At 41.7% G+C, this 65,493-nt stretch overlaps 4 protein-coding genes across 4 annotated transcripts; 2 read left to right on the forward strand and 2 right to left on the reverse strand.

The window, feature by feature from the left end:
• Nucleotides 1–618: 618 nt before the first annotated feature.
• On the forward strand, nucleotides 619–26,311 carry ift140 (intraflagellar transport 140 homolog (Chlamydomonas); the record flags this gene model as incomplete). The annotated part of the gene is given in 27 exon segments (XM_042215713.1): nucleotides 619–740; nucleotides 824–954; nucleotides 1,454–1,629; nucleotides 1,798–1,889; nucleotides 1,966–2,072; nucleotides 2,204–2,346; nucleotides 2,612–2,815; nucleotides 2,920–2,992; nucleotides 3,088–3,179; nucleotides 3,298–3,425; nucleotides 3,527–3,644; nucleotides 3,763–3,884; nucleotides 3,983–4,109; nucleotides 4,189–4,320; nucleotides 4,847–5,079; nucleotides 21,829–22,006; nucleotides 22,371–22,561; nucleotides 22,673–22,768; nucleotides 22,848–22,980; nucleotides 23,175–23,315; nucleotides 23,437–23,565; nucleotides 23,730–23,912; nucleotides 24,004–24,207; nucleotides 24,391–24,603; nucleotides 24,780–24,946; nucleotides 25,083–25,224; nucleotides 25,385–26,311. Coding segments are annotated over 27 exon segments (3,957 nt in total), but the record flags the coding sequence as incomplete, so codon positions are not given.
• Nucleotides 11,046–20,848, reverse strand: tmem204 (transmembrane protein 204). Its single transcript, XM_005950534.3, has 3 exons — nucleotides 19,584–20,848; nucleotides 17,409–17,564; nucleotides 11,046–11,724 (listed from the first exon to the last, which is right to left on the reverse strand). The coding sequence occupies exons 1-3, from the start codon at nucleotides 19,861–19,863 to the stop codon at nucleotides 11,480–11,482; spliced, it is 681 nt and encodes a 226-aa protein (XP_005950596.1). The 5' UTR covers nucleotides 19,864–20,848; the 3' UTR covers nucleotides 11,046–11,479.
• Nucleotides 26,312–26,411: 100 nt separating the features above from the next.
• ccdc78 (coiled-coil domain containing 78) lies at nucleotides 26,412–31,785 on the forward strand. The gene is made up of 14 exons (XM_042215714.1): nucleotides 26,412–27,078; nucleotides 27,848–27,979; nucleotides 28,068–28,154; nucleotides 28,252–28,608; nucleotides 28,729–28,779; nucleotides 28,870–28,958; nucleotides 29,207–29,285; nucleotides 29,430–29,555; nucleotides 29,635–29,831; nucleotides 30,152–30,326; nucleotides 31,162–31,205; nucleotides 31,308–31,389; nucleotides 31,495–31,595; nucleotides 31,677–31,785. The coding sequence occupies exons 1-14, from the start codon at nucleotides 26,932–26,934 to the stop codon at nucleotides 31,765–31,767; spliced, it is 1,758 nt and encodes a 585-aa protein (XP_042071648.1). The 5' UTR covers nucleotides 26,412–26,931; the 3' UTR covers nucleotides 31,768–31,785.
• Nucleotides 31,786–42,763: 10,978 nt separating this feature from the next.
• Nucleotides 42,764–46,853, reverse strand: metrn (meteorin, glial cell differentiation regulator). The gene is made up of 4 exons (XM_005950532.2): nucleotides 46,521–46,853; nucleotides 45,463–45,896; nucleotides 44,083–44,142; nucleotides 42,764–43,690 (listed from the first exon to the last, which is right to left on the reverse strand). The coding sequence occupies exons 1-4, from the start codon at nucleotides 46,625–46,627 to the stop codon at nucleotides 43,377–43,379; spliced, it is 915 nt and encodes a 304-aa protein (XP_005950594.1). The 5' UTR covers nucleotides 46,628–46,853; the 3' UTR covers nucleotides 42,764–43,376.
• Nucleotides 46,854–65,493: the final 18,640 nt, after the last annotated feature.

The following is a 65,493-nucleotide window of genomic DNA, read 5'->3' on the forward strand; positions in this document are numbered from 1 at the left end:
AACCCTCAAACCCTTTCCAGATTGATGGAAGCAACAATTGCTTCCCTGAGATTGTTACTGACGTGGCGTGAACACAGACTGGAAACTACCTAACCTTTGTTTTTCAAAGTGTGTACAGCATACCTTTAGTGTCATTTTTTGTATTTTTTTTATCTGAAGTGGACATTGAAAAAAGTCATACATCCTTTTATCTCATTGTGTTTGAATAATTGTAATTCCTTCTACTGGGATCTCAGCCAGAAGTCCATCTTTCACCTCCAGCTCATTTAAATCTCAGCTGCCAGACTTATAACAAATTCAAAGAAATAAATCATCATTCTCGTCCTCACAACCTTTTGGGTATACGATACATGGGTACAAGCCTTACATGTTACAGATTTGGTCACTTCTTATGAACCAAGTCACTGCCTGCATTCTGCACATCAGACACTCTTAGCTGTCCGTGCAGCCTGGCTCAATGCAAAAAGAAAACAAACCGTTTCGTGTTTTAACTCTTTGAACTTTTCTTTTATGTTTTTAACTAAGATTTTATTGTGTTCTTTAACACACTTTGTAACTGTTTTGAAAGTGCTAGGCAAATTAACTGTTAACTATTACTGTTATTATTGTTATTGACAGTCTGGAGCTTTGGCAGTATGGAAGGTGGATGCGAGAGGGAGACTTCATGGAAACCACCTTGTAAAACATGAATACAAGAAACCTTTAACTTGCTGCATCTTCAGACCGTCCACACCTGGAGAGTAAGCAGCTTTCAAAGTCCCATATCAAGTGGAAGAGTATGACATTTTTTTAATCAAATACTATTTTTTGTATTTTATTATAGTGATGTGGCAATGCTAGCTCGAGCATCTGTGAGAGGAGATGAGCGTGCGCTGGACAAGTTTAGCTGGAAGGGGGCACCTCTGAAGATGGGGCCACAGGAGGGACTTGGATTCTTTATCTGCACTGCAGATGGTAGGAGTTTGTGATTCCTGTTGGAGTTTGGAAAATTAAATCATTTGTTATTTTCAATGCATTTGACCATACTTTCTTTAAGACACAATTTGTTTTTTCATTGCCTTGCCTTGTATAATTTTGTCTGAGGCCAGCAGTCTTCTGCAGTCACAGCCCTCAATGTATAAAGGCTGTTTATTTTATTTGTTTGTTCTGTAAATTGCATTGATGATACTTTGCTTTATTTTTGAACAGTTACGAAGAACAGTATGAGAAAAGTATTCATGGTTTTAGAAAGTCTGATTAATCCAGCAGACTTCTTGAAAATTATATCAAAAGTGTATTTTGCCTCTGTGAAGCAGTAATCCTGTGGGAGTCTCCAGAAAGGGGAAAATACAACAAGCTATAATGCTATTGATCCAGAATCCAGTCTGATCTTTAATAAATATGAACACTTTGTGGTTTGAGCTGTCAGACATTCCACTTATTTCATCTTTAATCCCGTGTCTTATGCATATAGGTAAAGTCCATAGTGTGGATGAGTATTGTAAGACGAGTGTCCTTCTCAGTGTGGAGGGCTCCATCAAGAAACTTCTCTACATTGAGAAGACAGAGGCCCTCGCAGTGATCACAGAGAACCTCATGCTGTCACAGTATGCTCTCGGACCTGAGGGTGGAGCACAGGAGATTATGAAGGTATACAGAAAGATTTTTTTTTAAATATATATTAACCAGTAATATCAACATGAATGATTAATCTCAGTTACTTTAATTATTACTATACTTGAATATGTGTGCCCTTTTTATATTCTGTGCCAGGACTAAAGATCAGTGTGGAGTAATGCGTGACTTTTTTTGTGACAGGGTAAGTTGAGCAGCAAATCCGGGCAGAATGTAGACGTTGTGTGGACAGAAGATGGCCTCCTCATCACTGCATCCGGGGAGCAGGTCATCAGGTCAGTATACACACACTGAGAAAAAAAACATGTAAATTTCAAACTTGAGTAATAATGTCCCTGTTGAATATTTTAGGCTGTGGGATCTGGAAAGAGATGACAACTATGTTTTGTCTCTTGATGAGACTCTGGGATATGAGAGGGGAGAGATGATCAACTGTGTTTCATACTGTGCAGGCAAAGGTAAAAGTTTGCACAGAATTGTAAATGAAAAGAAGCTTTTTCTTTCCCATCACCATATTCCTGAATGTTTCCAAATGCATAGGTTAAAAAAAAACAACTCGTTGCTTTTTTAAAAATTGTGCAACACTCAGAAATCCTAGCAGCTGGCACCACCAATGGACGCATAGCAATGTGGAGGATGGTGGTGCAGTCGGGTAGCAGTAGAGGTGACACTAAGCCCCAGTGGAAACTGCAGACACCAACAGAAATTGGAGGAAATGTCACTCAGCTACAGGTAATGTCTTGACCAGCATTAGTACATTACTTTCGTTCCATCCATGTTCTACCACTCCAGGTCTATCCCAGATGTCATGCCAATGAAGAGTCATCAGTTAAACTAACCAGTACAGTACTCTGAACAGATACTTTGGCTTCCTCCCACAATCCAAACATGCATGGGTTAGGGGTGTTTCGATTACATTACATAATTTTTTTAATGATTATGTCACAAACCATCTGTAGTGTTCTGTTTAGAAATTCCACTTTGATCTCTCCTTCAGTGGGGCTCCAACCTGAATCTCCTGGCGGCAAACAATTCAAACACAGTTCTGATCCTCTGTGAGCATGTGATGTCAGCCCACTTCAGCCACCAGGTGGCAGCAGTGCAGCTTTCCCCAACACAGCTCAACATCACTCAGTTCCACACAGGTCTGCACTTTTCTCTGCAGTCTGACATACATGTCAGAGGGGTGTGTGTTACTAAGGTAAGGGTAGAGATGAAGGCTTTCACAAAGTATTCCTGTTGGTGACAAGCAGAAGTTTAAACTGCTGTCATGTCAACATAACTTTCTTTTTGTCACACTGTCAGGACTCAGTGACGGTCTGGAATGGCAAGCAGGTCACTGTGTATGAGCTTTCAGGGACAAGTCTGCGCAATACAGGTACAGCACTCACTGAAAAAACAGTAAACAGCACGGTTTCCACCTTTAATTTCACCACATTTGCTTTCTCTGCCTTACGTCTTTGTAATTCCCAGGATCATTTCCTTGTGATTCGCACGTGGTGGCTGTACACGGCGAGAATCTTTACACTGTAGAACCAAACCGGGTACAAATCCGCACACCTCAGGTCTGTTTGCCTCATATATTTATATAAACACAAATATGAGACAGCATATCAGCTGACGTTAAGTCAGAGTGGATTTTAAAGAATGTAAACATATTTGGATCTTGGGTATTGCTTTCAGGGCACAGTGAAGCAGCTTTTAACCTTCTCCAAGGCCGAGGGAAACCCTGTACTACTCAATGTGCGCCAGTCCTATCTGGTGGTGGGCACAGACACGGCAAACATCAGAGTGTTCGACCTCTCCAGAAGGTTGGCATTCACGTGGATGTTATCCTGGTTAAAACAATTTAAAAAGAAGCCTCTGTGCTTTTTTTATTGAGTCTTTATCAACATGTTCTTTGTCCTTATAGAGATGCCAAAGCTCACTGCAGCACCAAGAACCTAGCTGACCAGATTCCCAATCTGGGAACACTAAGGTCAGTTAAATGTAATGCTAATGGGAGCCAAGTCAGCATCCTAATCTCTCAGGTGAGTGTACTGTGAGCACATCAAACCTTGCTTCTATTTCATATTGGAAATGTAATGTCTTCATATCAAACTGTGCATATTTAACTTAAATAAACTGTGCGAGATTATTTCCTCTCAGGTGAATGGGCGACCTGATCACAAAGTGTACTTTTATGATGTTGAGATGGACACTGTGACACACTTTGACTTCTTCACTGGCAGACCTTCTAGTGGTATCTCACAGGAAGAAGAAAGTGAAAAGTAACCAAAGTAGCTTTCGTCTGTTTTTATTGTGTTCGTGCATATTACCTTTTTCCCCCTTTGATTACATACTGTGCTCACTCTGTTCTGTTTTCCAGGCAGCAGTGGTCGCTCAGCGGTCACTCTCCTGTGTCTCATTTTTGGGATGAGAGTGAACCTCGTCTTTTTGTCTGCGAGACTGTGCCAGTCAGCTCTGAATCCATATTAAATAGTTCCTTGGATATGGTAAAAACCACTCCTAAACACTGTAATATAGTAATAACTAAGGGGTAGTTAAAAAGTATGATGGCTTCCTTTCACTTAGGTGGATGTGTTGGTGGTGACCCTCTTCTGCACACAGGAGCATGGGCTCCTCCTGCAGGACTGCTCCCCTAGACCTCCAGGCATGCAGGCGCTCCTCGCTCTGGATGTGCCCTACTATTATTATAGCTGCAAGGTGAGGACTGAGCCTGTGTGTGTTCTCCATTTAGCCGGGGTGATCCACATATAAATCTGTTGCTTAATTTTTTTGTGTCATGTATCATGTGTCTTTTTATTTATGCTTGTCATTATTCTTATGTGCAACTCTGTGTTTGGTCCAATACACCCCCAGCTATTATTTCGGAGGGGTGATGTATTTCTGCCTGAAGTAAGTGTCTGCTCTGTACGGTTCGTTCAGAAAGCCTCAGTTTTCTTTGTTGTGCTGTGATTGTGTGTGCCTTGCGTTCCATATAAGAAAACATGAAAACTCCAGCCAGCACAAGTGCATCTGTGGAATATCTACAACTCTAATTGTGCACATCTAAAAAACCACTTAATAAGTAGACATGTTTTGTGATCCCTCCTACTCAGTCTCTAGTGCTCATTGTTCCCCTTTGTATTTCACATTTATTTTATTTTTAAGTTCTCACTTCACAACATGCTTATTACGAGTGGGTCTGAATCATGTGGGTGCTGATCTTACTGCTACATATTTTTACCAGCCAGGTGAGAAGGATCAAGGGTTAATAGAGGTTTCGGCATCGTCATACCGAACCCAGCCAACGACAGGGACGCCCTCCCAGGTCCCTCATATGGTGTCCCGGAAAGCTCTTAGAGACTTTGTAGGTCTGGAGAACTGTGAGAAGGCCACTCGTGACGCCATGCTCAACTTCAGCTTCTACCTGACTATCGGTGACATGGATGAAGCCTTTAAGTCTATAAAGCTCATCAAGAGGTATGTTTACATCACAGATGCATGTGTCTTTCTCAGTGGTATTTGCTAATAGAGGAGGCATGGAGCATGGTATTTGCTTCTGTTTGATAACCGTCATCACATCCCCACCAATCCACTAATTGTTTCCACAGGGGCTTTAGTTCAAAGACAAAGCACACAGCACACAGGGGGTAGCATTGTTAACACAACCTTGACAGTTCTTGGAATGCTTTCCAATGCTCTGCAGTGGGAGAGCTACAACAAACTGTTGATTTTCATTTAATCTCATTTTACTCAGCACCTTTGACTGTTAAGGTCAAACTCGTACAATAGCTCTGTAACCTTTAGTGTGCTATGCTCTCTTAAAGTCTCATGAAGAAACTGTCCCTGCTTTTTCAATATTTTCAAAATTTGTCTTGCCTCTAAAAACATACAGGGTATAAAGGATGGATGTAGGTGTCTGTGTCATTACCTGTTGGTAGGTGCTGCCTGGTTATGAGCTGAGAGTTTTCATCGTCACCATTTTGGCGTTTTATAACCTTACATGACAGTTGAGAGGTGGATCTGACTGTCAAGCACACCGCACTCTCATTCGTTAACAACTTGTGATTGTCAAGTCATTGGCCAATGAGCACGCACAGGACAATCTTTCTTTCTGACTCTAATGATAAGTATAATTTGCAAAATGAGCTTAATGTTTTATTCAGTATGACCTGAGTTGGAAAAAGCAGAGTATTTATTGATGTCCACAGAAACCACGGGAGCATATCAAAATTATTTGAAAATTCCGACTCAGTAACTAAAAATTACTTTATTTATTCAGAAGTTTGAGTTACTTTTGAGATACTTAACCTGAAATTTGGCTTGAAAAATGTTTTTTTCAATTGGGTTTCTATTGTTGGTCCTTGCTGACAATTACAATAAATAGAGGTTTAAAGTACCTTAGCCTTAATTTTTCAGTCCCAGAAACGACGTCCATCAATAATACTGTTAGTCCTAAGCAATGAGAGCCTTTGTAATTAAACACCTGGCAACGAAAAGTGATGACACACCAATGATCTTTCAATTTGAAATCTCTATATGGATCCTTTAAAATGAGCAAACTCACTGTACATAAATTAGATTAAAAACACAGGACATGATTAAGGGTTTTTTTGTGTGTCTCTGTTGAGGGAAGGAACTCTTCAGTGTGTATATGTGTGACTGTTTCTGTTAGTGTGCGGGTGTGTTCTGAGGGGATGTACTTTTCTAAACATTAAATCTCACACACACACACACACACACACACACACACACACACACACACACACACACACACACACACACACACACACACACACGTTCGAGGTCCCCCTGCCAGTTTGGTCCAAAGCGAGTGCCCCTTTTCCATTCTTACAAACATTAAATCAGGTCACTAAAAGGATGTGTGTGTTAGTTCCTGCAAGTGTGTGTGCGTCTTTGAGAAATTTATGTGATATCAGCGATGATCTGATATTATCTTTAGGGGAGTACGTGATCCAGGGAACAATTCTGCTGTAGCGTTGCTTTCGCACGTACAAACATTACCCAAATGGGAAAATAGCATAAAAACAAACAAATGGGAAAACGGCTTACACCATTGGCCGGATATTCCAAACTGTTTAATAGGCATGATGACAGGTTTACTTGGTTCCTCATTGAAGGCTATTTTTACTGCTGCGCATATTTTTTTTTTTTGAAGATTTGTATTGTGTATGATTCCCGCATATCTCCACCCACAGAATTATGCATTTCCTGCAGTACTAACCTGTATCTTCAGGGACTTGTCTCTATGATGCAGGTCTGAATCAACAAAGGGTCTCATATTTAAATCTGACTCTAGCTCGTGAACCAGAATTCATTCAGATGTAGTAGATTTATTTTGAGGAAATATCTGGTGGAAACACTAGAGGCAATATGCCTGTTTGACATGTGTGCATTAAAAGGTGAGATCACCTGAGTCACAGCTGCATCAATGTGCACTATAAAAGGCCCTTCCTCCCTCTGATAATGAAACCCACAGTATCCACGGATGAGATATAAAACATGTAACACACTTTGAAGGTGATGTTGTCAGTATCAAAGTTCCTCCTGCCGTTAAAAGCAGTGTGTCACATCCAGGTTGGGATGTCTTACTCAGTGCACACTGTGCTGCTTCCTCTCATTCACATTGTCCTTGACTTTTAAGTGACATGCTGCTACAAGATTATCTTCCCACACTTATGCAAGCAGTCTGTTACAGTCTTTTTCTTTTGAATTTATTCTTTAGAGCCAAACTTTCCTTGGAATTAAATGACTCAAGAAGGTGTTCAGGCTGAGACTGGTGTGATACATTTGACCCTCATGACCCCCATTTAAGCCAGTTGTCACTGGAAAGAATGAGCTAATTTTAGTTGTTCTTCCCTGTGAGGTTTTCATTCTCCAAGGAACTGATATCGTCATTCAGTACTTTTTGTACCATCCTTTGATGCTTCAGGCTAGAGTCAAGTTCCTTATTATAATAGTACAACTGGAAGTTACTCTGAGACTAGGTTGTTTTGGATTTGCTGAGATATAACTGCTGGACATGGTTTCGGGGTTCAACAGCTGTGATGCAGCTGTACGCGTATAGTACTATGAGAAAGTGCCCCCCCCTTTATCTTAATTTTTTCTATATTTGTCACAATTACATGTTTTAGTTCATTCATTAGACAAAGATAACCTGAGTAAATATAAAATGCTGCTTTAAAATGGTGGTTTAATATTTTAAGGGACAAAAACTTTCCAAACTTACCCGATGACCTGTGAAGAGGTAATTTCCCCCTAAACCTAATAACTGTGCCACCCTTGGCAGCAAGAACTGCAATCGGGCATTTGGAGAAACTGGCAAGAGTGCTTCACATCGCTGGGGAGGAATTTTGGCCCACTCTTTGCAAAACTATTTTTAATTCATATTGGAGGCTTTTCAACCATGAACAGCCTGTTTAAGGTCAGGCTAAAGCATCTCAATTAGATTTAAGTTTGATTAGGCCAAAACCTTCATTTTGATTTTTGTGAGCTGTTTAGAGGAGTGACGCACCAGGACTTGCTGGTGTGTTTTGGATCATTGTCCTGCTGCATTACCAGAGTGAGCTTGATTTTTGTGTGATGAACTGATGACGGACATTCTCCTTCTGGATTATCTGGTCGAGAGCATGGTACTATCGTCACACTACCACCTCCATATTTGACTATTAGTATGAGATTCTTTGTGTTAGTTTTACGTCAGCAGTCTCTTTCTTATTGTTGAATAATGAACTCTCACCTTAACCAAAGCAAGTGACCCTTGCAGTTTTTTAGATGTTGTTCTGGGTTCCTTTGTGACCTCCTGGATGAGTCGTAATTTTGGCATACCGGCCGCTACTGGGAAGGTTCACCTCTGTTTCAACTTTTCTCCATTTGTGGATAATTAAATTAAATTCAATTTTATTTATATAGCACCAAATCACAACAAAAGTCGCCTCAAGGCGCTTCATAGATACAGAGAAAAACCCAACAATCATATGACCCCCTATGAGCAAGCACTTTGGCGCCAGTGGGAAGGAAAAACTCCCTTTTAACAGGAAGAAACCTCCGGCAGAACCAGGCTCAGGGAGGGGCGGCCATCTGCTGCGACCGGTTGGGGTGAGAGAAGGACGACAGGATAATGGCTCTCACTGTGGTTCACTGGAGTGCAAGAGCCTTATAAAATGTCTTTGTAACCTGTTCCAGAACGATAGATGTCAATTACTTTGTTTCTCAGCTGTTTCCTTAGATTGTGACATGATGTGTTGCTTTTAGATTTATTAACATATTTGACTTTGTCAGACATGCTCTGTTTAAGTGATTTCTTGATCCAGCAGGCCTGGCAGTAATCAGGTCTGGGTGTGGGTAGTGAAATAGTTCATTCATGATTAACAAGGAAGGCACACAGAGCCAGGAGGGTTTGGATATTTTTTTCTTTTACCTTAATAAATGAAACCATCACTGAAATCTTTTTCTAGATTTAAAATTTGTTTGATGACCTGAAACATGTAGGTGTCACAACTGTGCAAAAATAAAAACCCACACTTTTTCACAGCATGTTGGTCTGATGACTCAAACAAGCTCTCCTCCACACAGTCCTTATTCATAAAGTGCTTTACAACAGCGGTCTCCAACCCCTATACCGGTCCGTGAGTTGTTTGGTACCGGGCCGTGAGAGTTGAGGCTCAGGTGTGAAATGTATGGTTTTCAGAGTTTTTATCAGTTTTCAGCGTTATTTTATTATTGTTTTTATCGTTAACTTTTTTTCCTGGGTCTTTTCATGTGTGTTATGAATAAATCTTCTTTTTTTCAGTACCGGTACTAATTTTATTTTGTTGTATTTATCCGCGACACCTTAAAGGCCGGTCCGTGAAAATATTGTCGGGCATAAACCGGTCCGTGGCGCAAAAAAGGTTGGGGACCGCTGCTTTACAAAATCAAACATTACAGCTCACTGCTGGATTTTCCCTTTTGAGTGCAGTTAGCCAAACAGCAAACAGCCACTTACTACTAAAGAGACAGTTTCTTAACATAAAACACATTTTTTCTGCCAGGAGCAGCACAAAAGTGATCCCTTAAACTGGTTTTTAGTTTTAGTGTCCTTATTTTCCTCCGAGTTATCGATTCTGTCACTAGTTAGCTAACATAAACTAATATAGGGCTATTTGCTGCAACCAACCAACCACATTCCTTACTAACAGAAGATGACGCTAAACATGTTTTTAAAACTTTGACTTTAAACACTTATTTCTTAGATCCAGCTTCACAGACAGTGTTCTATGTCAGTTTTTGAGAGCAGGGCTCAGTGATGTAAATTAGCCTTTAAATGTGTAGCGTTTCATGTCCTCTTTAAATCAAATCTGTTTTGGAAGCAGCCATCTTGGATCAAATATTGAGGAATACAGAGGAATAAAAATAAAAATCCTGTAAAGAATCAGCAGGAAAATCCAATTTAAAAAAGAAATGCAAAAGTTTGTTGACTTTGCCCTGAAATTGTTTTTTTTTCTCTCAACACAGTGACATGATTGGCTAATGTGTTTCACATTAAGATAATTAATCAGCTCTTTGGGAGCATGGGCAGGACAACTGCCATCTTTAGTTTTTCTTCAACAGATTTCTGTCCCACTTCTCCTCTTAATGTAATTTCTGGTTAAATGTTATGAGAAGACAACTGCTGATAAAGAATTTCCAGTTGATAAATGGTTAAAGTCACTAGAAAAATGGTAATTCATTAAAATAAACTTTTAATGAATGAGCCTTTGTCATGATGTTGGGCACCAAGCAGCAAAGACAACAACCACTGCTTGATTATACTTACCAATAAATTTATTGAATTTACATGATATACATGGTATATTATTATTTTAATGTGGAAGTCCCACAAATAACCTGGAGTTTTTTGCAGAAATATGATATGGTCATTACTACTACTTATGATAGCGCTATGGTATTATTTTTATATATATTATATTAATTTAGGTATCGAGTATGTACCAAAGCAAGGAGAGAATCATAAAGGAAGCATCATGAAAAATGAACTTAACTGAACAAGTTGCAGTACATCGGCAAAATAGCTACTAACAATTGAATAAAAACTAATCCACAATTATCCATACACATTGTTTAGTGGGTTATTTGTCTTTTATCTTTTTTAAATTTTCTTGCTTCAAAGTATTCTTGGAACATTATAATATATCCTCGTGTTCTTCTTTCATTTGTTCAAAATGCCATCTCTCACTGGCTATAAAAAAAAATTAAATATTGTCACTGATTTGGCAAAGCACGGCCCAAAAGCTAACTGAAGACTCTTCAGCTTTTATCCTGGCATGTTCCCTACATGTAACATATATAATTATTATGTGCATAACATTTTTTTAATAAACTTTAAACTAGTGAACACAAATATGAGGTATTCTAGTATTATAATTTCAACATCTTTCATTTTCTCAAATTTATGATTGTGCAGGAGACCATTTCATAAATGCACCATTAATAAAATATGTCAAGTTCCAGCTTGATCTTTTCATATGAATTATGTTTTATGAAAGACAGTCCTAATCCAAATTCTTTACTTAACAGATTACTCTGGCTTGAATACATGATTGAATCATGCAGGATTTGAATTTCCCTGGAACGTTAGGGCTGCTTTATACATTAACTTTAGTTAAAAATGTGAAAACTGTGCACTAAATAGCAAAATATTTATCATATCTCTATTGTTGGAATGGGAGAAATAGAATACAATTGCAAGCGTATGTTAGTCCAGCTGCTGTGGGAGCACAGGAGCGTCGTCTTCTTTTGAGAGTCCCATTACTGTCACGTAGCTGGAGTTAAACATGAAGGGTCTTGTCACTGGCGTGTCATGTGAGATCTCCTGAGTTCAACAAGGCGACTCCACATAGTCATTGTCCAGACGTGGGTGAAAAGGTGACGCTAGTGAGGGACTGATGATTATAACTCGAGGTGCAAGGCAGTCATCACGGCGGTGTAAAATGTTCCAGATGAGCATAGCCGCAGCCATAGTGGCCAGCAGGCAAGCTGCTATGTCCATATAGCAGGAGTAGGAAAGGTGGGTGTTGGGCCCGATCTTATAGAAGGTCACAAGTCCAATAACCAGAACAAAACCTGCAACGGAGCAGAGAGAGAAAAATCAGTCAGCTGTTATTTACCAATATCAGGATCCAGTGAAATACAATTTGTGCTTTTTCTTATTTTAAATTATGAGGTGCTCTTCTATTCAAGCTGCATCTTGTTTCACACTGGAAAAACAGACAAGGTCATGTTTCATCTTGACATAATTACTGAGAGACTCAGAGTGCAAACACTGTGTTGGTGAAATGAAGCGTTTACAGGAATGCTAGCAACTCCTGTGCACATTAAAACCAGGTGATCGAGGTCAGCATGACCATGAGCTGGCAATGTTGTGTTGTACCAGATGAGACTTTTGACAATTAATTGTAAGGTTGAGACAGAGTCTCTGGGATCGTATTAAGACATTTTAGTTACAACAGTTAATAAAATGAAACCTGCAGTGGTAGAAGAATCCCATTCTCTCAAATTTGGAAATGTATTGGTAAGCTGAAGCATTAAGATTTCCTTTCACTGGAACTGGCCAACCCAAGAAAAACAACAGTTACGATTTTTGTTTTTTACCTTTGATAGTTAGAAGCCCAAGTGAAAGAGACTGCTTGGCCTAATGTACAACTGAAGTTTCTCTGTGGCTTTTAAAATCCCACATACTGACACTTAGACCCCATCACTGTAGTCACTGTATTGCTCAGGAAGGCCAGAGCTATGTGCACAGCCTTTGATTTGGGAAATCTGTTTCCTCTGAGGAAGAACTTCAGAAATCTCAAGATTAAAGTTCTCAATAGTAGAAAAATATCAGAGCATGAATACAGGCTTGGAAAAGCCTTTGAGATGTTTTATCTCCTGCTGTCTTTGATTCACAGGAGCTTGACTGAAGCAAAGAGGAATTCCTGCTTGCATGCGAAGTTATAAAGCCTTAGTCTTTAGTTTCATGCTGTTCCTTTGATCTTTATTTGGTTGTATCAACATTTTTCACTGTCTCCATGGCCGCTGTTGTCCTACTTCTTTACCGTTAGGTACAGTGTGTCTTAAAGCAACACTTCTTGGGGTTTTCCTCATTCAATGCCTTCAAGTGTGCTCTGGAGCCATTATATAGTTCAACAATGCTACATGTCTAAAAAACCTGCCTCATCCACAGTGGTATAAATACAGGGACCAAAAATAATCACTGGAAATAGGGATGTTAGTGCATTAGGATATGAATCATTCGGTTTCCTGAAGCAGTCAGTGGCACCAATGAGGGAAGTTCATTTATATTTCTTTCTCTACCTCCACTGTAAGATGGTTGTCATTGTTTTAAGTGAGGATGTGGATAATTGTGTCTGTATATCAATATGTGTCCACTACACTGTGTATGTAAGAATGTAACTGTTTGCTCATGTCTGTTCATGTTTAACCTGTCTGGCTCCTTATCCAAGAAAATGAATAATCTCCCGTCCAGCTTCCAGCCAGGGTGGGCTGTGTGAACCTCTTTTCTGGCAGGGACTTATCTCTCAAGCTTCCTTCCCCTGCTTCCTCTTTCCATCCTTCCTTCCTCGCCTCTTTGCCACACCCTGAGCTCTGAGGTTAATACATTTACTGGACATCTGACACAATGTGTCACAGAGAAAATCTTAATGAGTCTTGCTGCTATGTGACTGGTTCTTGGAAATTCCTTTGGCCCTGCATTTTCCTTTTAGCTAGTAGTGACCTACTGAAGTTGTCATGATGTCTTGCTTCTCACCAGGAATCTATTGAGCCACAGACTTTAAGACACAAATGTGACTTATTTTGGAGCCAGGTTTAAAATCAGTGAACGGATTGTACAAATTCACTAATCACCTGCTTCTTAGTGGGATGTGATCTGCAGTGTTGACATTTGTCACGTTAGAGCCGTGTCCATTCAGAAAACACATTCCAGAGTTGTCTCACGGGGTGAAAAGACCACTATTGTGCTTTCAGTCTGGACCAGCCAGTGTTGCTGAGATATGGCTCTATGCAGCTTAATATTGTTATTCCACACACTCACACTCTACTTGCAGTTGTAAAGCATTTTGGCACGTCTGAAAATGAAAACATTCCAGTGAAAGGGAGCGATGGGCAAAAATACCTCCATTCATTCAGAAGCGAGCCCCATTCAGTGACTCAGTGGGGGAGGGCTGAAATGGGAGTGGGGAATGAATGAATGGTAGAGGCCTGCATAACTATCAACACTCAGATGATTTGGTCTTCTTTGGGATTTTTCAGCCTTTATTTCCAGGAATTATGGCTCAGTCACTTCATTATTATTGAATCTGATGGTTATTTTTAGAATTGATTAATTGTTTATATGTCCAACTGTCCAAACCTCCAAAAATGCTCCAAAATGGGTGGCATTTTTATTATTCATGTTACTCTTGTGGTTTTAGGGATGCACTGTTAGTCTGTTGTTCGTTTAGTTGGGCTACCGCTGTGGCCCAGATTAATGTGCTGTGCAAAAGTGTTGAGCCACCATCATTTCTTTATATTTTCCGATGGAAATAGGTGCAGTTATTTATTGAACCACGTACCAATATACATGGAAATGCAGTATATAAGGTAAAAACAGAATTTGCTTTCCAGATGGTTATTGTATGATGGATCAAAATGGGACTTTTCTGTGTGCATTTCAAACCATGAGAGATCCTCCACCGTGTTTAGCAGATGGAAATTTAAACCCATCCATCCATCATCATTCTCTCCTGCTTATCCTTATTAGAGTTGTGGGGGGCTGGAGCCTATTCTAACGACCCAAAATTTAAATTTTGGATACATCACTCTATCAGACCTGTTTCTACTGATTTCCAGCTCAGTTCTTGTGTATTTTGGCAAAAGTCATCAATTTATTCCTTTCCCTTCCTTTCCTTCCACTGGCACCATTGAGGTGTCACTGCTGTTCATGAGGCTTCAGTAAACAGTAGATGGATCATCTGAAGGGCCAGATGCAATTCTCATGGTCCTGTTTCAGGTCTTTTCTGAAAGTTTTTCTTTTATCTGTTCAGACCATGATTTCCAGATGCTGTTCATCTGCTGTCGATGGGCCACTTCTTCTTCTTTTCTCTTCTGTTTGTCCAGTTTCCACAAATCTTTAAAGACTCACCATGCTAAAATACGGCAAGTTTTAAGCCTTTAGCACTTTGAGAATCGCCCTATTAGTGCAAAAGTATTATTTTATGCCCGTTAAACAATCAAACAAAATGGTCTGGTGCAAGGACTGAAGTAAAAATGAGTGGAAGGCAGACAATGTCTGAAGAAAAACTTCAGCTTCAGAAAGCATGGAGAACTATTGCTGAAGCCCACTTTAATAAATGACCAGAAAGCCTGGCTTGAAATAAGAGGTGGCCCAAGTTTTTTTTTTTTCATAATGCTGTAATACAATAAACATTGGATGTATTTTCAAGAAATTTGGTTGAGACGGCCAAGCTTAGGGTGGTTTAGGATTAATGTTGCTGACTTATATCTAATGACTCTTGACTTACATGTGCAACTACCCCACCCATTAGATCAAAGTTTACTCTCATCTAGTGACACATCTATGCAGTATTTAGGAAATACACATTTTTCCCAAGTGACTGGTGGGTACTTGGAGGTTGCTGACAAGTCTTTAGGCCGGTGTGACTGGAGCTTTAGACTTCTAGTTTGTCTAAAGAACAAGCCTTGTTTGTGACCTTGAGAAACATCTTGCTGTTATCCATACAAAATAAGGCTTAAAGAAATGTGCCTTTTTTTATTTTGAATTTATATTTCATAGGATAATATTTGGAAGTCATATCATTTTCTAATATGTGAAAACATCTGCCGAGCCTAGAACAGATAGGTCTGTTTGGTCTGGATGGATCTGTTAAAATAATGCTGTTCTGCCTTTAAGACATATTTATTGCATGTCACAGAGTTTTCACGTAGCAAATATTAGTGGATAGTTACTTTGATACACGTGTTACGTGTATGTGGATATGGGAGTGTATTTTAAAAACATCAGAAAATAAGATGAAGTGAATAATAAGAAATGATGAAGAAAATAATATAAGTGTAGCAGTTGTTGAGTTTATTTTTATGTATGTAATAAACTCAAACAGAAGATTTCTATCAGCTGGAAGTAGCAAGTTAACTTCAGCTCCAGTCGTCAAAATTCGAATGTTTAGTCTGTTTTTTTCTTAGTTTGGTAGTTTTATCTGACGTCCATGTGTTAAAGATGTTCTCTGGAGCAATCTGTCTTTAAGAAAACAAAGGAGCTCAGTATATACAAGCGACACTTGTCATCTGATTTTTTTTTTCTTGTGTCGTGTCCTATGAACGACTATGAACTGATAAATTTCTAAGGTCAAGATTACGTACATTTTGATAATAACCTTTTTGTGTCAGAAGAGTAAAATTGGAAGATCAGATTTTTCCAGAGAGTGTTATTTTTTTTAATGTCAGGGAAGTAGGTGTGTGCTGTAGATTTCTTTTTAGAATGCCAAATCTATTATGCTGCTGCCTTTGGTAATCGTTCTTTTGTGAGATGAGCTCCTGGCCACTGAGGTGTTCCTCGTGTTGTTGTCTAATATAGGAAAATGCAGTAATACTGGGTGGGCCTCAATCCTCTCACCAAGGTCTTTAGATAAAAGCCATCAGCCCCGCTGGAATTTGTCCTGAATAGACTAAAGATAAAGAGGAGATTCTTTACTTGCAACTACTCTTAGACACTTTGTAAACAGACATAAAAGCTAGGCCAGTGTATCTAGAGTGAGGCAAGTCCCACCCTGCTGTCATGAGTACCAAAGGACATTTCTTCACCGAAGCTCACTATAAACAGACAATCACGCCACAACACACTCTTAACATACACAAGCATATATGCACATATTCCCTCCTGCAAGTGCACACACAAACACACAGTCCCCGTCGAAAACTGTCTTTCCCGTTAATTCCCCCCTCCCCTCTTTTTCCTTCTTCAGCTCAGGGGTTTGCATAACAGGTAGTTACAGACATTTCCTCGTCCTGAGCAGGGATATCCTGGCGCCCGACAGTCGCTCCCTGGCTCACTGCAGCTTTGGTCCATAGATTTTGGACTAGGACTAAATTTAAACCCACAGCAGACCCCCTTCATGCTGCTCAGAAACCAAGCAGCTGAGTGACCGCAGCGCACAACACACTTCCTCAGCAGGGGCACCGGGACAAGTCAATACTAGGGGACACTTAATGTCGATAGTAGAGGATGGATGGATGGATGGAGGGATCGACAATGGATAGATGCTAGTTAATTCCAATTGCAGTTAATCCTGAGGATAGTACAGGTTCTATCTTCCTCTCGTTTTCGAAATTTTGACTGAATTGATGGAGAGTCTTATCAAGTCAGATTTTGTTTCCGCTATTGTGACCACTTTTCATTTAAATATGGATGAGTATCCACATTTAGTAAAAATATGGTCTATGATGCATTTATTTTTTTTTAAATTAGGGTTTACTTTTTCTTAGGTAGACCTAAAGGATGAGATTTGCTAGTGTCTTAAGTTTTTCACAGTAACTTCCTGCAGCATTTGAGGCTTAGAAGTTGATCTTCAGTATTGGAAAGTTGCCCAGTCCAGGTCCAGCTGTGATTACAGCCCAATTTTATGGCACTCGGCCAGACACCGTGTGAACTTTGGTCTGTAGCATTTGTATACATGGATATGTAAATTTTGGATTTGGTTAAATCTTTGCAAATGGCAAAACACTTAAAAAGAGGGGATGCTGGTACTTACTGGTTAGTTGGAAAAGTGCAGCGATGGCTTCTTCCCACCACTGGGATTCGTGTGAGATGAAGGGCAACTTCATCAGGCCTAGAAGGAAGATCAGCTGACCTGCAGTCAGGGCCACTGTCGCTATCAGGTTACATGCTCGCATCATGTTAAACTGCACTTGAAGGACAAGAAGAAAAAGTTGTGTCATATTTCTGGCACTGTGATGTAAAAGAGTCAAATATACACATGAAAAACTAAATGGCAATAATAGTTTTAAAGGATAGCTTTATTATATGTCTGAATTTTTGAAGGCACCATAAAACCAATTTACTAATTTATTTAAAATGTACCCACGGTTTCTAAAAAAAAAAAAAAAATCTAGTGCAAAAACAACACAGAACATAGAGGCCACCTCCTCTTCTGAAACACTGAAGGATTTTTGAACTGTGGAGTATAACTCAATATAGGATTTCAGCTTCACAGTGGTTCAGAGCTGGTTGGTCTTGTTTCAGTTTTGTGTGTGTGTGTGTGTGTGTGTGTGTGTGTGTGTGTGTGTGTGTGTGTGAAGGCAGGAATGCTCACGACTCTTTTCCTCTGGAGAACTGCAGTTATACTTGCAGAATTGTAATTACGTGCAGAATGTGGTTTGGCATTGTCTTGCTGAAAAAGACAAAACCTTCCCAGAAGCAAACGCTGCCCTGATGGCAGCATACGCAAGTATCCAGACATTCTGCACTTTGCCAGTGCCTTGTGTACTACTCCATCCCTATATCATCACAGATGCTTTGGAACTGAGCTGGATGGATCTTGTCTTTAGCCTGCTGGACAGACTGTCCATGACTCTATCTATCTCATATAAGATCATTCCCAGAAAAGGCAGCTGTGTTTCTCAGTCTTATTTATACATATTAATATATTTTTTTGTGTTTGTTTTACTGGTTGATGTGACTCAGGGGATACAGCTGATCATTCCCTGATCTGAAGGTAAATAAACCTGTTCTTAGATAGTGCTTTTCTACTCTATTTGAGCACTAAAAGTGCTTTGTACAGCATGTCTCATTCACCCATTCACACAGTACCTTTTTCTTCATCTAACTGCTTTCTATCTAAGATTTACACACACACGCACACTGTGATGACGCCAAGGATAACAAAGCATCCATACTTATGAACCATCAACCTTTCAATTAGTAGATGACCTGCTCTACCTCCTGAGCCACAACAACCCCTGAAACATCCATCTACAGATTTCCCTTGAAGACATTCATGTATTCATACAGTCCAGTAGATACATTAAGTGGTCAGTTAGAGTGTAAAACCTCTACATGAATACCAGTTCATGTTCAATTTATGTTTGCGTGGTAGAGCTTGAACTTTTATTTGTGGATGCAAAAACTGTGTTCACTTTGATTTTAGAAGTATGTAGATTTCTCCAGATTATCTGAGTCTTTTACTTATGGCAGTTTATACCGCAGATGATGAAATCATGCAAGGATAAAACTCCTATATTGGCTGAGATTTTCTGAAATTGTTGAGGTTTCTATGTTATGTTATATTTTTTGAAGTTTTGTGGGGGGAGGAGTTCTGTTCTTTTGTGACCTATATTCCAGTTTTTTTGGGTTTTTTGGAAACAGGGTTATAAAATACACTTCCAGCACAGGGGCATTGACACGATTACTATTTTTTCATGAATGGTAAGTCACTTCTGCCATTAGTTGGCAGCGCTGCCCAGTGACCAGTAAAGCTGGCCAATGGATTTCCAGCATTTCCCAGACTTGTTCTTGAAAGACAGTTTGGAGCTTATTATTAGAAGCATATAAATCCATTGTAGCATTGACTTTGACTGAAAAATGTAGCTGTTTTATGGAGTACATGCTACAGATTTTTGGATGGTTGAATACATTGGATAAACTTGAAAGTTAGGAGCTTGGATTTAATTCATGGATGTCAATTTTACCCCAACAGTGAAATTCTTCAGAGGTGTCTTTTCATATGAAAAAGAACAAAACTGACTACTATATAAAACTCTGCAGTACAGCGATATCTGCAGCATTAAGTGTATTTCTTTTATTTATAAGGATGTACCAATGTATCAGTCAGCAAGTTTAACAAGACAAAGGTTAGACACTTTTTTTAAAGCAGACATAAGCATGCTGTGATGTCGAATGTAAAATCTAAAGTAAAGTTAAAACTTACATTTGACAGTGCTACGGGATTCTTGGTAGCCTGCATACTCAGAGCCCCAACCAATGCTTTCACATTGCTTCTGTGTGCCTTGCCCCCTTCTGTCAGCCTGGAGGTCGTCACGGCCCCTCTCCCCGCTGTTGGGGCACATCTTCCATAGTCCCACACTGCGCTTTCGGCCGTCCTCCAGAGCCTGCAGAACCCAGCTGGGTGTGACGGCTGCCACATTATTTAGGACCAGGGACAGCAGGGCTACGGCCACCGCTGCTACCACCAGCCTCTGCAAGGCCATGTGATGCCCGGCACCTGCCACCTCTCCCCCTCCGTCGTGCCCCTGCTCCGAGTCCTGTTCGAGCTCAGTGGGCTGCCAGCTCCCTCGCCTCTCCTCTGGGCCAGGAGCACTAGCAGTGCTCTGGGCCCCCTGGCTACTCTCCACCTCCTCCACCACCACCTTCTTCTTCTTTCAGCTATTAGCTAGTGTCGTCCCAGCTCACCCAGAGGTGAATTTGGCAAGAGTTTTGTTTTAGGGCTTAGCTAAAGGACATCTCCATTCATCCTCATTCAGGAGTTGGTTGTCGTTGCAGCAGATCCTCAGCCCTCCTCCTCAGACAGCAGTGTGGGTACGTCGGGATTGATCCAACTGGCACCTAGGTCCATTCCACTGGCTCCGGCTGACTGCAGCTTGACTCTTGGATCTCAGTCCTTGCTTGTACTTTTATCTTCTGCTTTTCCACCCTCCAGTGCTCTGTTTAATGCACTTTTCAGACTTCTGGGTTTGCAGTTGGTTTATTTAGCTGTGCAGTAGATCGACTTTCCTTTTCTTCTTCTCAGAAATGCCACATTTCTTCCAGAAAAGTACAGATGACAAAAGTAGATTCTTCGGAGAGCGTTGCTAGGAGCTGACTCGTAGGTGGCTTTGCTTTGACTACCCAAGACTGTCTCTCAACTTGAAGAGCCCCTGCTGCCTGCCTGGAACAAGAAGTCCTCTAGCCCACCCCCTTTTGCCTCCTTCTATCTTTCCCCCCTCTCACTCTCTCTTTTTCTCTGTTGCTCACTCGCGCACACACGGTTTCTCTGCAAATGTTTGCGGTCAGAGTTGAAATGCAGGGGAGTTGCAGTTCATCATAATCCGAGGAATCACTTAGCAGCTGTAGCAAGCACTGAACAAACAGCTCCCTCCTTCATGATCACTTTAAATATGAGCCTGTGTTTGTGCCAGTGCGTTCGTGTGACAGAATGTCCAAAAGACCCCCTCTTAGACGTCACTGTTCGGTATATTCTTTTGTCTGGAGACCAGGGGGCGTTTGCTAAAGTCTCCACTCTCATGTACAACAAACATAGTGACTGCCACAGTCGGCCAGCAACAGGATGTGTTTCCTGAGAGGAAAAGAGGATGGGAAGAGAGGCCAAATGTAGACCTGTTTCTTCTCTTGTCTTTCCTTTTCTGGCTCTCTAAATCTGGCCACTCAGAGTGCTGTGAACATGATTTTTTACTCAACATTTTTAAATAACTCAGATTTTTCCCTCCCTCTGTTTTGTTTTCTATTACCATAAACAGTAAGACTTTGGCTGCCACCTATTACTATTGCTTTTTTTCACTTTGTCTCACTTCTTATAGCAAGGCCCCTAAAGATTTGGGGTATTTCCTGTTGCCTAACTTTAATAAACAGCCCACATCTGTATCAGCTAAAGCAAGGAGGAGGGAGGGGATGGAAATAGAGACCAGATGGCTGTGGAATCTTATATTTGGAATTGAAACTGAACTGGGGGATGGGGTGTGTGTAAAAGACTTGATTTACGTCAGAGAAAAGGAAAAAAGAAAAGGAAAGATAAAGAATGACCTTTGTTTTGAGTTTAAAATCCTCTTCTCCATCTTAAAATGTAATAATTTCTAGGTTATGCTTTTATCAGTAAACAGGATTGTTTGATGGACATTCATTATCATTGTTTGATATTGGAATGATACTACACCACTAAAAGTCTGACCCTAGTGACATAAAAGCATTTAAAGCCTTAAGTCAGGTTTGTCCCCATATTCACATGCATTCAGTCTAACTATCAAATATAAGCTTAAATGGAACCAGACATAAGTGGAAAATATTAAATACCTACCAACTTTTAATTTTTTTCTATGTATATATTTACTTATTTGTGTATGTGTGTATGACTGATCTTACTGTTGAATACTAAAATGCCAAGGCAGTGAGCCACACACACATCATCCTTGCAAACAAGCCATTTCTCCTTTCTCTTGTAGTAAAGCGGTGTGGGAAAACATGGCACGGATGTGTGTGAAAACCCGCCGGCTGGATGTGGCACGCGTGTGCCTTGGGAATATGGGAAATGCCAGGGCAGCAAAAGCACTAAAGGAGGCGGAGGCTGAGCCTGAACCAGAAACCCAAGTTGCGATGTTGGCCATTCAGCTGGGCATGCTGGTGAGATATTAAAGAATCTTTTTATTTTCGCCCCAGACTATAAGAAAGAATTGCAAAAAGGGTTATTCCTCTGTATTTGGGTTCAGGTTGCAACCTAATGTGAAAACTCCATAAGAGAAAAAATTACATTTCATTTAAAAAGACAAGATAACTTTAAAAAAAGGAACTTGAGTTTATAAAATCATTCTAGAAGATAATTTTAGTCATTTTTAAAACAAAAAACCTGCGATCCAGCTCACAGAAATGCCACATGCTTTGGCTACAAATAACACATCCTTCCTTTAAGTTGTACCACGCACAGACTAAGGGACTTTCCGGGCCAAAAGCATTTATCTTTCCATCATCTTTTCCTGTCTTCCAACAGGAGGATGCAGAAAATTTGTACAAAAGCTGTCAGCGCTACGACCTGCTGAACAATTTCTATCAGGCTTCTGGTAAATGGCAGCAGGCTTTGGAGACAGCTGAAGTTCACGATCGCATCCACCTGCGCGCCACGTACTACAGTTATGCCAAATACCTGGAATCCATGGGCGACAAGACACTGGCCCTCACTTAGTAAGGAAAACAAAAGCTTATTTATTATTTGGTCAGTAATGTAGTCGTGTGTGTCGGAACAACTATACAATAGGAACAAAGTGTGACTGATTGTTATCCTTTTTGTTACAGCTATGAGAAATCAGACACACACAGAGTTGAAGTGCCCAGAATGCTCCAGGACGACACGTCATCTCTAGAGATTTATGTTAACAAAATGAAAGACAAGTAAGTCCCGGCTCTCCCTTTATGGTTAAAAACATCTGAAATGCTTTTAAACACCAGTCCTTCCATCTGTATAACTCAGGAGCATCTATAAGTGGTGGGCCCAGTACCTGGAGAGTCAGGCAGACCTGGATTCTGCACTGCATTTCTACGAGTGTGCTCAGGATTATCTTTCCCTCGTTCGAATCTTCTGCTACAGGGGGGACATTCAGAAGGTGACTCAGTTTGTAAACTTGTAATTTTAAAGAATTTGATCTTGAAGAGTTGAGTTTACTGATTTATATATAGTGTCTTGTGTACTTAGGAAACATGTATAGGCTTGTACCATTGTAAGCCACTGTAAACAGTATTGTTATTCTGACTAATTTACATTCTTCTTTTATATGATAACATTTTTGAAATTTCCTAGGCGTCAGAGATAGCCAACAATACGGGAGACAGAGCAGCTTCTTACCACCTGGCCAGGCATTACGAGGGACATGATATTAAACAAGCTGTTCACTTCTACACACGAGCCCAGGCCTACAATAATGCTATACGACTTTGTAAAGTAAGGGTTTTTCAGCAGCCTCAGTTAGAAATATATATCTATATATAAAGCAAGACTTTTTTTCTTTTTTTTGTTTGCTTTCTTTTTTCCCATTGTTGTTTTCTTGTGTTTGTCTGATCAGGAGAACGGCCTGGATGACCAGCTGATGAACCTGGCCCTGCTCAGTAACCCAGAGGACATGATGGAGGCTGCGTGTTACTACGAGGAGAAAGGCTCCCATTTGGATCGTGCTGTTGCGCTTTACCACAAGGTGCATCACAGCTGTCTGTGGTTTTTTTTCCTTTCCAGTGAATGGATTGATGCATTATAAATCGTTCCACAAGGGGGGGTGGTGGTATTGTTAAATACATTTAAAGTAAGCAATGTGAAGTAGATTTTCAACTGTGGCTATATTTATTCATTTCTTTCTTATAGGCTGGCTATGTGTCCAGAGCTCTAGAGCTGGCCTTTGCCACCGAGCAGTTTGGTGCTCTTGAGATGATCGCAGAGGATCTCAATGAGAGCTCAGACCCAGCCCTCCTGGCTCGCTGCTCTGACTTCTTCAGCACACATTCCAAGTATGAGAAGTCAGTGGAGTTACTGGTAGCAGCCAAGAAGGTACCGCTGCGACACAGCATCACCTGTCTGCTCGTAAATCCATTCATATGTGCTAACTCCTGCTTTTGTGTCTCCACATTTGTGTACCCAGTACCACCAAGCCCTGGAACTGTGCGTGACGCAGAACCTAACGATCACAGAGGATTTGGCCGAGAGAATGACTGTACCTGATTCGAAGGATATGTCCGAAGAGGCCCGCAAGGAGCTGCTGGAGAGGATCGCTGACTGTTGCATGCGGCAGGGCAATTACCATCTGGCCACTAAGAAATACACACAGGCTGGCAACAAACTCAAGGTAATTATCAGATGTGCTGTACACTCATTAGGAATTCTGTGCATAGGACGTATCTTACCTGATACATATGCAACACCTAATGTGTCTCCTTGAGGGAAAAAAAAAGTATGCATCATGCTGTTACACTGGAAACGAAATAATTGTGACTCTAAAAACTTAAATTATTTTGTTTCTTCTTAACAGGCAATGAGGGCGCTCCTGAAGTCAGGCGACACAGAGAAAATTGTTTTCTTTGCCAATGTTAGTCGTCAGAAAGAGCTTTTCATCTTGGCCGCCAACTATCTCCAATCTCTAGACTGGCGTAAAGATCCAGATATCTTAAAAACAATTATTGGTTTCTACACTAAAGGCAGGGCACCGGACCTGCTTGCTGGCTTCTATGAAGCTTGTGCTCAGGTGAGCAAAATATCAGTTCATTTGGCCGGTTTGTTTTGACGTTTATATTGAATTATATAATTGGAACAAAAAAAACAAAAAAAGCCTGCCTCAGTATCAGAGCACATCAAGCAAAATACAATTTATAGATACATCTTGATGGTTCAATAAAAAGTTATTTTGTTATCATTTAAAAGGTGGAGATTGATGATTACCAGAACTATGAAAAGGCTCTGGATGCTCTGACTGAGGCATCAAAGTGTCTCTCAAAAGCAAAGGACGCTTCAAGCGGACAACAGGAAGTGCGACTGGCTGATCTGCAGCACAAGATCACCTTAATCAGGAAGTTTGTCCACATACGCAGGTACGAATATGAACTCATTTTGATTATTTCAGTTTTACCGTAAGTTTTGGTTTTCATCATAGAACGGGTCGTTTTTGATGGATGTTTCGTTATCAACCTGTCTGCGAAGCTTTGAGCTCATCACATTTGTCTACAGTTTGTACAGCGAGGATGCCAGCGAGGCGGTGCAGCTGTGTGAAACCCTGCTGGAGGAGCCAGAGCTGGACCCTGCTGTGAGGATTGGAGATGTGTTTGGTTTCCTTATCGAGCACCACTGTCAGCAAGGCAACTTCCAATTGGTGACTGTCTTCTTTTTCTAGATTTTTCAATAGGTCAGATTACACTAATCACATTAATGTAGGGCTGTAATGATTCATCATGTAACTCAATTTAAAAAAACAAATCCTTGGTGCTACTTTCTAAATTTTTCTATTTGTGTCCTTTGTAATTCTTTTCCAGGCCAATCGTAAACTGGAGCAGCTCCAAAAGCTGTTGCCATCCCAGAATGTTAGCTACTACATCAGCCAGGCCAGCCTAGTGGCCCTGCAGAAAGAGCTTGGTATACCTATGGATCGCAGTGACAACATACACATCTCAAAGGAGGAAGACGAAGTGGAGGAGGATTTAAACATGTTTTAACCCAGTAAAACTATATCAAATATATCTGCACTTTTTCAGACCGGAAATAACTGTGGAGTTGGTTTTGTCCGAAACAACTTACATGGGAGATATGAGGGTTGCCAAAGTCACATTATGTGGACTGAGCACAGCATCTGTTTGCATTCAAAGGCACTCGACTATCAGATATTGAATGAGTACTGTGGAAAACACGAAAACTAAAACGTTTGTGTGTGTGTGAGCTGCAAAACATCAAAAACCTACACAAGATACTGCAATATGGAGTTAATGTATATGACAAACTTGGCCGAGGTTGCAACATTTTCCAAAATGCTGAATATAATGAACATTGAACCTCTATCCTCTGCAAAGGGAAATCACGTAATGCAGCTGTTTTATTCTTAAATTTAAATCCTAGGTTTAACCTTTTTCCAGCAGCTTTTGTGAACGCAGAACGCCTTTGAGCTAAACTTGGCTCTGAATGATGTTATAGATTTATCTCTGTGGCTTTATGAACGACTGTTTTTACAGGGATTGATTTATTCCTCATGTCTGACTGTGGTTTACACACATTTGGTACAATTTATTTTCATATTCAGCTGATGTATTAAATGTAAATATCTTCTCAGTGTCTTGACTCATCTCTGTAAAGCCTTTTGGAGCTATTTTTGATAACACGAGGCCACGTCTAGCAGTACCGTAGACTGTGAATTAATTGCATTGTTCTTATACATTGTAAAGTTCCCATTAAAACATCAAATAAAATGAGATGGAAATCATAGTTTTTGTTTTAGCTAGATATGCAAAAAAGCTCACTGCACACTGACTGAGGTGTAAAGCTGTTTTTTGTGTCGCAAGTGCTGCTGGAGTTCTAACCTTTTCAGACTTTTTTAAGTATCAAGGTGTAGCAGAAACCTCGACTGTGCTTCTATTTTTTTCAATTATCATGATCACTTTTTGTGTATGAGAGATAAGATTGTTATGTTTAGCTGAGTTAGCATAACCCCCTGTCATTAGTTATGATGTAATATAATGAGCGTATGGTGCTATGTTGGGTTGTTAAGCTAGATTGTTGAAGTATTATAGAAGAGCAGCTATTCCAACTGTGTGCTCAAGAGGGCGCCGTTGTCCATAGAATTGTACCGTAGTTCTTTGATAAGGGACTGAATAGAGTATAAAGGATAAGTAGAAACAGCGGAGTCGCTTATAAAACTGTTACTGTTACCCGTACTTCATGTTTTACCAAGCTAACTTTAGATACTAACAGGTTAGCAGGCTAAGAGCGGTCAAATATGCACCAGAATACATTTACTGTGACATGTGGTGGTGATAATACACATTTATTCACAATTGGTATTAAGTGAAATCTGAAGAAAGAGTTTCCACACATGAGTTTTGTTTGTGTTGTGGAGTCATGGAGACGTTGTTGGTGGATACAAGCAACAGCTGACAGTGGAGGGGAAGAAAAGATGGACGGCCAGGACCAAAATTCAAATCAGCTTCAGGAACGAGTTCAAGCTCTGACAGGAGAAAATGTGAGTAAGACCTTTCCCATTTGTCTTCTTACTAAGTATTCTCGCTTTTGGCAAGGTAGCTTTACCAAAAAGGGTGAAATGATCACACAGCAGCAAAACTGGAGGCCTTAAGACTAGTGCTTTTTATGTTTGCTTTCTTCCAAAGAAATTAACAGTTTCGAAGTTTTATAATGGGTTCGTTTTAATGGACAAAGAAGAAAAAACAACCTAGAAAAAAATAACTGATTAAATAAAGTTCTAAATGTATTTGCATGTCATTGAGTGAGATACCTGATCTCCTTTAACCCAGCCACAACTGACTGTGTGCCCATGTGGTGCACAGCCAACCAACCAATTGATCAATTAATGATACTCCTGATCGTAACTGTTATATTTATAGAGCACACCTGTCCACAGAATTCTAACCTTTCCAAAGAACGTCAGGGACAGGATTTTACACCTGCACAAGGCTGGAATGCGCTACAAGACCATCAGCAAAGAAGCTTGGTGTGAAGGTGACAACTGTTTGTGGGATCTTGTAAGGGCCCCTATGCACATGTGTAGGCAAACTTATCTGTTTGATTCAGAGAAGTCTTGGCAGAAAAGTTGTGTGGTCAGATGAAACCAAAATTGACCCGTCATGTTTGGAAGGAGGGAAATGCTGAGTATAACTTAAAGGACACCGTCCCCACAGTCGAGCACAGAGAGGTGGAGGCATTATACTTTGGCGCTGTTTTTCAGGGGATCAAATAATTATTTCCCCCTCTGTATAAAATGTGTGCATGTATAGTTGCAGTGGCGTGGCAAATACCAGCGTGTCCTCACCAAAGTGGGCTACCTGGAGACCAGACTGAGCCACCTGGCCAGCTCCAACACAGACCTGTCCTGCAGGCTGGTCCAGAGTGAAGAGGAAAGACTGAAGGTGCGTTAAACAAACATGAGTCATAATTTAATTGTGAGTGTATACTACAGAACTAACCTTTTTATTTTCTCTCCCAATGTCTGTTTAGATCTATAAGGAGCTTGTAGAGGAGAAAATTAAGGCTAATAAGATAAGAGAACAGTATGAAGAAGAGACATTTGAGCTGAAAACCAAGGTGAGGGTTTTTCTACAAATCCTTCCACAACAAGACTGCTGACAGGATCATCCTGAATCACCTTTTCTGCACTTTTTTTCCTTCTCACTCTGGTTAGGTACTTAACCAAGAAGGTGTGATAACAGAGCTGGAAATAGAGCGAGACAGGTTGCTCAGGGAACTGCAGTCCACTGAGACATGGCTGAAAGGGAAAGAGACTAGTGGCCAGGACTTGACTGAGGAATATGCCACACTAAAGAAGAACTACCAGATTCTGGCTGAGGTCCACGATAAAGAATTAGCCAAGAGTGGAGCGCTCACAGCAGAGCTGCTGGTGCTGGCCCAGGCCCAGGACGCCCTCCGCAGGCAGCTGGAGGAGCAGCATCAATGTGTGAAGACCAGCACCGAAGGTCTTCATGGGGAGCTAGACAGGGTGCGGGCTTTGATCACCCGCATGTCACATGACACAGTCAAGGTGAGGCAGTAAATATCGAGCTCCACCATAAGGAGCAACTTTAAGTTGTTAGAATTAGAATACAGATTCTCATGTTTTGTTATGTTGTTCATTTGAAATGCTTGTATGTTGTATTGACAGCCTGAGGAACAAGCAGAGATGGAGAAGGAGCAAAAAAGCATGCAGAAAACTGTGAGTCCTTAAGTTTCAAAATAGTAACCGTCGAAGTTTATAAGTCTCTGACTGCCTCACTCAGCTTTTTCATTCATCTTCCTCACGTAGCTGCTTGAAAACCAAGATGAGATCAAAGACAAGCTGGAGGAAATGAAGAGCAGCTACAAGGAGCAGCAGAAGAAACTGGAGGAGAAAGTGTGCGAGTGTTTGTCATTTACTTGTGCAAAAGCTCAATGAAAATAAAAGATCATTATCTTTGCATTTCCAGTCAGGATGTAGTGCGTCCCAGTGTTTGCCCCACATGCATCTGCTTTGTGGTTGCCTCTTTGATTTTTTTCTGCTAAGCTGTGGCTTTACTTGCTCTGTGCATGTGTGATGTGGTCTCTTTGCTTCTTCTCTTTGGATTTGTGCTCTCTTGTGGTCGTGGCCTGTGTTTGGTCACCAGGGTGGCGATGGGTAAAGAGCACCAGCAGATCCACAGAGCAATGCACGTTAGCCAGCAGAAAGTCTCTGAGCAGAGTGCGGTGAGCATTCCTGGTTATTACCACTGTTTATATGCTGATTTGTAATGCTGTGATAACTTTGTATATCCATTCCTCGCTCTGTTTAAACTTTAAACTTTATAGGTGGGGGGTAATGATGTTCTGTTTGTGCTGTTTCCTTTGAAGGCCCTGATGTGCTCTCAGAGACAATTAAAGGAGGCAGAGGAGGAGAACTCCAAGCTGCAGCTGCAGGTGAAAGAGCTGATTGAGGAATATCGCACAAGGCTCGTGTGCTACTTACAGGACATAGCTGTGAGTAACGGCACACACAAAGCAGGTTTGATAGTAAGACGTGGCAGTATTGATAAGACCTCTGCTCTGTGTAATCCAGGACTACATCGATGGGCTTGAAGAAAGTAAAAGGCCGTCAGAGCCGAGTAAGATGAGAGGATTCATCGACAGCATGCTGCAGGATGTTCGTTTATCCTACAGGGTGAGGGAGGAGCAGCTCGCCACTGCTGCTCGCTCGTATAAGAAGAGACTACAGAGGATCACCCAAACTCATCATGCCCTCCTGATTGCATACAGGTGATGCTTTCTTTGTTTCATTCCTATTTATTTAGACATGATTGTTTATGAGCTGCAGTTTAACAATGTTCTGATCCATTTACTAAAATTTATTGTAGTGTGTATGAAAACGTTCCCATAATTAGAGACAGCATGTAGGACATGCTAAATCTTGCACATAGAGCATAATATAACACGACTACTTTGGATTATTTTGTTGCAAAGTTATTCTAACCCGGCAATGTCTGATCTTTGTTTGAAGTCTGTGGGCGGGGCTGAACTCAAGCACTGCCATCAGCAGTGTAATAATACCTGGTTTGTTCCTACATGATGGTCTTTAGGCTTCAGAGGGAGCAGATCTTGGCCAAACCAGAGAATGGTCTTGATCCCGGACCTCCAGAAGCCCACTTCAACTTGGAGCCAACTGAACTGAAAGATGCAATGGAGAAGGAGCTCCAACAACTGCACCAGGACAAAGCAAGGCTGGAAGGTCAGCTGCAGGCGGCTTGGGAGCAGGTAGCACAAAGCAAAAGTCTGCTTTGAAGTGGAATGATTTGCTTTTGTTTTGTCTCGTGAGTGCTTATTTTCGGTCTGTAGGGAGTCGTCTTTGTTTCCATACTTCCCATATTAAGCCAGAGACTTTCTTTTGTTGGGAGTGGTGATACTGAAAATATTGACTTTAAAGTTTGTGCTGCTGTTTCACTGCTGCAGAGGTGGATTCGGATCATGTAACAGCACTCATATATAAAAGTCGCTGCTCTGAATCAGTTTTGTTTCTGCCTTGGTGCCATGCAGAGCCGATTTTACTTAAATACGCTTTCAGAAAAAATAACTATTTGAGAACATGAGTGTAAATCAGAGAAATACTCATTGACTTCTCTAAAATGAGAAGTTTAGACTTGTTTCCAGTTTAAGGAAAGATTACACTTACTGACACCTTTATTATTGTTCAACTACTTGTTAACACAAAAATCAATTAGCCAATCATAGGGCAGCAATTTAATGCATTTAAGTATAGAGTCATAGTCAAGACAAGAAGTTTAAACTCAGGATAAACTTAAAAACGATGGGCTGCACCAGCAGAAGACCACAGTGAGCAAAGAACAGGAAACTGGGGCTGCAATTCACATAAGATCCCCGAAAACTGGACAACAGAAAAACATTTCCTGGTCTGAGAAGTCTTGAGCCTGTTGCTAGACTCTGAACCTTGCATAAAAACAAGGTGAAAGCATGGATCCATTCTGCCTTGTATCAGCTGTTCAGACTGGTAGTGGTGGTATAATGGCGTGAGGGATATATTTTCATACAGAGAAGATCATTCCTGATCTTAAGCCTGACTTTTCCGTTTTAGGTGGCTACGTTCAAAATACCCATGCAAAATATAAACCGTCAGCAGTGAGTGTCACTGTTTTTTTTTCTTGCTCTTATTTTTATCAGACAAATGTGGTCAGCTGTGGATTTTGTCAAATAAATGTTTGAAAAATGTGACTTTACCAGGCTGGACAAACCGGAGCAGCGATTCGAAGAATCCTGTGGTGACATAAGAAAACAGCTGAAGGAGCCCACTGACTCCACGCCGGTAAACAAATCACTATGTTCAGCTTTTTATACTGTCTGATTACATACTTAATATAAAACAAAATGCTAATAAAAGGTTATTTGAAGATTTCATTCCTTCAAACAGGTGTCCTTTGAGAAGGAGCGTGCCCTTCTCATGACCAGAGCGACAGTTGCAGAGGTTCAGGTGCTGGAGTTGCAGGACTATATTGAAAAGCACCTGAGCAGGTCAGGAAGTAGCTTGATGTGTAGGTTATAAAACGTCGGCTCTCAGACGCATGCTACATTGGTCTTGACTACTGATTGCAGGTATGAACAAGAGATCGCACATCTGCGCGGATTACACGGGACAGTAGAGGAGGCGGGGCGTTCCCAAAGCGCCAAATCAGCTCAATGCTAAGGAAACAAGTAATAAAATTAAAACATCAAAATAAAATTAAATATATAACATTATGAATTTGTAAAATTCTCTTTTTTTTCTCAGATCTCAATATACTCAGTATAAGTGTATTTAAACAGCTCATTTTAAGCATTTAAACCTGTCCCATCAGTAGGTGGTGCTGCGAGCACTGATGGTCCCCGCTATGAAAGCGCCCGTCCTCTCAAAGAATCTGGCCTTGAGAAAAAAATGCCTGGAATGTTTGTAGAGCTTATGTCAATTTCACGAGCTCGGGAGAAGAAAGCGTTGTGACAATGAGGGGTCACCGTGGTGAGAATAATGTCATTACATGTTACCCAGACACATGCACGCCTGTGAATGCTTTCCCCTCAATACAGCGTTGAGAACTGTCAGGCAGACAAGCCAGGCTTTTTCCAGAATGAGGGTTCATATTTATAACCTCAGTGATGGTGTGAATGGGCAGCTATTCCCTTTAAATCCCTTTAACAGTGAAAGGGTCTGCTTTTCTTTTCTTGTGAGATTGGTGGCTGGGTGTCCTGCCACAGTTCACAGGCAGAACTTTAAAATTATAAAAGTCTCTTTAGCATTTTTTGAAATAAGAAAAAAAAACAATGTCAAACTTTACGTTGAAAATTATTTTTTTTAAATGTTCATGCTACCGTACTGTAGAGGAAATGATGAGAAAAGAAGAGATTGAAGGAGTCATACACATGTCACCCCAATTCCCATTTCTGGGGGCATGCCAGCCATGGAAGAGAAAGAGGCGGGGGGGGGTGAAAGTTTGAGAGGAATGGGAAGTGGGATTTTGTTAGTAATGTATTACACTCCCAGGGCCCTGGGAAAAGGGGTAGGGGGTGTTCAGCTTTGGGTCTGTGCCAACATAGTCACTGTGCCAAAACGCTGGGCGCTGGAGACCACTCCTCTCTATCTGTGGGAGAGCCGTCTGTGGGAAAATCAAATCCAGGTTTGCCGCTCGGCCACCGGTCGTAATGCGTAAGCGCGGATACCTCCGCAAACTTGCACAAAATTAATTTGCTCTTAGTAAATAAATAAAGAGCACGCAGTGGAGATTGTAACATAGCAAGTGCAGAGCGCTCTGCTGCACCACAGCTGGTCCCCGAGGCAATGTGCCAGGACCCCCCCCTTAAGATGGGAAATTTTGACTCCATAGTATGTGAGCTGCCATTTATCTGCTGCCACATATGTGACCGCTATTATGAAGTAAAAACTGTCCATAACCGTTATTAGATTAGATTTAGATTGTAGACATCTAAATGGAAAATTTCATTCATGGGAACTAACAAGTAAACTATGGCAAAGGCTTTGATTAAATAGTATAAATGAGTGTCACAAGAAGGATTGGTTGGTAGTTATTTTAATGTAACAGCTGCGTTAAACCACACAGAAATCCCGTTAATGGCTTAGTGAAGAGTCTGGCTGACAGTAAAATACAGAAAAAAATGTTAATGACTTTTTTCCAGTTGAAGTGGAGGCAAAGTGCCTGCTTCCTGCAAAACCTCCAAAAATACGAGCAGTTAGACAAACTGTAAACTAAACACAAATGAGTTTATGTGAATCCGGTGCTCAGTTGATGAGAAAGCTCTTTGTGAGGTTAATATGAGCTCATGGGGAGAAGCAATCATTCAAATGAATCCACCATCAGTGTGATGGGCCGTTTGTCTTTTCAGTTATAGCGATGTTTCTCTTAGAAGGATTATAAAAACTTCTATTTATAGCAATTTTCAGACCCTTAAAAAGAATTGAGCAACAGAGTCAATTTCTTATTGATATAACACAAATGTGTACGAGAGTGCAACCCGAGGAGTCACCCCCTGGTGGCCATTGGAAACAATGTTGTTTGAAGGCAATTGTACTTTGGGTTCCTTTTTAGACGTGGGTGCCAGTCCAAGGCTGCTGCCTGCAGAGGCTATGAAAGGCCCCAGTCGCCCACGAAAGCAGTCAGTGACCATCTGGCAACCACCGGTCACGAGGGAAAAAATGTATTCCTCGACTGGCTGGCAAGTGACTGATGGAAGTTGATGCCAGTCGCTGTGAAATTGATTGCTAAGGCCTCTGTCACACTGTGCTAGAGACCAGTCTGTGACCCCCTGGAAACAACAGGTTGCTAAGGAAAAATGTACAAGTGGTTGGTGAAAAGTTCCTGGAGGTTTCACAAGGTGAAACTGGTAGAGAGTTATATGGTGCTTTGTTTGCTAGCAGACTGGAAGATGGCACTTTTGCCTCACAGCAAGAAGGTCTTGGGTTTGAATCCACCCTCTGGTCGGGGCCTTTCTCTGTGGGTGGAGTTTGCATGTTCTCTCTTCCTCTCACTGTCCAATGACATGCAGTTAGTGGGGTTAGTAGGTTAAGTGTTTGGTGTAAGGTGTTGGGGTTAGGTGACTTGTCCAGCGTGTGCCCTGCCTCTTGCCTCATGGTAGCTGGGATAGGCTCCAGCCCCCTCACGACCCTGAACTGGATAAGTAGAAGTGGATGGATGGACTGCTAGCATCTGCCAGCAAACACTTGCCAATGGTTTGGGAAATGCACATTTTTCCCTAGCAACTAGAGGTCACTGACTGGTCTCTAGGCCTGCATGACCAAGGTTGATGGGTGTAATGGGTTAGACTGCAGCATTTTAGATTTCAGCATCAAAATCCAAACTGAACGAACTCTGTTATTTCTGATCAGGGGTGAACAGTTTAAACGCCACAAAGACGAAATTTATTTCAGTTAAATTATGATACATTCTTTAATATTTCTACTTTACTGATACCAAATTAAAACTGTGATTAACACATCTGAGCTCATTTAACACTGTATCTCCCTTTTTCTGTCTTTTTAGGCACACACAATCATATACACAATAATTTATCATTTCAAATTTATTTCAAATTTTTATCTTTTCTATGTTCATGACATATTTATTTTGTTTCTGTGTCTGGGTTTCTTGGTGAATTGTGAATGAAGAAAATGCTGTGTTTCAATAATTTAAAAAAGTTCTGTTTAAAGTTACCCACGCAACAATATCATTTATATTGTCGACAGAAGGCTGCGTCACATTCACGCAGCAACTATAGGAGTGCATGGACCATTATCACTGAGCTTTAAATGGAATCATTGCAATGCAGGACCATGACCTAATCAACATTAGCAACTGCATGGAAACATATGATGCTTATTTACGTTCCCTACACTCTTCTGTTTTGTCGATGATACTTTGGGCGCGCATTTGTTTTGGTGGTGGGAAAGTGGTGAAAAGGTTGCACGAATGTGTCGTTCTGAGGATGGGAAGTGGGGTGTAGCGATGCGGAGGAAGTACCTCACATGGCTCGCGATGGGCCGCTCGTCAAGAGCCCCTTTGTTTTAGGAGGTTAATGCCTAATTGATACAAGCTTAATGAGAGTGGGCTGTGTGTGAGCCTGGGGTGGAGGGGGTTGGTGGTGGTGGTGGGGGTGCTGCACGGCCCTGCCGTAATTGGAACGGACAAGCCTTGTGTGGTCGAGGGGTGTACGGGGAATGGATTTCTGGGAACGCAAGGAAAGTTGAGGAAGAGTGGGAATGAGGAAGAAAAAGTGACAATGAGTGCGAGGAATGTGGGAGAAAAATCTGGTGTGATAGTGAGAGCATCGCGAGATCATGAGAAAGAAATGTAGTGACGATGGGGGGGGGTCTCGCTGTTCTCATGGATGTTTAGTTCTAATGGAGGTCATTGGAACTTTATTGTTTTACGAGCTTCCCATAAATCGCTCGTGCAGTGTACGATACAACAACTGCAGACCTACCAACATCAACTGTAACCGTTCTCTGAGACACCTGTCGTTTCTGATGAGCTGTCTTTTCACCCCCTCTTTCAGTCTGACAGTCTGAGACTATTCACGCAAGAGTCCTCAGCTTCCCTCCAGACAAGCTTTCAGTATGAAGGCTGGAGAGGCATTAAGAGGGAGGAGGGAAGGGGGCAGGAGAGGGGTGCACAGAAGAGACGAGCCGTGCACTTTAGAAACCTCGAAGAATTAGGACTGAAGGCTTTGGAGAGTCTGGGTGGCTGCAAGAAAAGGGGGTTAAAAAAAATTGTAAACGGGTCCTGGTTGCATAACTATAAAGATGAGAGGGAAGCAAGATTTCATAAATTGAGCTTAAGCTGGGTGTGCTTCAAACAGCCGTGCTAAATGATGATAGAGTGAGTGTGGAAGACTGGAGAGGAGGAACGGTTACAGTACGGGTGAGAAAGACGGGAGGGAGGCGGCTCGATGAACAGGAGTGAGTGAGAATGAGGCTGAGTGTCGGTGAGGGAAGGAGAGAAGGGCAGACCCTCTGCGTTCCCACACTCAGCAGGTTCCCACAGTAGACCCAGCTAATCCCTGTCTTAATTGGGGGAGAATTCCAGCGCACATGTTCCCCTGGAATGAGCAGGGAAACTCAGGGAGCATCTGACACATCAGACAAGCTGCAGCGGCTGAGCTGATGCACAGTGTGCCAGTGCACTCTGTTGGAATATAAACACACCGCCCGACTGTCAGCACATCTGATGCATAAATGCTTTCACAAGTTACACTTTTTTTCCCCCTCCCCACCCTTTTCACTCCGTCCAGCGCGAGAAGAGTTCTCGGCAGCCACTTAGCATCGCTTTAACCACATTCCAAGAGTTAAAATTGTGATTTTATGAATGTTAAAAGCAGGCGTTGGTACTTCAAGACTTTCACGCTTTCAAATGTTTGGGTTTCACTGAATTCCAGGAGCAATTTTTAGTCACGACAAGTTTCTGTGTTACGTCTCTGAGTTTAAGGATGTTTGGCTGCTGGTGATATTGTTGAAAGGAATACACTGAAGCTCCAGTTTGGACTCGGGAGCTTCCCATGATACAGTGATGAATGTTTCTTTTTCATTCAACCGTTTTTTTCTCAGCATGTGTTTATACACCACTCTGCATTTAATCGTTAGTTATTACTCATCTCTGGCTCTTCTCCACAGTGTGTCTCACCCCCAACTGGTCTCTCTGAGCCTTGTTTCTGCTGGAGGTTTCTTCCTCTTAAAATTGAGTTTTTCCTTCCTACTGTCCCCTAAAGCGCTTGCTCATAGGGGGTCTTCCCAATGTTGGGCTTTTCTCTGTATTATTGTAGGGTCTTTACCATACAGTATAAAGCACCTTGAGCCAAATAAATAAAATAGATAAAACTGAACTGCATTATTGCTATAGCAGCAGAGGTATGAGAAGTGATTATGTCTCAATATCAGATTTCAAATACATTTATTTGCAATATAGTCTTCATTTTGTTACAGTAAGAGAAACAGTGGTTGGAGACCGTGGAGTGACCAAAATAATGGGTGACTGACTTTATTAAGGCTAATGATTATACAGGTGGAGGCCAATACAGGCAGCTGTAAGTGATGTCTGTCTGCGATGCCTCACCTCAGCTAAACTGATAACCAGACCTCCCGACTGGGTTTGTGATGTTGGTACCTGTGGTTGGAGCATTCTTAAAGCAACTAACTGACAGGTGGTCTGACTAAATAACAATTTAAATAAATCGAAATATTTGTTCTAGTTTTGCTGAATAGTATTTTTTTGTACATTAGATTAATTACAGTAAATAAATGAGGTCTCTGCTTCTTTTTTTAAATATCACAGTAATTAACTTCTTTAAAAATCTATTGTTAGAAAGTATCATGGGTTTTTCAGCTAGCTTTCAACTAGCGAAATGCTAGAAGTACTCATAGTAAGACTAGTATAAGATGGTAAGACTAGATTTTAGTGAAGGATTGTACGTATGAAAAAATGATCACTTGGTACTAGACTCAGTGTTTTATAATGAACCCCCACCACACACGCACACACACACGCCTTTCTGCTGAAGAACCTGTGCTTTCTGCAGGTTTAGTTTTTAAAGCATGACGTTTACATTCACACCTACCTTGCATTGTGTCTGGCTGATGGTGCAAAGGTATTAGTGTAAGGAGGCTTTGAACTTCTCTGTCAAGCTTTGATTTAATTTTTTTCCCTCATTTTAATCAATACTCAGCTGTTTCTGCTCGTGGAACACAATCGACCCCTAACATGAACGCGTCTGAGGGTGTGCACCACTATTCTCATTTTTTGGATTATTTTGTCTACTGCCTCTCACGTGATGGCCGGTTTCACCCTTCCCTCGAGGAAGGCTGTTCTGAACAACTATAAACACCATTCAACTTAAAGAGACGACCTTCTGATTTTTAGCTTACTTAAACATAGAAGATGTAACATTATGTATTAATATGCCCTTATGTTAAAAGCTGGCTATTTTCTGTGACATGCAGGACAGAGGTTGGAAATCAAAACCTTACACCAAAGCTAGAGAACCTCGAGAAGCAAGACAAAACGACAATTTTTCATTATTTTTCGACTGATATCGACAAAATTTCTGTGTCAAGCTACTTGTTTTTCCTCAGTGGAAATAGACAGGTTTTACAGCCCTGTGCACCAAATGTATCTGCTGACAAATCCTGCCTCGAAGCTGTGTTGGGCAAGAGAACATTGCAAGGAGATACTAGTAACACAACAAAACTGCAGTTTCGCTCCTGCCTACCTCTTTCCTTAATAAACAGTTCGAACAATAGGTATAGTGCAATACGTCTCTGAGGAGGTAACCCAAGACAGCTACTCCACGGAGCAAGATAACAGGCGAAAAAAGCCCAAAACAAAATAAAGAGCAAAAGGAGAGGCAGGCAGTGCTGCGCTGCAAGATTAGATGGGAGAAAGATAGAGTGGGTGGGCACTTTGTGAGAGAAGAATTCAGCTAATCTTCTGGGGAAGTTTCTCCCTTTTGTGTTGACAATCAGAGAGGTTTTTGTCAGAAAACCATAATCCTGTTGGTTAATTGGGAGCGTTTAAAGGCCCGGCTGAAAACAGGTGTATTTGTCTTTGGTGGGTCGACCCTCTGTCTGGAGTTTGTTATGAAGAAGGCTGACGTCAGCCGCACGAGGAGGCGAGACAAAGACATCAGTCGTCCTCCCGTAACACCGAATTCTGCTGCTATGTGAGGTTATTCCAGGAAACAACTGTGCAGAAATGCAAGTCACACCTCAAGCATGATCGCATCATAGTGAGAATATTTCAAAAAAGGACACTGTGATGTCATCTGCTGTTTGGCGCGCTCTTGGTTTGAAGCTGTAAGGCTGTCTTCCTGTATAGACTTCGTGCCATAGGACACCAGTCTCAGAATAAGCCTCAAGTGGCCATTTGAGGAACTGCAGCTATTAGCTCTGGCGCTATAGTGATTTGAATTCAGATGTGAATTTTGTTCAAGGATGAATCCTAATCAGTCCATCTGCCATGTTTCTCGCCTTCCTTGAGCACTGAGTGACCCTAAGTGGCATTATTAAGGTGTGATGTCAGTGTGTGGAGGTTTTTGTGGTTGTACCCCCTGCCGGCGATGTCAGCCCCAGCTGTGTTCAGCTCGACGCGGTGCTAGCGAGCCTTTGCTGGAGGGGGTTGCAATTCATTCCCTCTGTCTTTTCTTACAATACTTTCTTTTTTGGCGGGAAAGCACCAAAGACGCTTCTTTCACCCAACTTGTGTTTCTTTGCGGCAGGGCCCGCCTCCAACCTCATACACCATGTCCACCCTGTCTTGATTGATTTTCAGTGCACATTTTGGAAGGGATTAAAGCCATCTGCAGCCTCTCGAGGAACAAAGGGTGCTACTCGCTCTCCACCCTTTAGCACTTCAGAGGGATAACATGGGCAGATAAACATGCTCTTGCACCGCTATACACTTGTTCTCTATTTTGCTTTGACCTCTCAACCCACCCAAACTGCCTACTCTACGTTTTGTCTCCCAAATGTCGCTCCACTCTGTGGACTTACCAGTTTTTCCAAAGTGCTCAGTGCAGAAAGATCGGTGATTTAAAAACAGTGTTGCATGCTGCTGTAGAGGTTTTTCCATGCATATATCAGCATGGCATGAAGTGAAGTTTCCTTTTGGAAATCACCTCTTCCAGCTGTTACGGGGTGTTATGGGAACAAGAAATTGTCAGCTGGGAATCTGGGAAGCCAAAATGTGGTCATAGAAGTCTACAAGGACTCATCCTCAGCTGGTGCCGAGCTGATGGAGAGGCAGCAGGAATCACAACCACCGAGTCAAACGAAGAGGTGGATGGACCAAGTTTTGTATGAGCTAATGTTCAGTTTCCGTGAACTATGGAACAACCATTTGCATCTGTGGGAAAATAAAGCACATTAAAATCCCTGGCTGTGTCTTCATCACTTCTTTGACCACCTAACGTGTGCAACAGTGTAACTCATCACCTCAGCTTATACACCAGATAAAAAATGTAACAGCCTTTGGGATAGAGGCCGAAGAGCTTCAGAGGTCATTTAAGAGCCTTCAGCGCCGTTTGGCACAAAGAGACTGAGGTTTGAGATCGCTGTCAAGTGTGTGTCAGAGCATCGCAACCACTGTTTTGGATCTACGACAGCACAACAACCAGCAGCTGTGGACCCAAGTTATGGGAAAGATTAGATGACGAACCCGTGAAAAGACAGCTCCAGCGAGGGAAAAAGGATCCAGATGAAGGATTAGTGTGAGAAGCCGCACTTAGAGATCTGGCAGCGAGCGTACCGAAAGTTTGTGTAAGAAACGCAGCTGATGATCTGGCAGTTACACAACCACAGAGAGAGAAGCAAAGCTGGTTTCAGCTCTAATAAATAGCCAAAAACAAAACAAAGAAACAAGAAAAAACTACGTTATAACGCTGTAAGCAGTGCTGTTGCATATATTTAGGCCTTATGTTGCGATTGTGTCAAAAATCCCCAGAATCATTTCACATTAGGAAAACTGCAAAACTACCTCCGGGTTTATTATTAAGTTTGATTCATCCTCTGATTTTTTTTTTAAAGCAAGCTGGATAACAGGAAGAGCTTGTGCTGAGCCGCAGCAGTGGGTGGGGTGTTCTGCTGTGCCGTGTTTGGGCGCACCTTTCCCCCCGTCTGCACTCTCATCTCTGGAGCTTTGTCTCCGGCCACTTCCCTCTAAAGTCCGCACCCTGGAACACTCTCCCACTGCTTTGGATTCTCCTTTCTTGAGTGCTTCCTGCTTTGCTAAGCTGAGCATTGAAGGAGTCGCTGCCATCAAAAGAGGATATTTGACGACAATCCCCAAAGTCTTATTGGGATTTTTTTTCTGTTTGTGTGCATTTAAACTGAGCAGTGTAACTGTGGCCTTTTAAGGGGTTCAACCTGGGGTCACAGACAAGTGACAACAATGCAGGAAGTTGAGCTTTGTCAAAATGTCACATGATGTATAGGTAGGGAATATAATTTGAGTGCTCTTTGTTTTGGCTTATCAGCTCTGCAGCAGTAAGCTCAGATGGACTGAAGGGGAGGGGGCTGAGTATTTTTATGTGTGTGTGTGTGTGTGAAGAGCCTGGCAGCTCGAGGCCACCCAGCCAAAGGATGTTATAAAGGGGCACTGAGGCAGTAAATGGTCGGGGAGGCTGGAGGTTCACTCACATCAGCTCCTGAGACAGTGGCGCCAAACCTGTGCCTTTCTACGGGAGTGCAGCCAGACGTGGGAAGCATTCTTTTCAATTAAACTTAAGCACCAGGTTAATTCCCCCAGCTGCTCTTTTCCACATGGCTTTACAGCTCACAGTAAATCTGAGAGTTTTCTGGAGGTGTTTATGCAGCAGTGATCACAGTGATTCCTCATCTATCCATGTTCCGAGCAACTCAACCTCTGAGCAGAGTGGAAAACACATTGATTCGATTGTCTCCTCGTGCACACGCGGTCAGGATAAAGCAGGCGACTGTGTGGCACCTCAGCTCAGCCGGGCCTGCCGTGCCACTCCCTTAATGGCAATTTATTGCTTCCTGTCCTGAAAACGGGAGGCCGAAGACAACAGAATTCTTCTCGCTGTTTTTCGACCTTCCCTTCCCTGTCCAAATACCCTCAGGGTCCCAAACAGTCCCTAAATCTCTCCACCCTTTCAGGCCCTCTCGCTCTCTTCGGCCACGCCATTTGTTCTGCGCTTTCAGGAATCTGATTCATGAGCACTTGGAGTGACTTATGTTCTGAGAAAAGGTAGCCACGGAAGAAGCCTTGCATGCTCTAATGGAGGCTGACCAGTTTTAATGATTTGGTTCTAAGAGGATTAGGGAGCACGAAAAGCTCAGTAGAGTAAGAAAACCTTAAAAAGTTAAAGAAAAACACTCAAACACACACATCTGAAATCTGTTTTTTTAACAGAATATTTTAATAACACAGACAAACATAAAAATAATCCACAATACTGAGACAATACTTTTTTCATGCTTTTCTTTCTAGACTTTCTTATGAACATATTTACAATCACATTATATTCACATTTACACACAAAAATGGCAGTGTACGCATTAAAGGCATACCGCGTCAGCAGATTATGGTCATTTGGTACGAACCCCTCCTCCTTGCTGATATAGTGCACATCAGATCATTCTTTACAGAACTCATTTCACACATTAAATGCATATCTTATTGTTTTCTTGAGCTAGCCTCGTCCAACCAGAGTAATGTCCTTCCAATGAGAGGTTTTTTACTTTTATCATCAGTGTATGAAGTTTGCTGATTATAAAGAGTCGAGTAGCGTTTACTTTCCATCAGTATGTGAGAGCAGAAAGCAGAACGCGATAGGACAACAGTCAGATTTACATCTGCTTTGGCAAGACTCAAGCAGCTTTGCTCTTTACGTTTAAATACTCTTCAAAATCAAAGGCAGTCCAGTCAGCTGTAGTTTTGCAGAAATATTGCATGCAAATTAAACACGTCTTATCTTACATGACTTATAAAGTTTGCATCTCCTCACGGAAGCAGAAATGAATCTCAGACAGGCTACAATAGGAAGGTGCTCTCAGCACTATATCGAGCTGTGAAACCTGCTCGGGTAGCCATAGCTTTGTTACTGTTGTACGTGCTCGCATTTATCTGAACATATATTAAATTCTCAGTTGTTTCACTATGCTACATATAGTTGCTTTTTTTTTTTTAAAACATTTATTTGGTTTTCAGTGCTTGCAGCATCACACTTTCTAGATCATTCCCTTTCATTCAGTGCAAGTTGTTTTTAATGTTTCTCTTAGCGTGGACTTATATAATCTCCTTCATAAAACTAACACTGAAGACAAGTATCACATTGTCCTGTTATTATCTGATAAAATACATTATGAATAGACCGCAGCAACACCTGTGTGGCGTACGCTCCACAGGATGTCAGCTGATAGCCTTGAGCTTTTTATAGAGCTTTTCTTTTTTTCCCTAAGTTTCAATGCGATGACTCTCAGTAGGCCTGAATTAATGGAAAGCTTTTTCATCATTACATCATTTTACTTTGACCATCTTTATGGCATCACTGCTTAAGCTTCGTTTCAGCCGTGTCCCCCCTCAGTGTCACGAAAACCACTGGGCTCTTTGCAACAAGTGACCGCGTATTGCACTGAAATGGTGTCTGAAAAGTCCATTTCACTCCTCAGGCCTTTGGGAAGGCTACGCGAGCCGACAGTCGCCCGTCTCGGCTTCTTCCCGAACGTGGAACAGGGCTGAGTTTGGCCTGGCGCTCAGCACAGCTTCCAATTTTGCGTAGCAGACGAGCTGAGTTTTTGTCTCAGTCTACGGGCAGCTCGCATGGTATCTGCTGGGCTGCTTTGGCTACGGTGTAAGCCCTCTGGAAGTCCTTGTAGCGCGGAGCGCAGCCCAGCCAGGCCTCGCCGAAGTGGACTCGGCCGGTGAAAAGGAAGCTCCCGGGTCCGGGTTTGACGCCACACTGGAGCAGAGTCCTGATCTCGCCCCGGCTGCTCAGGCGGCTGTTCCCGGTGAACAGTGTGTACTTCTGGCGAAACACGCGGGTGGCGCTGACCTTGATCACGGCCGCTCTTAAGTTCTCGTCCTCCTCCACTGACTTGATGTTGCCTCGCACCACTGCAAATTAGGAGGATATTCAGGTTAACATTAAAGCTCATTTCCAGAATAATTATCCAATGCATGTTTTAAGCCTTGGTTCAGACTCTGCGAGCTACCAACAGATAAAAAACCTTAAGAAGTCCCTGACCTGCGTACTAATCAATGAACTTTTGTTCAGTCAGCTCTACTTCTCCTCAGCCCTTTACAGCTCAATCAGAGGCCTGCAGATTAGTCCACTACTCCTTCTCTAGGGGGGTGATGCTGGGGTTAGTCCACTATGGTGCCTGCGGGGGGGGGATTTGCTATTTCACCTTTAACCTTTCCTTTTTTTAAGGGGACATTTGGAGGCAATGTCTTTGGGCCAATCTCAAGATGCAGAGGTCTGGTTTGATGTATATGTAGTGACTTACCAAAATCACTGGTGCAAACAGCCATCAGAATCTCAGTGTTGTTGCAGGGTCTGCAGGCGTCTGGAGGGACAAAATAAAGAAAAGAAAGCTGGAGTCATTTGGTGACCTTAGACAAGACTCTCAACTCCTGAAAGAAACCTGTAGGCTAATGTGCTTGAAATCAGGCAGTACATTTGCAGATCACATGCAGAGGAATGTGATCCAAACCATAAACTGTGCAAAAAAAACCCCCCAAAAAAGCCCAGCAACAAAGGGGAGAAAAACCTGCAACAAACAGCTGCTACTTTTCCAGTTGGCAGCGGAGGTCCAGAGGAGCTGTAAGGTGTGAGGCTCTCCTACCCCAGGCCAAATGAAACTTCCCCCCGTAAAGCCTTTCAGGGTGTCTGCAGTCACATCTCATCAAAGCCTAGACAGAGGCCAGGGAGAGGGGGGAGGACTTCAAAGAAGCCCGATCCAACTTCTTAGAAAATCCTGTACTTTTCTGTGGAGGCTTGACAGCTTTTATTGAGAACTAAAAAATACTTTAAAAAATAGTTTGGCGCCTTACTAAGACACTAAGATTCATAGCGGGTTTTACTGATCAGGCCCAGAAAAGCTTCAGACCAAAACTGTTTGCACTGATTCAACTGTGGAAAAAAAAAAAAAAGTTCTGGCATTTTTTTAAAAGTTCTCCTTGTGGTTCTTTGGAAAACCTCTTGATAAATGAGATTCCTTCCTCTCCAGTCCACAGCACCCCCCACTTCCAAATCTAATCAGTGTGTGCCCGTGTGAGTGTGTGTGTGGAGGGGGGGGTAAACTCCTACAGACAAGAGGCAACTCAACAAAAGAGGGGAGCATCTCAGCTGGGCAGAGGCCTCCCTGTTGCCTAGACAACGGCAGTAATCCCAGAATACTCATGCGCCAGCCATTCAAAGGGCTCTGGACTCTGGAGAAAGCCCCACATACTGGGCTTTTGTACCCCTCCTCCCCACTTCACCGCTCCCCTTCTCCTACTTCAAACCCTTTGGGGGAAAAGTTTGGCCACTTCCTTCTCTCTGCACGGCCGTGGAAAGTCCATGCAGACCGCAGAGGCCTGTTCCCAGTTATGAATCATCCTCAAAGAGGATTTTATGGGGTAATAATATCGTCAGTGGTGAATCACAAACTCGCATCTGCCAATTTTACAGAAAGGAAACAAAAGACCTTTTACAGATTTAAGAACTGCATACAGCTAAAGTACTATTTTGGACAAACCTGTGAACTTTAAGGTGTTACGCAGCCACTCATGGAGGAAATGTTGATTCATAAACACAAATAATATGAAGAAAGGTTCAAGCTTAAGCAAGACCCTCTTCAGCACCAACACAGCAGACCTCGTGCAACCTGCTCTCGCCTACTCACCTTCAGTGCTAATAGGGTGGGAGTCCAGGGACAGGCGAGCTGTCCAGTCCCCTCTCAGCTCGTAGCGAAATGAGGCGATCCTCCTGCTGATGTCCTGATGCGGTGTAGCCTGCAGGAAGAGGGCCACCCTCTCCCCAGGCAGGCGGCTGAAGCAGCGCACCCTCGGCGGGGGGGAGGATTCCAGGCGGTCTCCTACCAGGAGCTCGAGGACCCCATCTCTCTCCAGGTAGAGCTGGGCTCCGTGGAACTCCTCAGAGGGCTTGACGCAGGCAGTGATGAGCCCAGAGCTGCTGCCGCTGGGGCCCACCACCATGGAGGGCAGGCGCGGAGACAGGGTGAGGCGCAGGGCTCCTTTGGGATAAAGCCAGTCCAGTGTGCCCTCGGAGCAGTGGAGAGAGATCTGCTCCACGCTGCCCTGCTGCTGGGACAAACCGCTGTGAGCAGGAGGAAAGGGGAGAGGAGACAAGGTTAAATAAAGTTTTTTTATGAAGTTTGTTCAGGCCAAACTTTCCTGAAACATCTGCACACAGCTGCAGGATGGAGGGAGAGGGGATTAAATGTGATCACTGCACATCAGCAATAAAAGTTTGATGTCTGGTGAATAAATGTCATTAAAAGTCAACTTTAATCTGCAGAGATGATGACCCTGAGTGGCATCTACACTCAACTGTAGTGTTTAGAATTTATAAATATATGTAAAAAAATTATATATATATATTGAATACTGAAAACATGTCTGTAGTAAAGAGCAGCCTCCAACAGCTGCACATGTAGTGTATATTTTCTCCATGCATGTGATTTAATCTTTCAGTCTCCTGCCCGTCTGACCCTGCGTGCCTCCCGCAGACACCCCAGAGGCGCAATCGCAGCAGAGCCCCGCAAACATTTAAACTGCACCGCAGTGACAAGTCTCGACTTGTCGCATTCACTCAAACACCGACCACACGAACAGGAGGCACCTGTAAGCGTCTCTGAGCGGTCATTTTTAAATCCTCTTTTCCATCATGCCCAGTGAACACACACTCACACACACCACAGATCAAATGGGAAATACTTGCCTGCCTCTCCAGCTGCATTGGTCTTCGGAATAGTTTGAAAGGCTCACGTGGAAAAGGCAAAAAAGTAAAATCCACACTGCGTAAATCCAAACCCCAAAGCCGGGCATGTTGGATGGATGATGCAAAGTAAGGTGGAGGGGGAAAAAAAGATTATTCCAAACTGCCGATGTCCTAAATCTCAGTGAGTAAAAAAAAGGCTATAAAACAAATAATAATCTACCTCTGATAACCTCCATAACTTTGTACCCTCTTATCCTGATGCGTATGATAAGAGAATAAAGCTTCTGCACTCTCCGGGGCCGATGTGAGCGTGGAGGTGCGGAGCTCTGAACTTATCCCCCCTCAGGAAAACTTCACGGACCAATCAGAATACAGCGAGAGAAACTTTAAACCACTCGCCCAGCAGAGGGGGCAGGGAGGGAGGTCTGACCCTGAGAGTGAGTAACTGTATGCAAGGATGGAACCGAGTAACAATTCACTATTGTGTCTGCACACAAGATACAAACGAACTGGCCTGAGTGAGGAGTGAGTGTACAGAAAGTACTGCAGTTTAAAAACACCCCCACCCCTCCTCCTCCACACACGACTGAGAAGTTTTATCACCTCCATTAGTTTCACTTCATCCTACATCGTCACTTCTGCTTGTACTTCATTTAATATTTAATATTCTAAATATATATATATATGAATAAAGTAAGTTTTTAGTGTATGTGTAGCTCAGAACAATGCTCTTACTTTTAAAGAAAGCTCTGCAGTTTTATTTCTCGGCCGAAGAACAGACACAACTCATGAATGCGAAGTAAAAGTCTGCGGATGGATACAAATATCGATCATACCAAAGCTGGTTTTGTGTTAAATTTTCTTTTTTGGAAAAGAAAAACTATACCTCAAACATGCACCATTAACCTTTTTGTGTTGACTGCAGTGCCTATTTTATTTATAGCTTATAGCACATTTAAACAGCAGCAGAAGAAGAAGTGACCCCAAATTCTTTAGCGACATGCGTATTTACACAAAACCCAGTTTCAAACTACATGGAAAGCTGAAAGGTGTGTTTTGTTGTGTTAACTAATTATTGTAAATTTTAAAAAAATCACAGGGGTCATTAAAATGTGTTTGAATTTGAAAATGAATGATGATTTATAGATTAGAAGTATCGGTATACTGGCCCTGTTTTTACTTGGCACAGCACTGACGTTAAGGTCAAATATTTAAATGAGGCGGGATAAAAACTTGGCTAAAAGAAACAGAAATAACGACTACTTTGTGAACGAGTTGAAAAGCTTGGTTTTGTGCAAAAAAAAGAAAGAAAAATCCCACTTTGTGGTGAAGCCATGGTTGTAAGATATAAGCAAACACAGAACATGTTTATTCAAAGTTATAATTAAGTATATTTGTCTACTAAAAGCTTTTCAGTGCTCTGATTTATTTTGTAGTTCAACCCTGCCCTGGCCCACTTCAAAGACCTCTAAATGTGCAGCGACTATGTAACACCTACTATTATAGAAGTAAATATCAGTTGAAACAGGGCAAATGAGCAGACGTGCAGAGTAGTTCAATAACGCTGCCCTCATTTTCACACATATATGATGGTGATGAAGATCTAGCCACCTCTGCTGGTTGTGCCCTCTGCCCTCACCGCCCCCCCGCCGTGCTTCTCTTTCATGTCGCGGTACTTATAACCAAATCAAATATTCTTTTGTGCCAGTGCTGCCATCCATCTCCCTGAGCGAGTAGCTTTCTGTGGAAGTGCATGCATTCTTGCGCCCCTGTGTGTGTCTGTGTGCGTGTGTGCGCGTGTGATAAATGTCTAGACCCCTCCGATGGAGTTATGACAAGGCCTCAGAGCAACACAAAGGCACATGTGCAGAAATCCAGCTGCTTTATTGTCTGTGGCAGGACGGAGCTTTGCTGTCTGTGGGGCATTTCAAAGGAGCAGAGTTTAAAGCACAAAGCCATGTTGGTGGTGGTGAGCTGGTGAAAGACACATGAATATATTTAGTACCTAAACTTATAGACTTCAAAGACGTGCCACTGCATCCACGTGTGCACAGTCAGGTTTGCACACTTCCACATGTACGTGTCTGTTAAAACAAAAGCTACACACACGCCTCGTGACCTTGTTATGACCTCAGCTGGAGTTACATCCAGCCTGGATCACATTCAGCGCTTTTATGTGATGTGGCTATATGTGGTTTTCTTTTTTTCTTTTTTGATGTGCAGCACTAAAATAAAACCAACAGCGTGAAATAACTTGAGCTGTGTCCAAAGCTAAGATTCTGGCCTTTTGATTTTCTTTCTGTCTCCATCACATATTTTTAAAGTAAGCACTTAACCTGTGCGGCAAAGATGTGGCATTACTCGGCACGCCGATTTCACAGGACCCTTGTGTTTGACGCACACAGCGAAAGAACAACAAATTACATAAGCTGCAATCAAACTGTGTGAGCGAGTTACGATTAAAGGTCACGTTGTGTACGTGAACCGACCGACCTGGTTGCTTCCGTCCTGCATCCAGAACAATGCCATCTTTGACTGTAATGAAACACTGCCTGTTTGTCCTCATACTTTAACCACTGAACCAGATTCCCGCAATGGTTCCTCTCCCTTCTCTCCCTCTCTCTGTGCTTCTGCTGCGTTCTCACCAGCATGCCAATGTGAATGTCTTCAAACAGTGCTGTTGTATAGATACGAGACTTTGCGTGCATGTGTTAGTCCTGTGTCTGTTTGCTTGGTAATCCTGTACTCCTCTGTAAGGGGGGACTTCCCAAACACAGAGAGGATGTAGTGGCAGTGTGGTGTTAGTGGTATTTACGGGGCCTTGACATTCTGTAACTTTCTCTCACTGTCTCTTCTCGCTGCTACGGACATAATGACAGGGGTTTAAAAAAGAAGAAGTGAGCAAGAACCACGTAGATGATGTCATATTGGGATTGTAGTGTGAAAAAAGGGGCCTACAGATTTACAATAGGAGGAAAGTGAGTGTAAAGTATGGATAAAGCCTGTATAAAAGCAGAAAGACACACAGCTTAATCGACATCTTTCAAATTTATACAGCTTTATCACCACTTTCAACTCGTTTTGATGACTTTGATCATATTGGAGCACCACAAGAACCCTGAGCTTTGGACGTTGGTGGTAAAAGAGAGTGATCACAATAACGTTGTTAAAGTTTGGCGTAGCGGCAGTAGTCTCTGAAAAAGACTTGATATGAGTCGAAAAGTTAAAGCGTCCTTGTTCCCAGACTATTCTGCAGCTTCCCATGGCACCTTGGTTCTAATCTGGTTGATCTGAAATCATTGCTGTTTGTTTTCCTGCACAGCGCCTGCTGGTAATGAGATCTAAGACCTTGTCAGGATGCTCTGATAATAAGCCTACGCTAAGGGAGGCAGTACAAATATGCCCCTCTCTCCACAGGATTGTGCTGTGTGCTGTGTTTTGCCTGGAAAATTTGTTAGGTTAGTCATGGGAAATGGTTTTAACATAACTTATAGTCTGGGACACACGCTGAGAAAAACCTTGAGACGCCAAATGTCCAAATGGATGGTGGATGGAAACGTCAAGGTTACATTGTAATGAGGGAAAAGGAGAAGGAAGAGGTGAAGAGCAGCTAAAAAAAAGTGGGGTCATGGTAGCCAAAGAGTACAAGAATCAATTTATAATAAAGCGAGCTTGTCCCGAGCTAGTCCCAAGCTAGTCATATATTATAAGCACAGTATTGAAATAGATGCTCTAGCACCAACCATCACAGAAATCACTCTTTTCACTGGTTGTGTCTCGCTGAGGAACTCCTCCGCCATATTTGACACCAGTCCCACGGACAAGTCCAGGGCCAGTCTCTTTGGTATCTGTCTATCTTCTCCATCCTGGTGCTCTGTGGTCTTCATGCTTGCGACACTTGTGTACATGTTCTGTGACTCCTCTTCCATGACTGCCCACACCTCCCATCTTTATGCAGTGTGAGCAGGTGTGGAGAATTTCTTTGATTAAGGTGTGGGTAGGAAGCCGAAAACCCCCCCAAAAAAACAAATCTATGGAGCTTGAATGTCAATATTTGGTATGAACACCTTTACTTTTCTTTACAGCCTCAATTTGCTTCTTTTCTTGTAGTTCTACAGTCTTTTTGAAGGACATTTAAAGCTCTTCTTAGGATGTTTGCTGCCTTTTGATCTGCTTTCTGTCAAGATGATCCCACACAGTTCTGGAATCTGGGGATGCCAATCCATGACTGATAGTGCTCCACTGTGTGTTTTTCTATCCATCACTGTCATGCTGAAAAATGAAGCTGTTACCAATCAAACACAAAATCTGACCGAACGTTTCTGCAATGATGTTTCCATCAGGACGTGACATGACTTTCAGACACTGTTCATCTGATGCAGATAGCTTTTCAGGCCTGTCTTTTCTACTTTAGTCCATCATTTGTTAATAACTGTGTTATCTTTGGTGTTTTTCATCATTTCAGCTAAAGAAATGAGAATAAATGATGTCTGCTAGTAATAAAGTGCCTAAAGATTTGTTAAGTTGTCTGGTGTGTGTAGCCGCAACACATAACATGTGGGTTTGCTGCTTACACTGTATCTAAGCATTCATATTAGGAATACAGGCTGTACAATGAATGCACAAACATCTGTGATGCTTCTAATAATAAAAAATTCCCACAATTTGTTAAAATCCTTTAAAAAAATGTTAAAACACATTTTGTAAAACAAATGATAACACATCTGTTATCTGAAATCAACCCTGCATCAGGACATACAGCAAAAGCAGCTTTCTGAGCCACTGCAACAACTCAGTGAGAGGACTCATTATAGTGGCGTTTCCCCACCTCTCTATGCAGGTGACGGGCTCCTGTTCTGGAGTCAGAGTCGAATTGCGGCCCGAGGTTGTGAGAAAAGCCGTCGCTCGGAGCTCGGAAAAAACTCGTGCTGATTTTTTAACCGTCCGGGCCCTCATGAGAGCCGCATGTGAAAACTGACACCTGCTCTCTCATTGCACTTTCTCAGGGTCCTGATTGTGTGTGTGTTTGTTTGTATGACAGTAAATTTCTCATTGTGCCTCTCATGTTGGTTGCATAGTGTGTGTGCGTGCTTGTGTGTTAGTGTAAAGCCCAGTGGGAAACAGAATACAAGAGGGTCCTACACCACATAAACAAAGTCAGGCAGGGCTGATAGCAAACGCAGCTGGAAACGCACAGAGGCGCCCTGAGAACGCTCTCTAATGCTTCCCTAAACATGTAATAGATCACTTAGCTCCACTGTCACAATCCTCTCGTACTCTGTGTGCTTTAAGGTTCTCTGTTGGGATCTCACATAACGTTTATATTAAGATAAGTATTGATATCATTTAATACTGAAACACGTAATGTTTCAGAAACATGATTTTTCCCTCTCCGCAGAAAGCTCTCACCTAAGAACTCCTTTTGATTCCTTCTTTCTTTTGTGACCAACGCACCCGACCCCGTGCTTTTATTTTAGCTTAAATATGCTTTTTAAAAAATCAGATGTATCACTGTCATCCATGTTTGTGTCTCTTTAAGGCACTTTCTGCAAATTAATTTTTTTTAAGTGCTTTTAAGATGTTTCCTTTTTTTCAGCAACTCCAAATATAACCTAATTATAGTGTCTGAGGTCAAAGGTCACAGCTGGGGCCCCTGGGGGACATTTCATTAGCAAAATGGAGGGAAGAAGCTGCTGCTGTCTAAAAGGGACGTCTCCCTCTATTGTGCCGAAATTTGAATTTTAGCTTTTGTTTCCTTTTTTTCAAATGAGTATTTTTTTAAGCAATGAGTAAACACTTACAAATAAATGCATTTAAATGGGTTCTTTGCTATAATTTTATAGTACTTGAATTACATGTTACCATTTTTTGCTACTTAATCCTTCTCATCTCTTACATTTCTAGAGGAAATATTCTTTTTTGTGCTACACTGGACATCTAAAGTTACTACTGTTGCGACCTGTGGGCTTTAAATTGTGTGAGATGGTCATTATGGGAATTTTTCCGCCTCCACCTGTATTTCCATGTTCTTAAATGGATCCAGATACTGGTCTAGAGTGCTGATTAAAGCAGTAAAGGCCTCATAATGATACCAGTACCATCGGGTGTTATCTAATAATAACTTTTTTTTCCATAATGTTTCCAGACATTTGGTTTCACTGCTATTAGATAGCCTTTGTGCACTGCTGGGACAAAACCACCAGCCAATCATTAATTTGTTTTATTCATTTAAATGAAATGACATGTGTAGTGGCTCCATGGTGTAGCAGTTTGCAGATTTGCCTGGTTTCATTTCAAGGGGATGGAAACAACATATGCCAGCTATAAATATGTGGACCTGCTGTGGTGAGTTATTGTGAATGAGGGAATAGCTGAAAGTGGTTTTTAGTGTCTTGTCCCTCCCAACTCCTTCAAAGTGTTAACCTGTAAAAGTGTCGGGGTGATAAAGAGTGATTATCCTTAAAGCCTGATAAAGATTCCACCTCTATCCTTCCAAGCAGGTCAGATCCAGCTGCTTATCTTAGTGTAAATTCATGACGATAGTGTCATTGGACTGAGAGTGATTTAAACAGGCAGAGCGTCACTGCTGCGGCCAGCCTCGATGGCCTTTGTGTAGATTCTCACATTCTTTAGTGCTCAAACGAACACGAGGGAATAGCTGAGCTTGGGGGTAAACAGATTCCTCTTTAAAGTGGTTTTTAACACAACGTCGCCGCTGTTAACTCTTTTCTTCTCTTTCTTTTTACTCTTTTGATTGTAAGCAGCAGGGAGGGAAGAAAAAGGGCCAAATAAAAACACATCGTAGCCACCGAGGAATCCAACAGGAAGTTTCCTGTGGTACGTGAGGTTTGGTGGTAATTTTAGACTACAAAGCTTTTGGAGACAGCGCTACAGCTTTTGATTGTAGCCAGATTAAAGCGAACTCCTTTACAAATACTACATTCCTTCATTAGATCACAGTGTGTGGGTGGGTGAGCTCGTCTTGATTGTTTGGCATTTATTGGCCAAATCAGGTCTGCAAATGGTTTGCTTTGCCTGTTTTTTGGAGGGAAACCCACGTTAGTTGTTAGCTTTTAGAGCACAGCATCTTCAGCCTCTTTCACTTTACGTTTATGACTCTCATTAGCTGCAATTACCAGTGCATCTCCCAATCCCACTCTTTGTAGTCCAGATGAGAGTATTGTTATCAGCGGCCCAGTGGCGCTATAATAGCGCATCAGGCCAGGATGTGTTTGATGGGCAGTGTGTTTGCTGGAGCCCAGCTGGGGGTCAAACAGGGCAACCCCGCTGTCGGTGTTAGTGTGCCGATTCTCTACCCCCCACACTTCTTCTAATTGGCCGAATAAGTTTGGAGGGAAAACTTAGGAAGAAGCAGGATCCCTCCAAAATTCACAATAGGTGTAATGTTTTACATATGTCCACGGGAAAGACAGATGTTGTCCCACTTGGCCACATCCACATTTGAATACCTTTATTTGGATACAATGGGGGAATATACAAAGGGGCTATGTTTTGGCGGTCAAGGCAGATGCATAATTTTAGCAGTCGAGAAGAGTCCACGCTCCGAGTGGTGGGGATTGCTTTCACAGGAAATATGCACTTTTAGATTTTCAGATTTTTCACCACCAGGTATTACATAGATACAACGTTGTCAGTAGATCGCAGGACAAGTTCCTAATTTTGAAAATGGGCCATATTCCAACATAATGTATTTTTGTGTCCTTACATTAAGGAAAGTCATGGAAATACACTTTATAAACTACTTTAATATTAATATTAATATTTAATATTAAGGAAATAATATGTTTTAAAGTTTCTATAAGTAGTTAGCTTAGTAGTTAAGTAGTTAGTTAGCTTAGCTTAGTTAGCTTAGCTTAGTTAGCCTAGCATAAATTCCAGAAAAAAAAGGAAAGTCTGCTCTTTTTAAAGACATGAAACTAACACTCAGTACCTCTGAATCTTTTTAAACCTACCATAATCTGTATAAAGATCAAAGTATAAAAAACGATTAATTCAGCAGGAGTTTCTAGACTGTAGGCTAAGCTAAGCTAATTGGCTGCTGGCTCCAGTATAATTAGGGGAGGGTCATTCTTCTTTTCAAACTCTTGCCTCTGAAGCAATTAAGCATAGTCGAACTGTTCCTTTAATGGAACTCACAGACTATATGTGCGTCACCAACAAAGAAATGGCAACAAATATTGTCTTTACACCCCAGAATATCTCACTCTGCTTCAGTTTTATGCGATATTACGCATCAAAAGTCCCCGCTGTATCACTCTCAGCTCACTTTTACACAATCACAAGGTCTCAGGATATTTGAGCAGATCAGAAACACGTGTAAAAGGCTGAAAACGTCCAAACAAAAGAACTGAATGGTCAGGTTTTTTTTCTTTCTGCTGCTTGGCTGTACTTCAGCACCTCCTCCTCCTCTTCCTCCTCCCCTGCACTCCGTCCACTTCTGAATTGAGTTCGGTCAGCCCGGGTCATCCTTGGCTGGGCAGATTATAATTAGTCTGCCTGCACGCATACAGAGACACATACAGACTTTAAACTTTAAACCCCCTCTTACAATGGCCCTCACAGACAATAGACACATGCCAGTACCACAACCCCCTCGGCTATCTCTCCGTGCACAAAAACGCCACGGTTACCCTAAAAAACCCTCCACCATCAGTGCTCGGCAGAAAAAGGCAAAGAGATGTGACAAGATTACATTTTCATCTATCACATTTGACCTTGTAGCACTAAAAATAATGAAGAATTTAACAGGTGCTAAATCTCAGCTGTGAAATGTTGCCATCACCTCGATGTCTTAAGTTTCAAGTGATAAAGTTGATTAGGTGTCACGGTTTCAAAGCTGGGATGCTGTGAAGTTTGCACCCAAAGATTGTTTATTGAGCTTTACATTCAATCAGCACTGATTATAATGATCTGAGGTCGCTGCTGTCTGCTTTTCCCCAGTGTTATCGAAATCCCGCTGCACGCACTGTGACATGCTGTGGTTTTATTGTGCATTAAAATGTGATTATTCACTCTGAGAAAAACATCAGAGGATGGCAGGTGACAGTAAAAGTGACCGCATCAAGTAACCGTAATTCTAAAAGAATGAAATTAAGTGATTTACGGATCAGTCGTCCAGCCTTAGAAGTAATTTGAGAATCTTCGCATTTCAGCCCCCAGGTGACAATTAAAATCTCTGAAAAGAGCCTCAGTAGGGGCATAACTGTGCACCAAATCAGCATCCAGAGTTTCCTTTATCTCTCACCATCTTTCATCAACTCCATTCAGACTCCTCGGTGACCTGCAGCTCGTCCCCCGAGTCCCTTTTGATCTAATTTTTTAAAAATGCCATTGCACATGGCCCTGCCCTCCCCTTTGCTCTCTCAGCACCTGCGCTACAGTGTCCTCCAACTCATCAATGAACCTGCCTTTCAACGATGTATACATCTGTTGCAAATGAGCTTGCCTTTGTTGAGGGGAGGAAGCCCTTGAGGGAACCGCCAAAAACAAAGTTTGGTGTCTCCCCGGCTCCAGTAAACCCCGACATCCCCCCTCCATGTCTCTCTCACATACACGCACACCTCTTACTTCAGGGGTATCATATCACCAGCCCCTCGGGGTATAGCTGTGCGCAGGCCTCGGATGTTCTCGTGGTAACAGGTGTATTTGAATGTATACAACAGGTGGCAGAAGGGTTCAGTTTTTTAGCTTTAACACAGTTTTTTCTTGGTTTTATTTTTTTAAAAAGTCTATTTTTATGTCAAATATTGGACATAATGAACAATATGTTTACACTTCATACAAGAAGATGGGATCTTTGCAGGATATTATGAATTCCACAAGGCATAGCTAAGGCAATAAATATTTATCTCACAGCTCCAAGTGGTTATTTGCCTGACCCGCCACTGATGAACAGTGGAAGCTGATGGAGGGGAGGGGAACGACCGGAGACAAAAGTGAGTCTGTCCTCTCACTGAGTGACTCCTCAATAGACATGGTTTCTTTCTGCAGTCAACTGTGCAGGGCAGATAAGTGAGAAAGCAAAGAAGGGATCGAGAAGAGGAAGCGGGAACTTGCTGAATAATTAGAAGCGTGAAGTATGGTCCTGAACTGCCTGACACATTCATGCGTGCACGCATATGCATGAGCTCACACACTCACTCATACTATTCCTCTTTATGCCACGAACGCACCCACACACACAAACACGCACACTTATATACGCACTAAAACACACATTCATACTTGGTCCCAACTGAAGGATTTGGGCCCTATCTGCACATGTATGCGGGTTAATCAGGGCCTCTTAACAGACAGAAAGCAAAGGGTCACTCGGGGTGAGGTGTTTGTGATGGAAATTTGGACGGCAGGCGTAGGAAAACAAAGCTAGAGACAAGACGCCCCAGAGACGACATACTTTACACATGAGATAACACACAGTGAGAAGTTACAAAAAAACCCCAAATCTTCCCTTAAAATACGATCACAAAGGCTTTTTCATTCATTCTACTGATAAGCATCGCTGCAGTGGCGCTTATCAGTCAATCATTGACTGCAAAGCATCTCATCGGGTTATAAATATCTTACATTGGAATCCACACGGACAATTTTGGTGTGGCCTCCACGGCTCAATATATGACTATGAAACCAGGTTAGTTGCTCCCCAGGTTGCCACGGTAATTGCCACAAACTTTGCTGACTCCAGGATCTGTGCCGAAGCTACGATGTTGGCCTGCTCATTCCTTCACATACAGGCCACGTCTCGCCTTCGTTCGGTATAGATGGTGCATTGATTGGGGACGACCAGTCCAAGGCTGAGAAATTTCACAAAGATGGGATTTAATGGCCCTTCGATTGAGCAGTTCTGAAAAGGTAACCTCTGACCCTACCCAGCCTTAACCCCCAGCATCTCCGCCCATCCTCCAGGGTCCAGTGCTTGTCATCGGTCATTTGTCAAACTCCTCGCACTGATCTGATTACCGTCCAATTTAGGATCTGCCGACTACACACTTCTAGGATCAAGACAAGCTGCTTTTCAGCAACTTTACATGACAACAAATAGCTGGATTGTTATGGGAAGACTAAAGAGACCAGTATTTGTTCTATTCACACAGACAACTTTAGATAGAGGCCAAACTCGGTGTCTGCTAATGGGCATGCATTCTTCATCTAATGAAGAACTGATAGGCAGTTTGTATTAACCTGGTTAAGAATGGAAAGTATTGTTACCACAGGTTAACAGAGAAAAGATGGATTATGTAAAAGATAGAGGGGGAAAACAAATCAGCCACTTAAAGAATAATCCAGAGTTTCTCACACTGATTCCATCCAAATCTAATGATTAACAGCTGACACAGGAACATGTTGTGTGTTCATCATTCAGCTATGCTGGTGTTTATATTAGTCCACACCAGCACAGTTAATTTTACACTCGAGTAGTTCTGAAATGACTCCCAGCATTTCCTGAGTGTCTGAAATGTATTTATTTTATGGTGTCATCCAAACTTTCCACTATCACAGCAACATTCCTTTCTTTGTGATATCCACTTTCGGCTAAAAGCTGGCTAATTATTGTTGAATTCTTTTTTACTCAATCTTTATTTACGTATGTAACTCTCATGGTGGTTGGTTATTTTGCAAGGGAGACTTGGTACGACTGTGGTACGTTTCAGGGCAGGAAAACAAATCATCAGGTGCATGAAAAAAAAACAATAATGAAAGCCTGGGGACAATGTGTAATGGCTGAAAGAATACATCATTAAACGTGTGTTTTTAAGGTGTGTCACTGAGGCTAAAGCCAATCACTGTAAACCATACTTTGGCTTCAAAATTTTTCTCTGTGACTCATTGTGGTTACAATTCTAAACTCTGAGCTTCCTCCCAAGTGTGTTGGTGTTCATTTTGGACATCATGTCTCTAACAATCAGATATGTTGGCTTGGGTTGCTGTATTGTCTGGCTCCTCAACCACTTTGTCTCAGATGTCCATTTAAAGAAACAGATTTTTTTTCAGGCCTCTTATTCTAATGTGCAAGTCTCTCACAGGATACCAACACTAAATAGTTTCATTTTTGTACCCAGTAAGCATTATGTAGCTTGCCACTAATAAGCTGATAGGCTTCAGTCTAAAGACGAGGTGTTCTTTTCTGTAGTGGTGAAAATGCACAATGAAAAACACGGCATGATCATAAACTGCATTTCTGAGGTTCAAATGGGCAGCAATGCAAACCAGTAAGTAATGCGAGTAATGCTCCCTTTTACCATTTTTAGTGTGTGACTTCAGTGTGTTCATATGATTTAAATCAAAAACATGAAAATATACTTATATACTTTCCAAATTTTTTCAACATGTATATATCAGTTTTCCATAGGAGAAACTAATTTATCCATCTTAATGCCTACAACAGCATAAAAGCAATCGTGTATACTTTCAGGGTGAGCTAATATTATGTTGCTAACAAGCTAATAACTAACATGCTAGCTAAAAATAAACACTAGTCAGTCAAGTTCTTGTTCTTGGCTCTGGCTGTTTATGGCTGTTTATATCATTTAATTTCAGGAACAGTTTCATTACATGAGAAAGAAATATTCAGTCTAATTTTGTCCTTTCTTTATTTAATTTAATCTAGTAAAAGTTATTGAAGAGTAATCTTAGCTAACAACGTTAGCTGTTAGCTCCTAACTATTCTCTCACATTCACTGTAGTTTTGCAGAGGTCAGTGGGTTAAATCTAGTTTGTGAAATTTCTTAATCAAATCCACAGAAAAGAAAAAATGAAACTGGAGCTTTTTAAAAGCTGCTTAAGAGCTATGTATAAATAAACAAATATGATTCTCCGTGCATGTACTTGTCTTTGTATATAGTTCCAGAATAAACAAATGGAAAGCAATGGTTTCCATTTCTGTGTCTGAATTTCTGTGTCTGACTCCTCTGAAAGGCATCTCCATTTCTATCTTTATTGTCACTTTACGTATATACAATGCGTTTTCCAGCCCCCTACTATAAGACTATCATAACTAAATGTATAACCCTGATTTTAACATAATTCTAACCCCAGTGAGTGCCCAGTTTGGGACCCCACTCATATACTAAAACAAGCCCGAACACACACACATGCAGCACATGCGTAGCCCCTGGCTCATTATGGCTGCTTTAGCTCCTTTGGATTGTTTTGGATAGGGCTGTGGGGGTGGGGACAGGGTGGAGACCAGTGACCCCGGAGTGCCTGACCTGAGGGGACATTTGAAGAGTTAAGGGAGAAGCTGCACAAAGGCAGAGACAACCACCACACAGGGAGGGAAAGTCACTTTTTGGGTACCCCTGCTGGGTCCTTCTCTCCTGTGGAGATCCCCATTGGTTTTCAAAGTTAGAAAATACAGTGATTAGTCATCACTGGTAACCTGCACAAGCTTTACCAGAACAACTGCTTTTCAGTTGATAATGTAATGAATTAGCCTACAACTGTGAAAAGTTCATTATAATTAAAACAAAGTCAGTCTGTCCCTGTACAGCCTGTAATCAGAAAAGAGAAAATAAAATGTTATTCCTAATTAGATGCCAGCAATGCTGATAGTTAACGCGGTGCTAAATTAAGAGTGGATGAATTTCCCAGTGCATCCCCACAGTAGTCTGAGACAGCAGGTTTGATTTCCCTCCAAAATCTTGGTCCTATTATACAGACCACTGAGCAGCTGCCTCCATCCCCAGCCATCACACATCAATCCACGGTAGTGTGTGTGTGTTTTTTTGTTGTTTTTTTAAGTGAGGGTATTTCAGCTAGTCAGCTGTTAACCCCCCAGGGTGTGAAAGATTGTTGGACTAACACTGCAGATTTCCAAAACAAAGTCTTTGATTTCAGCGTAGTTGAGTAAAATGATGAGAAAAACGTTGAATATATGGAGATAGTTGCAACTAGTCTGACAACATGAAAAAAATGTGCTATTTAGAGTTTTAGTATTTGGTTTATTAAGAGTTTAAAAGAGTTTTTTGGTTATTTTTTTAAACTTTGCAATGATTGATTCAATGCTCGTTAATAACGCACATTCTGTTCCCTGTTTGTGTTTGTGCAGGACCCGGATCCAGACACAGGATCCATCTTTTTAGGAGGTAAAGTTGATGAGCTGTTTCACCCCCCCTCCCTTTGTCAGAAAGTTTAATCAGGGCTGCAGAGGTGTGTGGATGACCTTTGACTCCTCTGGTATCTCTGGCTTTTCTCTTACTTGCCTGTGGGGCAGCAGTAGGATATCCCTCATTTAACTCTTAACCTGAGGAGGCAAATTTAGCAACTTTAGCATGTTTAGAGTTAAGATGCATTAAAGGCACGTTTACAAAGCCAGCTGGTCTTTTTTTTTTTTAATGATTACAAAACTATTGACAAGGCCAGAGGAAAATACCAGAGGAAACCCAATGCAACCCACATTTAATCCTATTCAAATAACATAAAAAAATATGGTGCTTCACTGGTATCAAAAATAATTTTGGTGGCAAGCGCTAATGCAGTTCATTTTATTTTGTATTTTGTTATTAAGATCACACTTAACAATGACCCTATTTTATAAGTTATTGGCACATATAACTAATCTATATTTTTTGGTTGTTACAGTATCAGTAACGCCTAAATTACTTTTCACTAAAATACGTGTGGGACTATGCAAGAATTATGATGATCAGGATTAACTGAGCTGAAGGCCATAGACCATATGGGAGTATATGCACGCTGCATATCCAACACATGCAGGTGGAAGACCATTTAAGGCTTTAAACACAAACAGTGCACTTGGATTCTGTAATCCACAGGGAGCCGGTGCAAGCCTGCTAACAGTGGAGTAATGTGATCTCTCTTTTTTTGTCCCAGTCTAAGGAAGAATCTGATCTTAACCACTGCATTTATTTGTTTGTCAAATGAAGATACGTCCTGCACACAGAGGGCCGCTCGTACCAAATTTGTGAAAAAAGGCAAAAAATAAAAATCATCTGTGTTATTGTGGGAATATAAACTTCTTACAAATTGATCAAATGTGTCTCAGGTCAGAAAGATCCAGCTGGGTGAAACAGGAAGTGACGTTAAATACCTGATGGATCTTCAAGTTTATGCATTTGACCAAAGGAGCAGGCTAATTCAATGGACATGAAGAGGAAAATTCTAACAGAGAGCTTGATGTGTGTTCATTTATGCATGAATAAGCAGTCAGATTGCAGTGTGTTTGCAAACATTTTTAGACATATATCTGTGAACATGAATAATTTACTCTTTTCCTGTGTTGATCTTCTTATAGAAAACAAAGTAGAACTACTTTGTGTGCATTTATTTCTCTACTGTTTTGTACACGTTGCATTCAGACCCACTTGAAGAAACTGCCATAAGTCTATAAAACGTTTGTCTGTTCAAAATGAGCAAATCCACCTAAGACCCACCACTGTGGATAAATGCTGCTTTTGTGTCTCCCGTTTTGAACCTGGGGTTTCGCTCAGTCCTAAGGAGAGTGTGTTCACCCCCCTTTTTTTTTCTTCTTTTTGTCTTTTCAGGCTTTTTGGCGCTAAATAGTGGAGACCACTGCCAAATGGGAAAACGACTACACACAGAGAAAGAAAGACCAGACTCAATCAGGAAGTGGCAGCTTTTCAGCTGTGCCAGAGGAGCCGGGCAACTTCCTGGTCTCGTTGCCAAGGTGACTGGAAGCGCGGCCAGCTGGTGCAGTGGGCAGCCGTTGGGTTTGATGGGGGGTTGACGACGGTTGGTATATTGGACAGGAGGAGTTGGTGAAAAGCTGTGATGGAGGGAGTTTAAATGTAAGCAATGAATACTTTAAACACAGCGGACCATTTTAATTGATAAGCACCAAATCTATTCACTTTCTCCCACCTTTTTAGCATGCAACTTTGTTTACATAGATTTTTACACCTGGGAAATGCACAGAAAACTGATCGAGTACTTTTTTACGGCCAATCCCTTTCAAATTTCCTTAATAAATTTGTCTGAAGAGGGTGTGTTTATGTTTATTCTTGCAAAAACTCAACAATGACCAAAGCATTTGCAAATCAAATGCACTTACATTTCTGGGAATGCAGTTCCAGATATGATTTATTTGCAGTGTAGGCCTAATTTTCCAATGTTTATTTTTGCTTATTTGATAAGTATGCTGGTAAGGACAATTAATAAAAAGACAACTGAACAATAAAACATCCATCATGCACATCAACACAATGAATATAAAAATAGAGATGTAAAAAGGGAAGATTATGGCCTGTGCCATATTGGGCTCTAATATGGGCCGTATTAGAAAGTGTTACTGTCCCTCATCATTTTGCTCCAGGGTAAAGTAACGAGCCATCCCTGCTGTACAGACAAACACTAAAGATATATTATAAGAGTATAATTATCATCTTTTCTTAAAAGACAGGATTCTGATGTGCATTGAGAAAACTGGACTGGGTGCAAATAAAGAAGGAATCTAAGTAAATAAGAAAATACATGTGAAAGAAGGTAATACTGATTCCTCACAAACCTGTAACAGTGCATACAACAGATTTTCTTACATAAAATTATTGCTGACATGTAACACCTATTTTAAATCACACAGTTAAGATGTAAGTGCAATTCATTAACATTTTAAATAGACTCTCACTTGTTAAAAAAACAAACAAAAAAACTATTACGTTGAGTTTATTAAAGTTTTTTTCCTGCAGTAAACTGTGAAAGTTTTTCTGATATTGTGTCCATTTCAATTAAAATCAGGAGGGAAGACTTTTGTGTTCTTGTGACCTACAGATTAGTTAGATAGGTGGGTGTTCTGAAGGATCGGGGGACCAGGCCAGTGGAGATAGGTAAACACAGCTGGGGGACACACAGGGCTTGGTGGTCCTGTGTTGTAGAGGCCCCCTTCACACATCTATCAGTGTGTTTGCTCAGGAGATGTGGCTTAATCTTCACACACTGATCTCTGTGTGGCGTCTTTACAGAGGCCCAGCAGGCTGGGATGAAAGTGACCCTGTCCTCAATCGCATCTTGCTAATTCCTCCACTGCTAAACTTGAATGTTGTGCATATGATAAAGGCCCATAAAGGTCATCTATAGCCCTCTCTGTGGGTGGGATGTCAACTCGCATATATGCCGAATTTATTTCCCTAATCGGACCCCTCCTTGAGCATATTAAACCACAACTGTGATGAAAGGTTTTGAATATTTTTGCACATCACGTATTACTTTAATGTTAGTACAATTTTACTTCGTTCACTTTTATTTTAATTTTCTCCAGTACCAAAGAAACTTTTTTAACCATTAAAAAGAAAAGATGTTTGGAAGAAGTTTTATCATCCAGCGCCTCCTGCTGGTGATTTGAGGTTGTGCTTCTCTTCTTCAGCCACATGATGCATGTAAAGCTGTACAGTAGGCAGAGAACAGTAGTGCAGTAAAGAGTGCAAAAATAATAGGGGGAAAAAACTGAGGGATCATTGAGGAATTAAATTATATATATTTTAATTATAATCAGAAAAGAATGAGTGGAAAGTACGTCTGAGATTGAGATGATATTTTGATGCACTGATATCTCATTAGCCAATCACATGACAGCATCTCAATGCATTTAGGGATGTAGACGTGGTCAAGACGCCCTGCTGAAGTTTAAACTGAGCGTCTGAATGGGGAGGAAAAGTGATTTTGCCACACAACCATTTCTACATTTTACAGAGAATGGTCTGAAAAAGAGAGACTATCCAATCAGCTGCAGTTCTCTGGGTGATGTCAGAGGAGAATGGACAGACTGCTTTGAGTCTAATTTAACCAGTTGTTACAGCAGATGAATGCAGAAGAGCATCTCTGAATGTATAACATGTCAAACCTCTAAGCAGATGATCTACAGCAGCAGAAGACCACACCAGGTCAACAGAAGATTGGAGAAATGTTGCCTGGTCTGATGAGTCTCGGGTTCTGTGGCAACATCCAGATGGGGTCACAGATGGAAACATGGATCCAGATCTCAAACCCACACAGCACCTTTGGGATGTTGTGGAACAGGAGATTGCCATCATGGATGTGCAGCTGACGAATCTGCATGAAATGTGCGATGCGTTCATCTCAGTATGCACTAAAATATACCAGGAATGTTTCCAGCACCTTGTTGAATCTGTGCCATGAAGAATTAAGGCAGTTCTGAAGGCAAAATAGGGGTCAGTGAGTGTAGGTGCCTTCCTGAAGTTTATGGAAAAACATAATCTTAACAGTTCTCTGTTAAATTGATATGATATGCTTGCAGGATTTCTTCAGGATAATGATCTAACTCTTACAGAGGCTGGAGCAGCTGACTAGGAAATAATAGACTTCCTTCTTCTGTGTCTGTTTCTTGCTGGCTCACTGATTCACAACATGTTCAGTTGATATGAACCAAACAGGCTGTACACTGTATCTGTATGTGCATCCCAGGGAGAACACACATAAAGATGAGGAGAACTCAACTCCAAGTACAAACACTCACAGGTGGAGGTGCGGGGAGGAGATTTTTTGAGAGAGAGAGAGGTAAAGAAACAGCACAAGAATAACAGAAGAAAGACAGAGTGGTGAATTACAGAAAAACAGAGGGGGTAAAAGCGTGAAAGAAGGAGGAAAGAGAAAGAAAGACGAATAACATAATGTGAAAGAAGTGGGTAGGAAGATAGGGCGAGGGAGTGATAGAAAGAGAAAAGGTGGACCGGCAATAAAAACAGAAAGTGACGAGGTAATGGAGCGAGAGTAGAGAGGAGGTGGAGGAAGGATCTGGAAAAGGCTGGACACAGAGGAAGCTGCTGATGTCCATGCTGGGCCACACAAACAGCATCCTTCTCCACCCTCCAGTCCCTGGAGCACTTCTTATTCCTGTGCCAGCTCCATAAGTCTTTCATCTTTTCTGTTTCTTTCATAAGCACACACAGGTCTTATGTATTTGCCTGCTGAGGTGCATGCACACAGTTTGACTCTATAGGGAGACAGAAACTGTGCAGCC

Source organism: Haplochromis burtoni, unplaced genomic scaffold (genome assembly GCF_018398535.1).
Source record: "Haplochromis burtoni strain Fernald_Lab_line unplaced genomic scaffold, NCSU_Asbu1 Contig_804, whole genome shotgun sequence".
Taxonomy (NCBI): domain Eukaryota; kingdom Metazoa; phylum Chordata; class Actinopteri; order Cichliformes; family Cichlidae; genus Haplochromis; species Haplochromis burtoni.

Excerpts from the sequence above, each read along its gene's own strand:
- metrn (XM_005950532.2), bottom strand. The coding sequence starts at position 46,627 with ATGCCCGGCTTTGGGGTTTGGATTTACGCAGTGTGGATTTTACTTTTT. Across the intron at positions 44,143-45,462 it reads CCACCCTATTAGCACTGAAG|ACGCCTGCAGACCCTGCAAC; the intron begins GTGAGTAGGCGA and ends TTGTCCCTCCAG. Across the intron at positions 43,691-44,082 it reads TGTTTGCACCAGTGATTTTG|TGGTGCGAGGCAACATCAAG; the intron begins GTAAGTCACTAC and ends CCTAATTTGCAG.
- ccdc78 (XM_042215714.1), top strand. The coding sequence starts at position 26,932 with ATGAGTTTTGTTTGTGTTGTGGAGTCATGGAGACGTTGTTGGTGGATA. Across the intron at positions 27,079-27,847 it reads AAGCTCTGACAGGAGAAAAT|TTGCAGTGGCGTGGCAAATA; the intron begins GTGAGTAAGACC and ends GTGCATGTATAG. Across the intron at positions 27,980-28,067 it reads GTGAAGAGGAAAGACTGAAG|ATCTATAAGGAGCTTGTAGA; the intron begins GTGCGTTAAACA and ends ATGTCTGTTTAG.
- tmem204 (XM_005950534.3), bottom strand. The coding sequence starts at position 19,863 with ATGGCCTTGCAGAGGCTGGTGGTAGCAGCGGTGGCCGTAGCCCTGCTG. Across the intron at positions 17,565-19,583 it reads ATCCCGTAGCACTGTCAAAT|TGCAGTTTAACATGATGCGA; the intron begins GTAAGTTTTAAC and ends TTGTCCTTCAAG. Across the intron at positions 11,725-17,408 it reads TGCACTTTTCCAACTAACCA|GTTTTGTTCTGGTTATTGGA; the intron begins GTAAGTACCAGC and ends GCTCCGTTGCAG.